Here is a 72,089-nt window from a genome sequence, read left to right as displayed (position 1 = left end):
CAATGAACATTGCAAACTTAACACCCCTAAAACAGAATTGTAGATTCCACTCCCAAATTTAGTTCACAAGTCTCTCCAATTTCAATGACACTATGATCTAAAAGGGTACTCAAATCAAGACCTAGGAGTCATCTCTGATTCTTCCATTTCCTTCTCCCTCTCTAGTCAATTAATCACCAAGTCATAGGAATACTCTCTAACCAAAATATATCTTGAATCTTTCCCATTGTCTCCATGTCCATTCCACGTAATCCAAGCCACCACTGGTTCCTAACCGAACAACTGGAACAGTTAACTGGTTTCCTTCCTTCAACTCTTACCCCATTTTAATCTATTTTCTATATAGCAGCCAGAGAAGTCTTTAAAATGCTATCAGATCCTAAAACTTTTCTGTTTAAAACTCTTACACTACACTTAGAATAAAAATCATAATGCCTAGTTGTGACCTACAGGACCCTGTGTAATCCGATTCTTGCCTTCCTCTCTAACCTCACTTCATGTCATGCTTCTATATGCACCCTATACTCCAGTTGCATTAGGCTCCATTCCTGTCCTTGAGCATTCCAGGAAGAATCTGCCTGGAATGGTAATTTCCTAGTTTTTACCTGGATTCCTTCTCATCTTTAAGGTATTAGTTTAAATATCACTTCCTGAAGGAGCAACCTGTGGCTAACCCATTCTAACCTCCTTTCCCTTTCCTTTCTCAAGTGGGTATTGGAAAGATAAAGGCTTCATTGCTCAGCCTCTTTATAGTTAGTGGAGGCCATACTACTGGTTCTGGCCCATAAGACATAAGATGAAGTTGGCCATGGTTTCTTGTATTTCATTCTTCCTCCCCGGAATGCAAAAGGAAAGCTGGATGTACAGCAATTCCTGATGAGCAGGGCAGAATAGAGCGAAAGGAGCCTGGTTGCTAATAACACCATATTGACTGTGAACTGAAAAATCAAACTTCTTATTTCATGAGACAAATAACTTTTTAATTGTTTAAGCCACTATTTATTGAGTTTTCTGGTAATCACAGATAAACATAATCCTAAGTGATACAACACTCACAGCAGTTTCTATCATGTTACCTTCTTGATTCACTCTATATTTGTCTAGATCAGAAATTATCTTGCTTACTAATTTTACTAGTTTGTTATGTTTATCCCAGTCAACAAATTGTTGAATAAATGTTAAATAAAGGAATATCAATAATTGTTACTTGATTGATATTAGATCATTTCATTTTACTCCTTAATAGGAAGGATGAAAGTTTAGATTACTATCCTATAAATAATTTTGTTGTTATATTTAATTTCTTGTGGCTACTTTTTGACCTTAAATAGTATTTAAACTGAAATATTAGGAGCACTATTTCTTGATTCCGTTATCTGAGATGACAGAATCAACAATTGTGCATTCTCTTCCCACTATTTCCTAATTCCACAATTTTTACTTTGGCAGGATTTAGAATATTCATAATCTTTTCTATATGTAAAATTAAGTCATTCATGCTTTGCCTGTGGATTTATTTACAAATTTAAAAATCAGCAATAATTTAGAAAATTATTATTTCATAGCTATTTTTCATTCTAAAACAGTTGCATAAATCAAAATGTAGTAAATAAATTTTGCATATCTCTAACCTTGTCACTCAGTTATTTAAAATAAATGTAGCATATACTTTTGAAAAATGTGAAAGAATATAGAACACTAGGTAGAGAAAAATGCATATTATTTTAACAAGGTTTTAATTCATGAAAATGCAACCCAAATATATAATTTTCCATGTTCTTTTTTCTTTCTTTCTTTCTTCTTTTTTTTTTTTTTTTTTTTTTGAGATGAAGTCTTGCTCTGTCTCACCCAGGCTAGAGTGCAGTGGTGTGATCTTGGTTCACTGCACTGGCAGCCTCTGCCTCTTGGGTTCAAGCAATTCTCCTGTCTCAGCTTCCTGAGTAGCTGGGACTACAGACAAGTGCCACCACACCTGGCTAGTTTTGTATTTTTAGTAGAGATGGAGTTTCACCATGTTGGCCAGGCTGGTCTCAAACTCTTGATCTCAGGTGATCCACCTGCCTCAGACTCCCGAAGTGCTGGGATTACAGGCGTAAGCTGCACCTGGCCTGATTTTACGTTTTCTAGTAGACACATTTAAAAAGTAAAAGAAGGCCGGGCGCGGTGGCTCAAGCCTGTAATCCCAGCACTTTGGGAGGCCGAGACGGGCGGATCACGAGGTCAGGAGATCGAGACCATCCTGGCTAACACGGTGAAACCCCGTCTCTACTAAAAACTACAAAAAACTAGCCGGGCGACGTGGCGGCGCCTGTAGTCCCAGCTACCCGGGAGGCTGAGACGGAGAATGGCGTGAACCCGGGAGGCGGAGCTTGCAGTGAGCTGAGATCCGGCCACAGCACTCCAGCCTGGGCGACAGAACGAGACTCCGTCTCCAAAAAAAAAAAAAAAAAAAAAAAAAAAAAAAAGTAAAAGAAACGTAAAATAAATTTGAGCATCTAACTTATTTAACTCATTATTATTTCATCATGTAATCTATGTAAAAGTTATGAAGATATTTTACATTCCTCCTTTTATACCAAGTCAGCCAAATTTAGTATATATTTTATACTTACAGTACATTTTAATTGAGAAGCTACATTTTTGTTGGAAATTCTTAGTTAAACTTTATAAAATTTAGATTGCATATAAGTTGCCCCAAATATACTTAGATTATTAAATTTAACTTTAAATGTATTGAAATTAAATTAAATAAAAAATTCAGTTCTTCAGTTAAACTAATCTCATTTTAAGTGCTCTATAGCCAGATATGGCTATAGGATTGGACAATATAATTTTAAATTAAGCAGTATTCCCTTCTCTCTGTTCACCACACTGAATGACAAGAAGTAGGGACATGGATGCAGCTGGAAACCATCATTCTTAGCAAACTATCACAAGAAGAGAAAACCAAACACCGCATGTTCTCACTCATAGGTGGGAACTGAACAATGAGATCACTTGGACTCGGGAAGGGGAACATCACACACTGGGGCCTATCATGGGGAGGGGGGAGGAGGGAGGGATTGCATTGGGGAGTTATACATGATATAAACGTTATGCACATGTACCCTAGAACTTAAAGTATAATAAAAAAAAAAAAAAAAAAAAAAAAAAAAAAAAAAAAAAAGAAGCTGGCATCTGCTGCTAATAGGATGTTACTCATTAGTAACCCTAGAGGCATTTCTCTCCCTAGTTGAGTTTTACGTTGACAAAGATGGAGTTACATTTATTACAAAATCTGCTTGATCTCTTTGTTATTGTCATAATAATTATGCAATCGATCAACAGAAACAAGTATTGATAAAAGATGAGTATAAAGAGAAAAACTTCTTTCTCTGTTAAATTCAATGCTTTTGGGGGGAAAAAGGTAAATCACCAAAAAAAAAAAAAAATTATATTGATTTAGGGAACAAGATTATTGTAAATACTTGAGAAAACATATAAAAATATGAAAGAATCTATACTTTTGCTTGGTAAATTTTTAAAGTACTTTCTATACTTTATAAAAAGAACAGAAACTTAATAAGCAATTTTTTGGCATCTATTGAGATAATCACATAATCTTCTTCCATTTAACTGTTAACCTAATTAATTCTGTCAAGAGTTTTACTGACATTTTACTTTTATTTCTTCATGTTATTCCCTAAGTACAATGCTGAATTTAATTTGGAAATATTTTATCAGCATTTTTTCACTTGTTTGTGGTTTTATTTTTCTGTGTCATTCATGGCTAGTTTTGACATTAGGATTATGCTAAGCTTTCAGTAATCAATTTTTATATTTGGTGATCTCATTATTTTTCACTGCTAATCTGAAACATTTGCTCTGATTTTTTCTCAACCTAGAGTTTATTATGGGAGAAAAATATAATACATATAATATTACATTATATGTGTTGTAGTTTATTAGATGTATATAATTGTATATACATAGTTTAATTATAGTAATAATGAAATTGTTCATTGTATACATTCCTTTTTATCAATTTAATCAATCATTGCAGAGATAAATACCTTACAGTCTCCCATTAAGGTTCTGGTTTTAACAGTTTTTGACATCAATTCTTAGATTCTAAATGTTTTTAAAACTACCATTTGACCCAGAAATCTAATTACTGAGTATATACCCAAAAGAAAACAAATCATCTGCCAAAAAGACACATGCACTCACATGTCCACTGCAGTGCTATTCACAATAGCAACATGATGAAATCAACATAGGTGCCCAGTGACAGTGGATTAGATAAAGAAAACATGGTGCATCCATAGCATGGAATACCATGCAGCAATAAAAAATAAAGCAGTAAATCATGTTCTGTGCAGCAACATGTGTTGTGGGAAGTCAGGGACCCTGAATGGAATGGAAGGACCTGCTGAAGCCATGACAGAAGAACATAAATTGTGAAGATTTCATGTACATTTGTTAGTTCTCCAAATTACTACTTTTATAATTTCTAACATCTGTCTTTACTGCAATCTCTGAACATAAATTGTGAAGACTTCATGGAAATTTATCACTTCCCCAGTCAATACTCATATAATTTCCTATGCCTGTCTTTACTTTAATCTCTTAATCCTGTCATCTTTGTAAGCTGAGGATGTATGTCACCTCAGAACCTTGTAATGATTGCGTTAACTGCACAAATTGTTTGTAAAGCATGTGTGTTTAAACAATATGAAATCTGGGCACCTTGAAAAAAGAACAGGATAACAGTAATGTTCAGGGAACAAGGGAGTTAACCATTAGGTCTGACTGCCTCAGAGCCGGGTGGAACAGAGTCATATTTCTCTTCTAACAAAGTGAATAGGAGAAATATGACTGAATTCTTTTTCTCAGCAAGGAGCAGCCCTGAGAAAGAGAATGCATTCCTAGGGGGAGGTCTCTAAAATGGTTGCTCTAGGAATGTCTGTCTTACATAGTTGTAGACAGAGGATGAAATAAGCCCCGGTCTCCCATAGTGCTCCCAGGCCTATTAGGATGAGGAAATTCCTGCCTAGTAAATTTTAGTCAGACCAGTTGTCTGCTCTCAAACCCTGTCTCCTTATAAGATGTTATCAATGAAAATGCGTGCCCGAAACTTCATCAGCAATTTTAATTTTGCCCCGGTCCTGTGATCTCATTCTGTCCCCATTTGCCTTGTGATATTTTATTGCCTTGTGAAGCATGTGATCTCTGCGACCCACACCCTATTCATACACTCCCTCCCCTTTGAAGATCACTAATAAAAACTTGCTGGTTTTGCAGTTCCGGGGGCATCACAGAACCTGCCAACATGTGATGTCTCTCCCGGACACCCAGCTTTAAAATATCTCTCTTTTGTACTCTTTCTTTTTATTTCTCAGACTAGCCAACACTTAGGGAAATAGAAAAGAACCTATGTTGAAATATCGGGCGTGGTTCCCCTGATAAACATGAACACCCATGGAGGCCATTACCCTAAGTGAATTGATGCAGGAACAGAAAACCAAATTATCACATGTTCTCACTCATAAGTGGGAGTTAAACATCAGGTACTTATGGACATAAAGATGGCAACAATGACACTGAGGACTACTAGAGGGGGACAGAAAAGAGGAGGACAAGGGTTGAAAACCTGTTGGATATTATGCTTGATACCCAAGTAACAGGATAATTCATGTCCCAAACCTTAGTATTATGCAATATACCCAAGTAACAAACCTGCACATGTACCCCCAAAGCTAAAAGTTTAAAATGAGAAAAAAAAAAGATGTTTTTGAAAAAAAATAAAATAAAATAAAACTACGGTAAAAAATATCTTCCTGGAGAATTGTACCTTTCTTCAAGATACTGATCATTTTCCATGTAATAATGTTTGGTTAAATATCTCTTCCTTTTGATATCAATATTTTCATGACCTTTTTGTTAGAATTTGCAAATCTTTTTACATTTTTTCTTTCTTGCATCTATTTTAGATTTGTCTCGTAAACACCTTTTACAGTACATTTTGTAGTTACTACTTATTTTTTCTTAGATGACAAGCTATGTTCTTCTCAATTGATTGCCTCAGTTTTCCTCAGATATATGTATCTATTCTTCTGTCTCTATCAGACATGAATAAATTAGAATAAACATTATGTGGTGAATGAGAAGGTCTTAATTGCTTTTCATGCCTCCTAACATAAACTAGAAATAAAAGAAACATTTTCTTTTAGTCTTGCAATTGCCTGGAATATCTAGGAAAAGACTAGTATCATCTAAAATACTGTTTAAATATTGCTAATTAATCGATATCCCTCTTTAAGAGTTAGGATACTTTTGGCTACAAGTAGTAGATTTTCCAGCTAACATTACTGAAATATAAAGTCTTTTATTTCAACAAAAAGAGTTAGGTTTAAAAAAAAAAGTTTGCCCACTGGTGGGTAAAACTGAAAAATAAGTATCATAATTTAGTAACATCAGCCAATCATATCTTTCTTTTATTATATTTTCAAATTCAACAGTAATTACAACAGACTATTAAAATAGCCTAATTTTAAAACCAGACCATTCAGGACATAGGCATGGGCAGGGACTTCATGTCTAAAACACCAAAAGCAACGGCAGCAAAAGCCAAAATTGACAAATGAGATCTCATTAAACTAAAGAGCTTTTGCACACCAAAAGAAACTACCATCAGAGTGAACAGGCAACCTACAGAATGGGAGAAAATTTTTGCAACCTACTCATCTGACAAAGGGCTAATATCCAGAATCTACAAAGAACTCAAACATATATACAAGAAAAAAACAAACAATCCCATCAAAAAGTGGGGAAAGGATATGAACAGACATTTCTCAAAAGAAGACATCCATACAGCCAACAGACACATGAAAAAATGCTCATCATCACTCGCCATCAGAGAAATGCAAATCAAAACCACAATGAGATACCATCTCACACCAGTTAGAATGGCAATCATTAAGAAGTCAGGAAACAACAGGTGTTGGAGAGGATGTGGAGAAATAGGAACACTTTTACACTGTTGGTGGGATTGTAAACTAGTTCAACCATTATGGAAATCAGTATGGCAATTCCTCAAGGATCTAGAACTAGATGTACCATATGACCCAGCCATCCCACTACTGGGTATATACCCAAAGGATTATAAATTACTCTACTACAAAGACACATGCACACGTATGTTTATTGCGGCACTATTCACAATAGCAAAGACTTGGAATCAACCCAAATGTCCATCTGTGACAGACTGGATTAAGAAAATGTGGCACATATACACCATGGAATACTATGCAGCCATCAAAAAGGATGAGTTTGCGTCCTTTGTAGGGACATGGATGCAGCTGGAAACCATCATTCTTAGCAAACTATCACAAGAAGAGAAAACCAAACACCGCATGTTCTCACTCATAGGTGAACAATGAGATCACTTGGACTCGGGAAGGGGAACATCACACACTGGGGCCTATCATGGGGAGGGGGGAGGAGGGAGGGATTGCATTGGGGAGTTATACATGATATAAACGTTATGCACATGTACCCTAGAACTTAAAGTATAATAAATAAATAAATAGTAATCCCAGCACTTTGGGAGGCCGAGACGGGCGGATCACGAGGTCAGGAGATCGAGACCATCCTGGCTAACATGGTGAAACCCCGTCTCTACTAAAAAAAAATACAAAAAACTAGCCGGGCGACATGGCGGGCGCCTGTAGTCCCAGCTGCTTGGGAGGCTGAGGCAGGAGAATGGCGTAAACCCAGGAGGCGGAGCTTGCAGTGAGCTGAGACCCGGCCACTGCACTCCAGCCTGGGCGGCAGAGCAAGACTCCGTCTCAAAAAAAATAAAAAATAAAAAAAAAAAAATAAATAAATAAATAAAAAACCAGACCACTACATTATTTGTATCATAAAGTGTTTTCAAAATTTCAAAAAAGGGACCTATATTCAATTTTTCTCACTTAAAATATTATATATTAGTAACATTTTAACAGATTGATGAGAACATAGTTTTTATACCACTAATAAATAAAACAAAATAAATATTATTTATTTAAAATTATAAAAAAGAAGTCTCTATATAGGAGGTTGCAAGGTTGCTTTGTGGTTGAATTATGCCAAGGAGGACCCAGGTATTTTTTGTTTGTCTAGTCTGCTATCCTTTGTGCTTTAGCTATGCCTCTTATCATGCTGTCATGGTGGCAGAATGGGTATTGAAGTTCCAAACATCATGTCGTCATATAATAATATCCTAAGAAAAAAAAAAGGAGGGAGGGGGAATAAAGCTTTCCTTCTGCAGCATTCTCCTTTCACAAGAGAGAATAATCCTTTGCAGAATCTCCGACAGTTTTTTGTTTGTGTCTCATTGCCCAGAACTGAGCAACATGCCACCTCTCTCGCAAGGAAGGTAAAGAAAGTGCCATTTTCAGCCTCTAAACCTGAAGGCGAGCATCGAAAAGGGAATTGGGAATGCCTAATAGATTGAAAATTATCCGTTTTCTTGCTTGCCACTCTATTTTTCTTTTAATCAATTAATATATGTATCTTTTCCATCTTTTCTTTGTGCTTACCAATGTTAATGCCATTCTCCCTTCACAAGACTTAACATTTCTACCTAAATGCGCTTTTAATGTTTTCCTACATTAAATGGGATGTGCATAGGGAGTGAGGACATCCCTGACTCTCTATGCACATCCCAGTCATTCCCTTTTAGCTTGCTTGGCTTTATTTTGTGCCGTTACTTTGAGGGAAAGTCTCAGTCTCTATTTCTAGTTTTAACCCTAGATGACCACTACATTCCAAATTATTTATTACATAGATATCTTGAATCACTTAGTTAAAAACAGTATCACTTGAGTTCAGACCCTCTATTCTCCTTTTTTTCCCTAAAAACACATTAAATTCTCATTTTTCTATGGAATACTGTTTTTTTAAAAATCCTGGCAATATCAGATTAATCAAATTCCCTTTGACCGTTCCCCCACCAGAGCAGAAAGAAGCAGTCAAGGGTTAAATCTTCTCAGCCTCTGACTGTGGTACAGTTGACATTTGGAGGGTGTCATATTAGCACATTTATTCTTACATAAAAGAGGTTTCCTGCCTGAAACTAAACTTGGATTTAGACATAGGTGGGTGTATTTGATGAACTGGTAACAGCACCAGCCTGAAGGCATGTGATCTGAGGCTGGGGAAGAAGACAAAGGCTCCTGTTACAAAAGCACACACAAAATGAAGGATTATAACACAGTCTGTATGTGCCAGGGGCCAGCTCTTCCCTGAATTAACTTCCATGTAGAATACAATGTCTTCTAAAGGAAAAGTAAGAGAAATATGTCAGTTTGAAGCACATGTACGTGTGCGCACACACACACACACACACACACTCTCTCAACAGTACGCCCAAAAATAATTAGGAACTTAGACCAACAAAACACTTTTTCAAAGAATAGTATTTATTGCAGAATTTGTGTCATTGTTTATATTTGTTGTGCATAGCGATAATTAAAGAAAGAGTTGCTTTGGCCAGGCGCCGTGGCTCACGCCTTTAATCCCAGCACTTTGGGAGGCCCAGGCGGCGGATCACGAGGTCAGGAAATCGAGACTATCCTGGACAACACGGTGAAACCCCGTCTCTACTAAAAATACAAAAACTTAGCTGGGCGCGGTGGCGGGCGCCTGCAGTCCCAGCTACTCGAGAGACTGACAGGAGAATGGCGTGAACCCGGGAGGCGGAGCTTGCAGTGAGCAGAGTTCGTGCCACTGCACTCCAGCCTGAGCGACAGAGTGAGACTCCATCTCAAATTTAAAAAAAAAAAAAAAAAAAAGGAAAAAAGAAAGAGTTGCTTTTATTCCCATTTCTAAATTTTCTACAAATAATGCCCCCGCCGCTTATTGCCTGTACTTGGAGCAGATCATACTCACTGCTTTACTCTTGGAATGCCACTGGGAAAGACAAATATTTTTGGTATGTTCACCTTGTGCCAAGAATCGCCTCAGTGCTTTATCAATATAGATTATATTCTAATAATATTTTTGTATTTTTCATTATGATGAAAAACTTGGGCTGAGGGTAATGAAACAAAGCTTGTGAGATAATTGGAAAAACAATTAGAATTAAATTTAGATCCATTAGTTTCCAAAACCCATGGTTTCTGGTGGATGCCACCTAGCTTATAGGATGTAACGAGACTTGGATTCCAGTCTCAAAGGTTATATCCCTGATCTGAAAAAGGGGAGGCTAGAGTGAATTGATACCTAAAGGATTTCTTAGTTAAACAATTGAGCTTTCTTGTATTGTATGCTCTCTAAGGGCCAGGCATTGAGCTAAGTAGTTTACATTACATTTTACGTGTTTAAAAAAACTAGTGAGGTAGGTGAGGAAACTAAGATAACAAGAGGATAATTAACATGCAGAAGAAACTCTATTATTGGCAAATGACGGGACTGGGATTTAAAGTCAAACCTGTCTGACTCATGAGGACACATGCTTAACCTAAAATGCCTATACGGTTTGAAGCAATTGTTCTCAGTCAGGGATGCATGTCAGAATACGCAAAGTGAAAGAGTGGAGTTTTCTTAAAGCATATTCAATGTTATTAAATTAATGTCTATTCACATTTCCCACATATATTTGCTTTCATAGTACAAATTCGTGAAAATGGTTCTTATTGTTAATATTCACACAAAAGTAGATAATCAACCTAAATAAAATCAGAAGCTGGGGGTAGGGGATGTTTAATTTGCTGCAGATTTTTACAAATCACAACGAATAGACCAAAAGTTCCAGCCCTGAGTATGAAGAAGTGAAGATACAGAAGCAAGGTGGGAGTGATAAGGGGAAAACTCCTCATTGAATGTCTTTCCTCAGAGAGAAACCACACCTGCCTCAGCCACGCAAGTCAAGCATCTGTCTTTCTAAAATGTTGGCAGTCTTGATATTTCTGCCTTTCTTGCAATTGCATGTGGTTGTGCTATCATCTGGTTATGCTACAGCAATAAAAAGATCGCTCTATCTTCATGGAGCATATGATCTTTCAGGGAAGCTAAGAGACCATTCTCAGATCTTATCTTCCTTCTGCAGCTGAGTGGGAAATCATTAACTAATACTCAATTCATGGAGAATGTGCTTGCTGATGTACAGTACTGGCCAGAAGCCACAGCAAGTGTTTCTCACTTCTGAGTAAAGGCTGGCAAAGAATGAGTCACCAAAGCCTAACTTTGCCTACTTCAAGTGTTGCCAGGGTACAGTTCTGTTTGCTCCCAAATGAACACAAGCTCATAAAACCTATTTCTGTCCTGCAGCACTTAAGCATGTGTAGATTATTAAGAATCTGTCTGGAGTGATGATTGGATTGGAGAAATAGAAGTGAGAATGGAGAGGAAGAAAGGGATGCAAGGGTCATCAAGAAGGAAAACCAGAGTATGTAGTGACTGACTAAACATGGAATTCAAGGAAGAAAAAGGCTAAAAACAGAATCCATGTTTTTCTCCTGAGTGGTTTGGGAACGGTTATAACTTGATAGAAATATTAGCCAATAAGACCATTTGAGTGATACTTTAATCTGCCAAGGATGCTTACATGGAAATATGAAAAAAAAATGTTCAACTTTGCCAATTAGAGTGAAAGGTGGCATTTATCCTCTTTTTAATTCGAATGGCTACGGAATCTTCTCTTTCCTAACAGTCTTTCTTTTTGAGATGCGGCCTCACTCTGTTGCCCAGGCTGGAGTGCAGTGGTGCAATTGTGGCTCACTGCAGCCTTGACCTCCCAGGGTCAAGTGATCTTCCTACCTCAGCCTCCCTAGTAGCTGGGACCACAGGTGTGCACCACCATGCCTGGTTATTATTTTTTTTTATTTTTTGTAGAGACAGAGTCTCCCCATGTTGCCTAAGCTGGTCTAAAACTCCTGGCCTCAAGTGATCCTCCTTCTTTGGCCTTTCAAATTGTTGGAATTATGTGTGAGCCACTGTGCCCAGCCTTCCCCCACAGTCTTGAATTCCATGGTAAACCACTCAGTACTAGGTGTGATTCTACGTACTAATAGAGAACAAGTGGAAATTTTAGGCAATTCCTTATATAATTAGTATTCTTTTCTTCTGCTACCTAACATTACTGAGTGTTGCTTTGTAATAGGCATCGTTGTAAATCTTCACAACAAGCCTCTAATACAGGAGCTATAATCATATCTATTTTTCCTGGGACAAAACTGAAGCCCAGAGTCAGAAGTTACATGCAGGCCATTTGGATCTAGAGACCTTGTTCTTAACCCTTGCACATACTGCCTTTGCCTTCACAGACAGCACTGGCTTCTGGTGATGTTGTCAGGAACAAGCAGCCCAGCCACCCAAGACAGCTATTGTTCCCTGCTGGAAGTTCAGTGGTGACCTAAGGCTTGCTTGACCCCCAACTTAGCATTCTAGAAGCCGAACACAGTCCTAATTTGCAATCAAAAACTTTATAATGATTGTTGCAATTATGGCCAACAAAATCTAGGAGCTCCAATTTACGGAAGGCAGTGCCCAGTAAAAGACGCCACTCTCCAGATTCATTAGAACAGCACAAGTTTCTCAGAGTGTGTTTCTGCATCAGGAGACTTGGGCATCCAATCACCCAATGTTACAGATCTTTAGCAACATAGATCTTTCACTGTACACACACACACACACTCTCTCACATGTATAGGTTTGGAGATTTTACTTAAGGTACATCTAAAGAACTAGGGTTTCTAGCCCTCTCTCAGGGCATTCTATAGAGACCCTGGTGTTGTGCAGACCACCTGGTAAGCATACCACCATGATGAATACTCCTTGAGGATCTTCATGTCTAATTACTGACAATTGCTCTTAGTTAGGGTTTCCTGAATCCATCAGAGGTCCTAATAATATTGAAACTCAAGGAAAATAGAATCTAACATCTCCATAACTTTTCTTCTGAAGCCTACTCGATTTCTATATCAATGTTCTCACCTTGCTGACCTTCCCACCAACATATTTGGAGCTTAGTTAATTATGGAATTTGAAGATTGTATTTGTTTCCCAGAATAAAAACGTATCTAATTGCTTCACATCCATATAAGAAAAAATAAAATCCACAAAAACAACAACAAAACACATTCAAGAAATCCTTCCCAAAACAAAGAATGTCCATCTATAGATGATAGAGGCCATTGGCAAATTTGGCATGGTTGTTTGTACAATTAGCAAATAATTCTTAAACTCGTACTGCACACACTCTACATAGGAATGAAACTTAAACAAGATATGAGATTATGCCACCACAGTTTATTAGGAAATCCTTCCTTAGAGTTATCCTAAACCTATGAATAATATAATTTTGTATAATAATGAGAAACTATAGAGCCTCAGTTGGAGCCATCTAATAACAGTTCAATAAATATATATAAAATACCCGTAAGAGCTAGGCACATGAATGCAATGATGAGAGTACTGTCTTAGTCTGTTTGGTGTTGCTATAACAGAATACCTGAAGCTGGGTATTTTATAAAGAAAAGAGGTTTATTTGGCTCCCAATTCTGGTGGTTGGAAAGTCCCAGATGAGCAGCCACATCTGGTGAGGGCCTCACTGCTTTCTGGTAGTGGGCGTGTGCCAAGAGAAGAGACCAAACCTGAGAAGGAATAGCCCACTTTCGCAGTAACCAATGCAGTCCCGAGAGAGCTAGAACTCACTCCCATGATACAGCATTAATCTATTCTTGAGAAATCTGTCCCCATTACCAAAATACCTCTCACTAGGCCCCACCTCTCAACACTGTCATATTAGAGACCAAATTTCAACATGAGTTTTAACAGGGACAAATTGCATCCAAATCATAGCAAATATGCAGATAAAGACATTATTCTAGCCCACCAAGAAAAATGTATTCATAGCCATCAGGATAGAACACAGGGACACAGGAAGGGGAACATCACACACTGGGGCCTGTTACTGGGTGGGGGGTTTAGGGGAGGGATAGCATTAGGAGAAGAAATACCTAATATAGATAATGGGTTGATGGATGCAGCAAACCACCATGGCATGTGTATACCTATGTAACAAACCTGCACGTTCTGCACATGGATCCCAGAACTTAAAGTACAATTTAAAAGAAAAGAGAAAGAAAGAGCAGAAAATAACAAATATTGGGCCAGGATATGGGGAAATTAAAGCTCGTGCATTGCTAGTAGAAATGTATAATGATGCGGCCCCTATGAAAATCAGTATGGTAATTCCTCAAAATATTAAACAGAATTATCATATGATGCAGCAATTTTTCTTCAGGGTATATGCCTAAGATAATTGAAAAGGACTCAAACAAATATTTTATAACCCCTTTGCTCATAGCACCATTATTCACAATAACCAAATGGTAGAAGCACCACAAGTGTCCATCAATGGAAAAATGGATAAACAAATGTGATATATACCTAAAGTGAAATATTATTCAGTCTCAGAAAAGAAGAAAATTCTGACATACTACAGTGTAGATGAACCTTGGGACATTGTGCTAAGTGAAACAAAAGAGACAGAAGAGAACAGAAACTGTATGATTCTACTTACCTACGGTACCTAGAGTAATCAAATTTATAGAGTCATGAAGTACAACAGTGGTTATCAAAGGAGGGGAAATTGGGAGTTATCATTTAATATGTATAGAGTTTCAGTTTGGGAAGATTTAAAAGTTGTGGAGATACATACATGGTGGTAATAATTGCATAACAATATGTATGTTCTTAGTGCCACTAAACTGCAAACTTAAAAATGGTTGAAATGATAAATTGATCCTATTTAATTTAAAAATTTAAAATTTAAACTAAAAGGAACATTTAGTCTGCTATCGGAGAAAGACTTATGAACAAGCAATTATGTAACAGTCCAGTGACTGATGAGACAGACATCATTGCTGTGCTCCACAGTCACAGACTGCCTGTGCTGAATATGTTCCACAAGTAGTCATTTTACTTAAAGTCAGAAAATTCAAAAATCATTTTGAAATAAGCTCCACTCAGCCCATTGTGATTCAGTCACTTGTACCCCTAGCCCTAGTGGTTCAAATTCAGATAACAAAAGTAGAAACATTTTCCAAAGCCACAGTCTAAAAGAGGGACGGAAAATATTTAGAAGATTGAAGTCCCCTCTGCGCGCGCGCATACACACACACACACACACACACACACACACACACACACACACTCCAATTCCCAGAGTAGGTAAAGCTTTCACAGGATAGGGGATGAAGAGAAGGGAAACCAAAGGAACACAAGAGTTAAAGTCTAGACATTAAAGAATTGGCCTGGCTTTGTCAGACATGGATTATTAAACAGACTAGGGAGAAACAGGGAGCAAATGAGAGCAAAGTCAGCGGCCAGATCAGGTGTTAGTGCTTGGAAATATTGCAGTCTTCATTAAATGATAACTGCACAGCACCTGCCCTGAAGTACTGCCTCTGTTGCCCTTCCCATTGACAGTAGGTAGGAGATTACTTATTGAAAGTCTAGCAGGAATGATGCCTATATGCTTTCAAAACTTGCTTAACCTCCATCCTATCTACCATACATAGAATAATCTCCCTTTCAATGGTCCAGAACACTTGTATCTCTCTAGAAAACAGAAAATGGCAGACCTCTGGGCAATAGATGGTGATCTGGGAAGGAAAGAAAACCCTTGCCTGGCCTAAGACACAATAGGTGGAACCAGTTCATGCTCTCCCATCAATCTGGGACAGTGTTGGGACAGAGATTAGCTTGCTTTTACAGTCAATAAAACATAATTAGAGATCTAAAGCGTCAAATACTAAAAGTTCAAGTATCACACATTAAAAATTCAACAAAAATGTTATGGAGTTTAGAAAAACATGATAATTTTAATGATTAAATAATGAAATCCATGTTAAGGCACTTCTGGACAGGAGAATTAAAAGATATTCCCCTCCCCCCCCCCACACACAAAGGTAATATAACCAGGATCATGGGTGTGATTCCTATGACTCTTACTTAGACATGTCTGTAGGCACAAAGTCTTAGGGCACAGAGGAGCTGGGGTCACAGTCAGGACCATAGTCAGTTGGAAGAAATCAGTACAGAAATCTGGACAAGGATCCACGGTGCATATCAAAACAAATCCCCTGAAACATTTTCAACCATCCTGCCCAAATTTAGCCTTAGAAGCTCTAGCCACAGACTTTCCTTTTCTGGAATCAGGAGGAAAAACAGAAAGAAATCAGGCTGGTATGTCTAGCTCCCTAAAACTCCAAACAAGAATCACAGTCATGCAGCCTTGGTACCTCAATACTTTGCTCCTCAATGAAACAGGTTAGCTTAATGTAAGATCATGGAACACCCTTCACCTCTTGATTTTGTTGCATCATTAACTGAAATTATCCCTGGGCAAATATGTGTCCAATGTATTTCCTATTATTGGCATGTTACCCAGTAGACTCTACTTTCTCTGGATTTCAATTCTCTTAGCAATAACTTAATGGTAACATCACAATGTCTCATTGATTTTTAATGAGAGTCATCTTCATGTGGTTCTTCCTGAGTCCATTATTAATTCTTTTTATTTTCTTGTGGCTGTTCTTTCCCTTCTCTGTACCTATTCCAAATTATTATACCTGTCTCATGATCCCAAATGAAAACAAATGACTAGAAAAAAGTTTTGCTTGAGTAGATCTTTTCCTATATAAATACTAACTAGGGAGCAGCCCCTACTACCACCCAATTCTAAAAATATTTGGGATTAGTCTACTATATGTTGGCGCCACTCCACCAATAGGATACTCTTACTGTTCAAGTACAAAAAGACATAATATTTTATAGTTTTGAAATAATGTTTGAATATATTTAAAAAACTATTGATGCCCAATGAGTTGGATCACCTAACAATCAAACATTTATTAGCTCTAGGTGAAAATGAATTTTGCATTAGAACTATTGGCATTGTCCACCTATGAAAACTATAGAGATTAAGCAAGGGACTGGGTACTCAGATTAATCAAGGAGTGTTTGCAATAGAAAAGTTCTTTCCTTCAGGAGTAACACTTATCTATGGATAATATGTAGTTAGTAGTTATTAAATACTGTGTCTGAGAAATAGAGAGAAATAATATGTATTTCTGCCCCTGAGTAGTTTGCAAATTTACAAGTCTTAGAAGATGGCTAATACTTTTTAAGTTACTTTTAATACAAATTATTTGCAGATCTTTACAGCTCAAAAGAGGCTAAGAATCTAAAGTCAATTCATAGGCAGTAAAAATGTGATAAAAATGAAAATATCCTAAATCATTTATAAAAAGTACAATATACATTGTTTCATTTTTTTTTTTTTTTTTTTTTTTTAGAGACAGGGCCTAACACTGTGTCCAAATGTTCTTTTTTTTATAAAGACATCAGTAACATCAGATTAGGGCCCACCCTAATGACCTCACTTTAACTTGATTACTTCTGTAAATATCTACAAGTAAATTTCCAATAAGATCACATCCTTAGGTAGTAGTGAGGCTTAGGACTTCAACATAAGAATTTGGGTGAAGGGAGGCAGTTCAACACATAATAAGTATTGGATCCCCCCCAAAAATATATATAATATTGAAATATTGAAATATATAATGTTTATGTATATGTGTCATGTTTATATGTGTCATGTATATATACACACACATATATGTTACATATATACATATCAGCATGAACCTTAGGAATGTAGACAAAGCTCCATTTTGCAAATATTTTATCATAAAGCTTTGGCTATATTCTGCAAAGCATTTCTTTGTGTATCTTCAACAGAACCAAAGTGAAGGAGAATCATATTTAATTACTCTGAAACTGATGGTTTGCCTAAAATTTCTCTATTACTACCCAATTTGCCCCCAACAATACCTTCCACAACCAGCGTCAAACAAAGGCTATTAAGACCCTTCTTCCTTTCTTCCTTCTCAACTTTCTTCAAACTTCATATTTACACATTACTTGATGGGTAACAGTTTAGACAGAAAATTGACTTTTTAAATATAATTTTTGCTGTACTTTTAAAAGAAATTTACTTATTGCTATATACTATTTCCCACTCCATGTTACCAAGGTGTTTAGATCATAGTAGGCTACGTATATTATTTTATATAAAGTAACTGCTATTTGGTTTAACTGTTTGTAACCTAATATAATTCTTGCTTATACATAGGTACTTTGATATATTGTAGCAACATTTCAGAAATTAACTGGGGGTCCTTGGCATGATATACAACACATTACAGTTTTTCTCCTTTAAGATAATAGAAAATAAACTTTTGGTTAGCATTTCCATGAAGAACTTCTGGTTTTTAAAAATCGTTTACTGACATTAAGAGGAAATGTCAGTATTTCTTGACTAGTGAGATGATAGAAATGTAGTAATTGAACTGTAATTTCATGAAACTAATTTTATGAAAACTCAGGTGGTGCTTTAAGCTTAGGCTAAGCTAAGCTTTTGTATTTGTGTACCTCAAAAATATGTCAACATAAGTCAGTATATTTTTGACGTGCATAAATACAAAAGTGCCAAACATTTGGGAACACTAGTTACATGATAGCACTCAATATGGAAAGAGGGGAAGAGAGGCAGTGTTCCATCGGTAAATGTTAGGTCACAGGAGACCTTAGGATCCAGGCTAAGGGGTTGAAAATTTACTGATAGGCAATAGAGGGTCACTGTTTTTTTTTTTTTTTTTTAATGGGAAATCTAAAAAGTTTGCTTGGGTGATAGAAGAGGAGGTCAAAAACAAATAGATCTTGACCATTGTGGCTTCTTTGATATAGAAATGAGTTTAAAAGACTTGGTTAAAAATTCTCAGTTGCCCCCTACTGGTAAGGAAGAGGTGATACAGCACAGACGGCTGATTTGATAAATCCTGTGCAGCCGGAATAAAGCATGGAGGAAACCCTCAGAATGAAATAATGCCAAAAATACATTCAATCTAAATTATCCCAACAGTTAAGAGCATTATTCTCTGAAAAGTAGCCAATATGCAATAAAAGTTCAGATGTAGGACTCAGAATGAGAAGAGAGATTTCTTCAGTAATTAGAGAATATCAGCTGAGTTGGGAACTTGTGGAGAAAGGGAAAATAGAAATTTTCATTTTAAACACCTTCAAAAATCTGAAAATGGTTTGTAAATGTATTTATAGTCTTTCACTTCAATTGGCTTTCAAAATAAGACAAGTTGGAAGCACTGCATTAGAGTGCAGTTCAAAATCCCCCCTAAGAGCTGTGTACGTATAGCCATCACGAAGTATACTTATGAGGCAAATAAAGTTTATAATTTGAACTTTGAACAAGGGAGAGCAAGATAAAACTCTGTTTCAATTTCTTAGAAAGAGCTTCACTGTTGTATTATGTCAGAGGATGAGTCCTCTGCAGCAGCCCTCATGTTCTCTGGCTGTATCTTCTCTCCTCTACTTCACCTTCCTCTTCCAAGATATTTTATTTAGAATAAAATATTACATGGAACAGGAATGGCTGAAAGTTCAGAGATGATGAGGTGAGAGAGAAGCATTATATTATCCACCCCCCTGCAGCAAGTTTTCATCAATTGTTTCAGGCAATTTGCTAACCAGTGTTGAAAATAACCAGCTATGTGTTCATTTAGATCCATCAGTCAATGCCTCCGTCCCTCAGTTTCCACATCTATAAGTTGAAGAGGATGAAAAGCATGATTTTTAATGTCCATTCCAACTGTAAATTTCAAAGCACCACCATGAATTGTAGAGCCAAATGTAAGTTGACCTTACCTCACCACCACCCATTCTACAGAACAGGAATTTGGAGCTTAGAACCTTCGTGTGTGTGTGTGTGTGTGTGTGTGTGTGTGTGTGTTTCCTTACAGCAGAAATTGAACTGGAATCAAGACTGTGTGCTTTATGGTTAGTCCTACTCAATTCTAATTCCTTTTTATCTGAAATAGAAAAGACAGCCTACATGTCAGAGAGGCAAGAGCTTTGAATCTACACAAGTGACCAATTTTTCAAAACCAAATATTTTTTTCCAGTCCTAATGATTTTTAAACTTACATGTATTATTCTATGGCTCTATGTATTTAAGCATTTCTGCTATTTTTGTTCATTAATCAATTTAGTATTACATACATTATTTTAGGATTCTAGATCTCTTAAATAGACTTAACATTCTTTTTACCTCTCAAATATACCCACCTTTATACTTCTACTCTTCACCTTAACAAAATTATCCACTTTCTCTCACACATATTATTTTGATCTTTTGTCTCTTAATTTAAAATCAACAAATGTAATGCTTGTGAAAGTTAAATTTGCCAAAGATATTACAATATAATCGTTAAGTTAAAAAAAGTTTCAATAGGTAAGACTATTTCCAAATGCAGAAGTATGTGTGTGGGACATTGGAGGAAGCAAACGGGTGATAGAATAACTTGGAATAAATGATTTTATAAGGAGGTATCTATAGAAATACAGAAACCTTGTGATAGTTTGCTCAGAATGATGGATTCCAGCTTCATCCATGTCCCTACAAAGGACATGAACTCATTCTTTTTTATGGCTGCGTAAAACAAAGTTTTCTTGAATACTTTAAACAATTCGAAGATATAACAAGGTGAGATTAGGATCATCACAGTAAGAGCCACTCTGAAATGGTGCTCATTGTGTGGCAGGCACTTGTTTAAGCCCTGCACTACTATAACTCTTTTTGTGTACACAAAGACCCTCTGGGAAAGAGGTACTAAGATCGTTCTTACTACATTGAGTAACCATAGGCATCGTCATTCCATAGCATTCTTGTTTTTAACCAGTACTTTGGGTGGCCTGTTTACAGATGACATGATCATTTATGTAGACAATCCTAAAGACTCAACAAAAAAGGAACCTATTATGATGAATAAATAAATTCAGTAAAATTGCAGGACACAAAATTAACATACATGTTTAGTCATGTTTCTAAACACAGACAACAAACTATTATTTTAAAAAAATTAAGGTGGCTGGGCACAGTGGCTCACGCCTGTAATCAGCACTTTGGGAGGGTGACGCGGGCAGATCGCCCAAGGTCAGGAGTTCGAGAGCAGCCTGGCCAACATGGTGAAACTTTACCTCTACTAAAAACACACACACAAAAATTAGCCAGCCATGGTGGCACTGTAGTCCCAACTACTAAGGAGGCTAAGCAGGAGAATCTATGAACCTGGGAGGTGGAGTTTGCAGTCAGCTGATCTCACTCTGCCACTCCAACCTAGGTGGCAGAGTGAGACTCTGTTTCAAAAATATATACATAAAAAATTTATAAAACAAAAAATAAAAAAATAAGGTACAATCCCATTCACAATAGCAACAAAAACAATAACATACTTAGGAATAAACTTAACCAAAGAGGTAAAAGACTTGTACTTTGAAAATTACAAAACACTGTGATAGAAATAAGACAGACATAAGTGAAAGACATTGGCCAGGAATGGTGGCTCACACCTGTAATCCCAGCACTTTGGGAGGCCAAAGGGGGTGGATCAATTGAGGTCAAAAGTTCAAGACCAGCCTGGCCAACATGGTGAAACCCCATCTCTACTAAAAATACAACAAAATGAGCCGGGCATGGTGGCCCATGCCTGTAGCCCCAGCTACTCAGGAAGGTGAGAGAGGAGGATCATTTGAACCTGGGAGGTGGAGCTTGCAGTGAGCTGAGATGGTACCACTGCACTCCACCCTGAGTGACAGAGCAAGACTCCGTCTCAATGAATGAATGAATAAATAAATGAATAAAGGAAAGACATAATGGTTTCATGGATTTGAAGAATTTATATTGTTTAAATTTTCGTACTACCCAAATTGATCTAGAGAGCCAATGCAGTTCCTACCAAAATTCCAATGACATTGTTTACAGAAACACAAAAACAATCCTAAAACTGATATGGAAGCACAAAAGAGCCTTAATAGCCAAAACAATTTTTAATAAGAAGAGCAAAGCTGAAAGCATCACACTTTCTGATTTCTAAATGTATTGCAAAGCTATGGTAACCAAAACAATATGCTATGGCATAAAATCAGACATAAATCACTGAAACAGAATGGAGACCCCAGAAATAAGAACATACGTTTACAGTCAGTTGATTTTTGACAAAGATGCCAAGAACACACAATGGGGGAAAGATGGTCTCTTCAATAAATGGTTATGGGAAAACTCAATATCCACATGCAGAAGAATGAAATTGAATCCTTATGGCACTATGTACAAAAATTAACTTGAAATAGAGTAAGTGCTTAAAACAACTAGAAGAAAACATAGGGGAAAACCTTTTGTCATTTTTTTGTCATTGGTCTTGGCAATGATTTTTTGGATATGACACAAAAACACAGGCAACAAAAGCAAACAGGAAAATTAGATTGCATCAAACTAAAAATCTTATGCAAAGCAAGGAAAACAATCAGTAAAATGAAAGGCAACCTATGGAATGAGAGAAAATATTTGCAAACCATATATTCAATAAGGAATATTCAAAATATCTAAAACAAATATTTCAATATCTCAAAAACAAGTAACACAATGAAAACTGAACTCAGGAACTGAAAAGATACTTTTCTTTTTTACCATTTCAACTTTTAAGTTAGATACAAGGGGTACATGTACAGGTTTGTTAGATGGATATTTTGTGTGATGCGGAGGTTTGGGGTATAGATCCCATTAGGCAGATAGTAAGCATAGTGCTCAGTAGGTCATTTTTCCACCCATATCCCCCACCACCCTCATCCCTCTAGTTGTCCACAGTGTTCCCTTATTTATGTCAATATGTACTCAACATTTAGCTTCCACTTATAAATCAGAACATGTGATATTTAGTTTCCTGTTCTTGCATTAATTGACTTAGCATATGGCCTCTAGCTGCACCCATGTTGCTGCAAGGACATGATTTCACTCTTTCTTATGGCTACCGTTTGTTGGCTGCCTGTATGTCTCCTTTTAAGTAGTGTTTGCTCGTATCCTTTGCCAATTTTTAACAGGGTTATTTGCTTTTTGCTGGTTGATTTGTTTAAGTTCCTTATAGATTCTGGGTATTAGACCTTTTCTGAATGCATAGTTTGTGAATATTTTCTCCCATTATGTAGGCTCCCTGTTTATTGATAGTTTCTCTAGCTGTGCTGAAGCTCTTTAGTTTAATTAGTTCCCACTTGTCATTTTTTGGTTTTGTTGTAAGTGCTTTTGGGGACTTAGCAAAAAATTATTTGTCAAGGCCGATGTCAAGAAGAGTATTTCCTAGGTCTTCTTCTAGGACTTTTATAGTTTGAGGTTTTACATTCAAATATTTCATCCATCTTGAGTTAATTTTTATATGGTGAAAAGTAAGAGTCCAGTTTCATTCTTCTGCATATGGCTAGACAGTTATCCCAGCACCATTTATTGAATAAGGAGTCCTTTCACCGTTACTTGTTTTTGTCAGCCTTGTGAAAGGTCAGATGGTTTTAGGTGTGTGGCTTTCTTTCTGAGTTTTGAGAACTGAATAGACATTTTTCTAAAGAAGACATACAAATGGCCAACTGTTATATGAAGAAGTGTTCAATATCACTAATCATCACGGAAATACAAATCAAAACCGCATTGAGATATCACCTCATACCTGTTAGAATGGCAATTATCACAAAAGATAAGAAGTATAAGGATGTGAAGAAAAGAGAACACTTGTACACGTTAGTGAAAATGTAAATTGGTACAGCCATTACAGAAAATAGAATGTAAGTTCCTCAAAAAGTTAAAACTACACTACCATAAGTTCCAGCAATGCCATTTCTATCTATATCCAAATGAAATGAAATCAGTATCTTAAAGAGATATCTGTGCCTTATCTCTTCTCCATGTTCATTTTAGCATAATTAACAATAGCCAAGATGTAGAATCAACATAGGTGCCCATCAACAAATAAATGGATAAAGCAAGTGTAGACTATTATTATTTAATGAAATGTTATTCAGCCTTAAAAAAGAAATAAATTCTGCCATTTGTGACAACATGTATGAACCTAGAGACATTTTGCTGAGTGAAATAAGTCAGAAACAGAAAGATAAATGCTGCATGATATCACTTATATATAGAATCTAAAATAGTCAAATTCTTAAAAGCAGAGAGTATAATGATGGTTGCTAGGGCCTGGGGAGATGAGGGAAATGGGGAAATGTTGGGTACTGTGATGGTTAATAGTGAGTGTCAACTTGATTGGCTTGAAGGATGCAAAGTATTGATCCTGGATGTGTCTGTGAAGGTGTTACCAAAGGAGATTAACATTTGAGTCAGTGGGATGAGGAAGGCAGAACCACTCTTAATCTGTGTAGGCAGCATCTAATCTGCTTCCAGTGAATATAAAGCAGGTAGAAAAATGTGAAAAGATGAGACTGGCTGAGCCTCCCAGCCTACATCTTCCTTCCATGCTGGATGCTTCCTGCCCTCTAACATTGGTCTCTGAGTTCTTCAGTTTTGGAACTCGGACTGGCTCCCCTTGCTCCTCAGCTTGCAGACAGCCTATTGTTGGACCTTGTGATCATGTGGCTTAATGTTTAATAAACTACTATACACACACACACACACACACACACACGCACACACACATATATATACATATATATGTTATATATCACTATCTCACCCATTAATTCTGTCCCTCTAGAGTACCCTAATGAATAAATACATCTTTTGGTACCAGGAGTGGTTCTAGAGGAACAGAATATTAAGGATGAAGTTCTTTCATTGGTTTTGGGGTTTCTGGAGTTGGCTGCCTAATATTATTAGACCCAAAAATGCTCATGTCTCTGCTTCTAATAGTATGGAGAACCCTGAGAGTCCTTGGGATTAACTGTTTAGAGAGTTATGCAAAATAAACGCATTTGACACTCCTGATTCACCACCTGTGAGAGGCAATGAGTTTAGCAACTCTATATATAATACCTTTGACCATATGTGATCCATATGTGGTCTATATGTGAACTAAGGAACATAGTAAAGCTGGATAGCTGCTCCTAAGTTCAGTGGAGAAAGTAAGGAAAGAAAACTAACTCCCGGCTTCTGAAGCAGATACTGAGCCTGAAATCTGCTAAGATTGCCCTGAGTGAGAGTCTTACCTCCTGTAGAGAGAGAGAACTGAAATAGTGAGAGTCTTATCTCCTATATATAGAGAGAGCTGAAAAGCTCTTATCATGTGAGTGGCTGACCTACAAAGAAAGATGCATGCAGAGTGTCACCAGGTGTCTACTGTTAAAGTGAGGGCATTGATTGGAAAAGAATGGGACCCTGCCACTTAGAATGGGAATGCCTGAGAGGACCCTCCTGAAGCTGGGGACACTGAGTTTGCAAACTCTGATGAACATATTTTGGCAGAAAAAACAGCTTCCCCATCTCCAGTAGTGACAACATCCCCTCCCGACCCATACTGCCATCAGCCTTTCCCCACTTGTCTGAGGAAATAAACCCTGCGCTGTCTGAGGCAAGAGTGATGGCCTCCTCTGAGAAAGTTGCCAGGCAAGATAATGTTGATTCTCCTCAGGAGCCACCCCAAACACCCGTGTTTGCTTCTAGACCTATAACTAGGCTACAGTCCCAGCAGGCTGCTAGAGGTGAGGTTGAGAGTATGACCCAAGAGGAGGTGTGCTACACTCGAAAGGAACTGCTTGAGTTTTTTAATTTATATAAGCAAAAATCTGGAGAACAGACATGAGAACGGATATTAAGGGCATGGGATAATTGTGGAAGGAAGGAACATATTGTTGGATCAGGCTGAATTTACTGATTTGGGCCTACTAAGTAGGGACTCTGCATTTAATGTGTCAGCTCATGAAGTTACAAAAGGTTCTAATAATTTATTTGCTGGGTTAACTGAAAGATAGATTAAAATATGACCCACTGAGCTAGCTGGAAATACCTGATCTCCCTTGGTTTAATGTAGAGGAAGGGATCCTAAGACTTAGGGAGATTGGATGATGGAGTGGATTAGTCACTTTAGACCTACTCCTCCCAGCTGGGAGGGTTCAGGAGATATACTCTTAACCAATGCCTTTTGAAATAGATTTGTGAGGGCAGCACCTGTATCTTTCAAGGCCCCTGTAATTGCTCTTCTCTGTATATCAGATCTAATGGTGGGAACCACAGTCACTCAACTACAAAATTTAAATACAATGAGAATAATTGGATCACGAGATGTCAGGGACCAAATGGCGGCACTCAATCATCAAAGAAAAGGTAGACATAGATACCATAATGGACACCAGAGGCAAAGTGACAATCAGAATAGTCTGACTCATGTAGTGCTTTGGCATTGGCTAATTAATTACAATGTTCCTAGAAGTGAAATTGATAGGGAGCCTGCTGTATCCCTACTTAAGTTGTATAAGCAGAAAATTTCTAGGTCAAATGGATGAAAGACTAAATTGAATTATAAAAACAGAGAATCATGGCCCCTCAATTAATTTCTAGACTTGAGCCAGTTTGTACACCTAGAACCCCTTGAATGAAGGGGAAGTTGGGTCCCCTTGAGGAAGGACTCCACTACACTACCAACAATTTATGTTGTTAGTCTTTCTCCCATTCTTCCCCAAGGAGACCTCGCAGCCTTTTACCAGGGTAATTGTGCACTGGGGAAAGGGAAATGATCTGACATTTTAGGGAGTACTGGACACTGGATCTGAGCTGACATTCATTCCAGGGGACCCTAAATGTCATTGTGGTCCTCCAGTTAAAGTAGGTGCTTATGGAGGTCAGGTAATTAATGAAGTTTTAGCTCAGGTCCAACTTACAGTGGGCCCAGTGTGTCCCCAGACTCATCTTGTGGTTTTTACCGCAGTGCCAGAATGCATAATTGGCACAGATATCCTTAGCAGTTGACAAAACCCCCACATTGGCTCCCTGACTGGTACAGTGAGGACTATTATGGTGAGATAGGCTGAATGGAAGCTATTAGAGCTGCCTCTACCTAGAAAAATAGTAACTCAGAAACAATATCCCATCACTGAAGGGATTGTGGAGATTAGTGCCACCACCAAGGACTTGAAAGGCACAGGGATGGTGATTCTCACCACATATCATTCAACTCTCCCATTTGGCCTGTGCAGAAAAGAGATGGATCATGGAGTATAACAGTGGATTATCATAAGCTTAACCAAGTGGTGACTCCAATTGCAGCTGCTGTACCCGATATGGTTTATTGCTTGAGCAAATTAACACATCTCCTGGTAGCTGGTATGCAGCCACTAACTTGGCAAATGCCTTTTTCTCCATTCCTGTCCGTAAGGCCCACCAGAAGCAATTTGCCTCCCACTGGCAAGGCCAGCAATATACATTTACTGTCCTACCTCAGGTGTTTATCAACTCTCCAGCTTTGTGTCATAATCTTATTCGGAGAAAACTTGATCACTTTTCGTTTCCACAAGATGTCACACTGGTCCATTACATTGATGATATTGTGCTGATTGGATCCAGTGAGCAAGAAGTAGCAAACACACTGGACTTAGTGCTGAGACATTTGTGTGCCAGAGGATGGGAAATAAATCTGACTAAAATTCAGGGGCCTTCTACCTCAATGAAATTTCTAGGGGTCCAGTGGTCTGGGGCCTGTTGAGATATTCTTTCTAAGGTGAAGGATAAGTTGCTGCATTTGGCCTCTCCTACAACCAAGAGAAAACCAAGAAAGATGCACAATGCCTAGTGGGTCTATTTGGATTTTGGAGACAACACATTCCTCATGTGGTGTGTGTTATTCTGGCCCATTTCTCGAGTGACCCGAAAGGCTGCCAGTTTTGAATGGGGTCCAAAACAGGAGAAGACTGCAACAGGTCCAGGCTGCTGTGCAAGCTGCTCTGGCACTTGGGCCATCTGACGCAGCTGATCCCATGGTGCTTGAGGTCTCAGTGGCAAATAGAGATGCTGTTTGGAGTCTTTGCAGGCCCCCCATAGGCGAATCATAGTGGAGGCCTCTAGGATTTTGAAGCAAGGCCCTGCCATCTTTTGCAGATAATTACTCTACTTTTGAGTGACAGTTCTTGGCCTCTTACTGGGCTCTCGTGGAAACTGAACGTTTGACTATGGATCATCAAGTCACCATGTGATCTGAACTGCCTGTCATGAACTGGGTGCTTTCTGACTCATCTAGCCATAAAGAGGGTCGTGCACAGCAGCATTCCATCATCAAATGGAAGTGGTATATATGTGATCAGGTTCGAGCAGGTCCTGAAGGCACAAGTAAGTTACATGAGGAAGTGGCTCAAATGCCCATGGTCTCCACTCCTGTCACCCTGCCTTCTCTCCCCCAGCCTGCACTGATTGCCTTATGGGGAGTTCCCTGTGATCAGTTGACAGGGGAAGAGAAGACTAGGGCCTGGTTCACAGATGGTTCTGCATGATATGCAGGCACCACCCAAAAGTGAACAACTGCAGCACTACAGCTCCTTTCTAGGACACCTGTGAAGGACAGTGGTGAAGGGAAATCTTCCCAGTGGGCAGAACTTCAAGCAATGCAACTGGTTGTGCACTTTGCATAGAAAGAGAAATGGGCAAATGTGTGATTATATACTGATTCATGGGCTGTAGCAAATGGTTTGGCTGGATGATCAGGGACTTGGAAGAAGCATGATTGGAAAATTGGCGACAAAGAAATTTGGGGAAGAGGTATGTGAATCAACCTCTCTGAGTGGTCAAAAACTGTGAAGTGCTCACCAATGGGTGACCTCAGCAGAGGAGGATTTTAATAATCAAGTGGATGGGATGACCTGTTCTGTGGATAACACTCAGCCTCTTTCCCCAGACACTCCTGTCATCACCTAATGGGCCCATGAACAAAGTGGCCATGGTGACAGGGACAGAGGTTGCACATGGGCTCAGCAACAAGAATTTCCACTTACCAAGGCTGACCTGGCTATGGCCCTATGGCCAGTGCTGAGTGCCTGATTTGCCAGCAGCAGAGACCAACATTGAGTCCTTGATATGGCACCATTTCTCAGGGTGATCAGCCAGCTACCTAGTGGCAGCTTGATTATATTAGACCTCTTCCATCATAGAAAGGGCAGAGGTTTATCCTCTTTGGAAGAGACACTTACTCCAGGGATGGGTTTGCCTATACTGCACGCAATGCTTCTGCCAAGACTACCACCCATGGACTCACGGAATGCTTTATTCACTGTCACAGGATCCCACACAGCATTGCCTCTGACCAAGACACTCACTTTATGGCTAAAGAAGTGTGGCAGTGGGCTCATGCTCATGGAATTCACTGGTCTTACCATGTTTCTCATCATCCTGGAGCAGCTAGACTGATAGAATGGTGAAATGCCCTTTTAAAGTTACAATTACAGTGCTAACTAGTTGACAGTACTTTGCAGGGCTTGGGAAAAGTTCTCCAGGAGGCCATGTATGCTCTGAATCAGCGCCCAGTATATGGTACTCTTTCTTCCTTGGCCAGGATTCACGGGCCCAGGAATCACAGGCCCAGGAATCAAGGGGTGGAAGTGGAAGTGGCATCACTCACCATCACCCCTAGTGATGGTGCAAAATTTTTGCTTCCCGTTACCACATTACATTCTGACGGCCTAGAGTCTTAGTTCCAGGGGGAGGAATGCTGCCACCAGGAGACACAACAATGATTCTTAACTGGAAGTTAAGATTGCCACCTGGACATTTTGGGCTCCTCCTACCTTTAAGTCAACAGGATAAGAAGGGAGTTACAGTGCTGACTGGGGTGATTGACCTGGACTATCAAGATGAAATCAGTCTACTACTCTACAACACAAGGCATTACAGTGTCTCTTAGCATTACCATGCCCTGTGATGAAGGTCAAAGGGAAACTACAATGGCCCAATCCAGGCAGGGCTACAAATGGCCCAGACCCTTCAGGAATGAAGGTTTGGGTCACTCCACCAGGAAAAAAACCATGACCTGCTGAGGTGCTTGCTAAAGACAAAGGGAATACAGAATGGGTAGTAGAAGAAGGTAGTCATCAATACCAGCTACGACCACGTAACCAACTGCAGAAACAAAGACTGTAATTGTCATGAGTATTTCTTCCTTCTTTTGTTAAAAACATGTTTGTGCATGTATACACTTGTACTAAGGAAAATCTTCATTTTATTATTTTTTCTTTATCATGTGACATAAGACTTTTTGAATTTGTATCAGCATTTTAGTATTGTTAACTTTATGTAATAGCATTTGGTCTGGGGATTGGTACATTTCCAGTTGTACGAAGGATAGTTGTATTATGTTAGGCATAATTATGACCTTATTATTGTCCTTACTTGAAGATTATGTATGATCTCAGGAGATGTGTATGGGTTCAAGTTGACTAGGAGTGGACTTGTGATGGTTAATTCTGAGCATCAACTTGATTGGATTGAAGGATACAAAGTACCGGTCCTGGGTATGTCTGTGAGGGTGTTGCCAAAGGAGGTTAACATTTGAGTCAATGGGCTGGGGAAGTCAGACCCACCCTTAATCTGTGTGGGCACCATCTTATCAGCTGCCAGCAAATATAAAACAGCCAGAGAAATGTAAAAAGACTAGACCAGCTTAGCCTCCTAGCCTACACCTTTCTCCCATGCTAGATGCTTCTTGTCCTTGAACATCAGACTCCAAGTTCTTCAGTTTTGGAACTTGAACTGGCTCTCCTTGCTCCTCAGCTTGCACATGGGCTGTTGTGGGAACTTGTGATCATGTGAATTAATACTTAATAAATGCCCTTTATATACATATACATATATATAACAAGATATATATAACACATGTGTGTACATATACATATATGTATATACATATATGTATATAATATATGTTATATAACATATAATGTACATACATAACAAGATATATATACATTATGTAATATATATAACATTATATATACATATATATAATAAGATATATATATACATATACATATCTATTAGTATATATATCTATTAGTTCTGTCCCTCCTGAGAACCCTGACTAATATGGTACAAAAGTTCAGTTATATGAGATGTATAAGTCCTGAATATCTGATGTAAGCAAGGTAACTATAATTAACACTGAATTATATAATTGAAATTTGCTAAGAAAGTTGATTATAAGTTTTCTTACCACAAAAAAGTAACTATGTGAGATGATGCATATGCTTAATAACTTGATTTCAGTAATCATTCCACAAAGTTTTTGTGTATCAAAACACTATCTTCTACACTTTAAGTGCACGTAACTCTTATTTGTCAAATATATATCAATAAATCTGGGAAAAATTTTAAGTACTTCATGCAGAAATATAAAAAGGGAAAAAAAGTTGCAACACAGCTGTATAAGAAAATGTTATCAAGCTTCACGAAGAAGGGTTTTGTATATTTTGTTCATTGCCTTATGCTTGTCACCTGATAAGTAGTAGATGCTCAACAACTACTTGTTAAATGAATTTATGAAGGATAGAAGGTACTGCAGTCACTAAAACTAATACTACTAGGTAATATGTCTATTAAAAAGGGATTACAATACGTTTTTACATTTAAAAGCAAATTAAAAAATAGTGTTTATAATGTGATCACAATTTTCTCCTCTCAATTTTATCATTCTCCACTTAAAAGAGCATGACTTACAGTTGAACAATGCATTTATTTCTTAAAAATCAGCATACAAAACATTTAGAAGCTAATAGAATACTATAACTAGAAGTCTTCGAATCTGGCAGTAGAAAGAATAAGGCAGCATACTTGCTGAAAAGATTTTAACTCAATTTTTAAATTCTAGAAATCACTTATTTGATGAAGACTCTTCAAGATTCCTAATCAATTGCAAGCACATTTTTAAAAATTAAAAAATTCCAGAACACTTTTACATAACAATTCAAATCTGAAAAATCTCCCCAATGAAATAACCTGCCATTGTAATTAATTTCTTTATGTAAACTTTTTGATTGACTGTCTTATCAAGAAAAGAGCTTTCTAAAGACCATTGCTGTCCCCAGTCTACCAATGTTTGCCTTCAAAAATAGAACTCAGAAACGTAAGCTCTGGGATTATAAGTTTGGATAAGGGACCCCACTCTACTTCTCCTGTGCTTCTCCATTTTTCTTTGTAGCAATGGAAGGTAAGGGTAAAAAACTGTTTGGGTTCATGAAGATTCCCAACAGAAAAAATTTATTTTTAAGATTCCTAATAAGCCACACCAGACCCTTGATTTTAGCCCCAAAGTCCTCTGATCCACTAAATGCTTATAAACCATCATTGTTCATGTACCTCAAATAAACAAAGACTTTATACTTAATTTCATAAGTAAGATTTGGATTGACTGCTTACACTACTATTAGTTTTAATAAACCAACTAGTAATGTGTACTACATTCCAGTAGTATATAAAGAGCTAGAGAAAATCTAAATAAACCAGCGTGTTATTTATTATATAAGAGGACAGATGTTTTTTCCTAAGAGGAAATACAAGATTAAGGAATATACACTTTTTTTTTTCTTTTCTTTTCTTTTCTTTTTTTTTTGAGACTGAGTTTTGCTCCTGTTGCCCAGGCTGGAGTGCAATGGCACTATCTCGGCTCACCACAACGTCCGCCTCCCGGGTTCAAGCGATTCTCCTGCTTCAGCCTCCTGAGTAGCTGGGATTACAGGCATGTGCCACCACGCTCGGCTAATTTTATATTTTTAATAGAGATGGGGTTTCTCCATGTTGGTCAGTCTGGTCTCGAACTCCCGACCTCAGGTGATCCGCCCTCCTCGGCCTCCCAAAGTGCTGGGATTACAGGTGTGAGCCACCGCACCTGGTCGGAAGGTATATAAATACTTAAGGCACAAAAAGTTGAGGAAGATCAAGCAGTATATATTCTTAAATACCTCTACAGATTAGGAGATAAAATCACCTTCTGTGAGTTAAAAGGCAGAGCTGGAGTTAAGGACTTTAGGAGGGAGCAAAAAATTTTACAATAGTGGAAATATACCGGAGTCCAACAGAAATGTATGCCAGAATTATTGAGTAGCACTGAAGACCCATTTGAGTTTGATAGCAGGACTCTGAAGAGACAAATCAGCATGGCTTGGTTATTTCTCAACCAATGTTTAGGAGCCTAGAAAGGAAATCAAGGAATGTATTTGGGGTAAGTTAATCAGGCTTATGCTTTCACAAAAAGACCTCACAAGATTAAGCAGGGAAAAGATCAGTAATTTCTGAGGAGGATATCATCAGCCTAGTTTTAGGTTAGGAGTAGATTCAAGGTTTAACAGAACACAGCCAGGAAATTGGGAGAACATAATTGGATAATAAACTGCCACTTTGGTAGGAATAAGAAAGTTGGTGGACAGTAAATAGGTTGTGGTTGACATTACAAAGGTTATGGTTTAAAATTCTGAAGAAGAGTTTTAGTGATGCTCAGCCCCAGGGTATCATCATGGAAGGCTTATTTTGATTAAATGGTCAGCAGGTTAGTAGAGGGTGGGGATATGGATGTAAGAGTGAGATAGAGAAAGGGACATTAACGTGAATGTTGACTCACCCAGGATAGTGATGAGGCAGAACCTGACATTCTAAGCAACATATCATATTTAATTCATCTAGACTTTGGCTTTTGTCCTTAAGATGTGGCAGAATAACGTTCATGACAATGAGGATGAGAAAAGGCAATATAAATGTAGACTACAAAAGGGAAGGAGTTTTATTCATGGTGGGGGCAGAAAATACATATTCTTTGGTAGTGAAGAGCAAAAACTTCTTCCATAAAAGTTCAAAGTTGCCTGGCCTAATATTAAAATTAATAAGTCCAAAACCAAGAAAATAAATAGTAGCTGTTAAGACTTTTTTTTTTATTTTTGCTTTACTTTTAGTCTCTGCTTCTCTTTCCATGGTCTAATAAAATGCTATTAAAGTAATGTCATTACCCAACTTAGATAAAAAATAGAAAACTATCTACAATGCTGTCCAAAATGATAATAACTAAAATTTGCAATTATAAGAGTTTTAGGGAATTGGTATTATTCCTGGAGCATTAGTTAGACATTGAGGGAGTTCCCTGGTTAACTCCTACATTTTAGATCTTAGCTCAAACATTTTTTTCTCAGAGAAGTCTTTTCTGAAATTCCCACCGCCAATATTTTTTCCTAGTAGTCATCACTGTTGTTCTATTACATTGTTTGAACTTCGATGAATGTGTCCCCCATCCACATGAATACACTATAGACTGTAAATTCCATAAAGCAATGACTGTGAATCCTTTATTCTGTATAGGCTCAATATCTGATAGATTGCCCACCACAACGAACTGTTTTTTGAGTGAATTACTGAATTGCATGTGTCTAAATTTCCTTAGGATTCCAAACCAGGCAGTATTCCAAAGTTTCAACATTCAGTTTTAGTGCATGAGTTACATAGGATCTCAAACATGCAATCATTGAATGAGTCAAAAGATCAAATGAGATTCATTGAAATCAGAAACTTATCTGTGTGAGGTGTAAAATTATTTAGTAATGTATTAAAATTATGAATGTAGCTTTATGATGATGGTATTATTGTACAAATTAAGGGAAGGACTCAAGATGCACCCCAGGTCTAAATCCTACTTCATAGATTACTATCAGAACCTACTAGGTCCCTCTAAAATCAATGTGCATCCACCAGGCATATATTCGGTCCCTGCCCTATTTCCCCTCCCCTAGTTTTGGCAAAACTGATGCAAAATCTTAAACTGCTAAATAAACCCAGCAGTCAGGTAGCCAATAGATATGCTTCCTAATTATAAGCATTTAATTAGTCATCTTTGGTCTGAATCTAAGGTGGAATATTTGAACTAGGATAAATGAGGAGCAGATGATAGGGGAGGCAGCGGGGAGCTGTTTTGGGATGATACTTCTTGAATTAGCAAATCATTACATGGTAGACATCTTTGACTTGAGCAATTCAACAAATATAATAAAGAAATAACAGTAAGCATATAGAGCACCTGACTACTACTGAACTTTTAATTGGGTGCACACTCTCATCTTCAAACTGTTCAGTTGGATCTGCAATAATATTTCAAGACAAATATATTTTAATGTATACAAATGGAGTTCTAAAGTAAATTACATTAATAACTTTGCAACTTAATGCTTTTTCTCATCTTTCTCTACAGTAACTTGCTAAGATCGTAAAGGAATATATTTATTATTTTTATCATAAAATAATTTAGATTGCTAAATTCTATGCTAAGTCTGAATTAACAGTCATTTTGGCTTTAAAATGCCACTGTAAACTTAATTACATTAATTATACATATATGTTTACTTACATAGAAATTAGTCACCCCTTGACTGCTGACATTTGAATCTACTTTTTCATAATCGTCTCTTACTAAGTATATCAATGATAATATCTAATTAATTTACAATCTACCCTGCTAAGGCAAACTGAAAATTCTTTAGGGTAAAAGGGATATATCCGGTTCACTGGTATTGTGTTCACTATTAACGTCATTGTGGCCATTTTTTTCTTAAACATTGAACTTATTCAACTGTGATCAGAAATTATGCCCCAAATGATTTCAATTATTTGAAATTTGTTCAACTTACATTATGATCTAAATTTTGCTAAGCATTTATGTGCCTTAGAAGGAAAGTGAATTCTGTTATTTGTGGCTAAGTGCTTTCCACAGCTTTGTTAAGTTAGCTTGATAATTTTGTTTTCAGATCTTCTATATCTTTTTTGGTCTTTTGGATAAATATATTTTAAAATCAAAATCATGTCTGAGTTTTGGTGAAGCAATATAAGAAGCTTGAAAGTCATCACTCTGTCCTGAACACAGGTAAAAGCTGAATAAATCAAAATGTCAACAACTCTTATTAGATCCTAAGAGAAGTGAGATCATAGAGCAAACTGCTACACCCCAACTGGAAAGACCAACGGGAGAATAAAGAGAATCACAGAGCTCATCAAATCAGAAACTCATGAGCAGCAACCTCCATGAAAACCAGTGCCAGGGTAGGAAAACCTAAACTGTAGTTGATAAGTAATTGCTGGAGTCTCAATGCAGACAAGTATGAGAATTTAAAACATCCAGGGGACCCAGTCATCAAGGCCCCAACACTTTTGTGAGTTCTACCTCCTGGAATTCTACCGTGTTCTCACAGTGAATATCATAGAAAAACATCATCATACTTTGAGAAGAGGAAAGGAAAAATGAATCATTTTTAAGTATACCCTTCAAGAAAGATGAAGAGCATTCCCTTCTTCCTAACAAGATCTGCCCTCAGTAGAAACCATTTAACCAGAGCCTAACCTGCTGCTATTTCCCACAATCTAACAGACCCGGGGAAAGGAAAATACCCAGCTCCAGCCCGCTTTAGCTATCCCATGCCACACAAAGTGGTTGAGGAATGAGAAGGACATGTGAAGTTCACAATCCAGAGATACTGGCTCACCAAAAGACTAAGACCTAAACATAGGTCTATACAACGTTTTTCTCTCCCCCCACATTTTACCACCACGTTACTAAAAGCCGAGTATAACAGTTCATTTTACCTATTACATCCTTTCTGACTGTCAAGAAAAAATTACAAGACATACTAGAAGCAAAAAACACAAGCTGAAGAGTCAGAGCAAGCATCAAAGCCAAAATCAGATATGGCAGGGCCATTGGCATTATCAGATCAGGAATTTAAAACCACTATGATTAATATGGTGACGTTCTAATGGATAAAGTGGACAGCATACAAGAACAGACAAGTAATCTATGGAGAGAGATGGAAATCCTAAGAAAGAACCAAAATGAAATACTAAAGATTAAAAAAACTGTAATAGAAATGAAGAATGCCTTTGATGAGCTTATTATCAGGTTGGTAAAAAAGTAATTATGATTTTTGCCATTACTTTCAATTTCAGGAAGATGGTAAAAAGCACACAAGCAAATATTTCATTAATTAATTTGAAACTTGAATGTTCTTAGCATATACTATACTTTTCAATACACTCATGCTGCAAAAAGTCATCATAATGAGATGCCACACAGGCTTGTGTAAATGTTGGGAAAGTGTAAGATCATTTCTCTACAGTAATATACCTCACAAGGAGCTTATTACAATTATACTTCTCTATGGTTTTTCATTTCTAAGGTATTTCAGTGCCTAAACTGAACTTAGAAATTTGAAAACAGCCCAACTGAAGATGGGTATATGCAGGCATCAGGAACAGAGATTTGGTCAAATCTTTTGAAAAATTATTTAACTTCCCAGGTTAGGGGAGGTCAGTTCAACACTGGTGGGTAAAGAAATCTGTGAAGGGCCAGAAACTGAGAAGTCAAGTTTGGAACAGAGATGGTTGCATTATATTGCAATGAAATTAATATTTATTATTTCCATTTTACTTAAGATAAAGCTTTCTAAATGAACATGAGGTTATAATCTCTAAGAAAACCAGATCTAATTGCCTCTCATTAAGATTGCAATCTTAAAGGTCTGATTTTTCTAAAAACACTGTTTATTCTTGGATTATAGCAGATTCATAAACAAACTCCTGTGTGTTGTTTGTTTCATCTTTTTATTGTTAGGTAGAATGCAGCATTTACTTGCATGAATCTTAACTCAGGCATTAAAGCTAAAGGGATTTAAACTAGAGGACATTTTGTTCTCTATAAACAGCAGGATGACTGTAACATTTCCACATTAAGGCAACAACAATGAAAATAAAAACAAATCACGACAATTTATATAAATTCTAGAATTCTGTTGTTTTATCCACCTAAAACCTATCTTACTTTTTGCATGAGAAAAGGAACAACAGAAGTTTTTTAAGGATTCACAAACCTTATCCTTGTATTTAGAACATGTTTGCATTTTTGTGGTGTTATGCCTTCTGAGAGGTAATAATATCATAATTTGGGGTCTTTGTGCTATCTTGCCTCAAGTTAGCACTTGAGTGGAAGAGCAAAGTTCAAAAGTTCACATAAACATACCAAACAAACGATTTGGAGAAAGGGAACACTCTTTTGAAGCACCCTCTGTGTTTAGTACATAAATACAAACAGTAGCATCACATTTTGTTCTTTGTCCTTAAGCTCATTGAAATTCAATTATGTTTCAGAATGGAAGAAAGTGAATAATAGGCTAGATGTGTCCTTAAACCAAATAAATTCCCTGAAAATAACTCAATTCTTCCTTGTTTTTATATCTTTTCTCCACCTGCTCCACCTGTGCCTCCAAGTGAAAGCAATTTTACGGTCAATAGTTGTTGTGGGGTTTGGATTTGTTTTTTTTTACCTCTCTCTTAGTCAAAAAGATGGTAAATCTTTCTTTGAGTGGGGCCAAACAATGGGGCCTAGAAGGAAGGACAACAGATAGTAGGACCAGAAAAACAATTTTAAGTGAAATGAGGGCTTTTATGTCACAACGTAGGTGGAACCTGCCTTTAAATTCTCTTCGAACTACTTCAAGGATGGGGACTGCTCTCATCTAGCCTTATGCAATACTTTATAAACTTATTTTTTAAGTTACAGTTTCAATGATTATTACTACCATAAGTGAATTCTGAGGTTGAAGTGTATTTTATGAGTCAAATGTCTAACCTAAGGGAAAAAAGACAAGAGTCGGAAATTTTAAATAGAAAATTTGAAATCAATGAGTGTAAGATGACTTATTCTATTTTTATTTTAACAGTTCAACTTTTCCTACAGACTAAGGAACAGCTAATGGCTTATATAATTCAACTCTGTTTTACAAAGTTAGCAAAAAGCTAACAGTTTTCTCTTTTGAGGTTAAGAATAATAATAACATTAATAGCTATATTTTACTGAAAGCTTATGATGTTAAACTCTTAAATGAGCTGGGTTAGTTTTCAGCCTATAAGGTAGATTCTAGTAATAACTATTTAGCCAAGGAAACCAAATCTCAAAGAAGTTAGGTAATTCTCCCAAGTTAGAAAGTGAAAAAGTCAAATTATAATGCAGGCTGACTTCCTCAAAAGCACACTTCACCTCTCTCCTGCACAGCCTCTAACACTAAGCCTATATTCTTCCTTTCTACTACCTCACCAAACCTGAAAATTTTCTTTTCATTCTTTAAACTTTATTTTAAATAGGAACCATCCCTTAGTCATTATAAAAATTCCAGGAAGTAAATTGGAAACTACTTTCTGATATTGCTGCTTTTCTATTACTAGCTTTGTTTACCTGTGCCTCCTACTCTTCTTTCTTTCAATGATGCACCTGAACACAATATTCACCATTGGCAAATCCACAAATATTTACTCATATGGCCTAAAAACATTAATTTAGCAGATATAATGTTCCAGGCTCTGTTGAATAAGTTAATAAAGAGATAGTTTAGTATGAGAGTGTGAAGGGGATTATGCATTTGGCCAGACCATCCCCTTGAAGGTAGTGGGAAACATTTAGAATATTTAGTAGGATAATGATATACTCGGATTTGGTGATAGAAAAATCACAAGGCTAGATGTTTGGAGAAGAGCTTAGAAAAGAGTGTGTGAGACTGAATGCAAGGATATCTGTAAAGAGGATTTTTGTTGTCCAATCTAGGCAAGAAATAATGAAGGTTGGATCTATCATGATATGAGAAATTGAGAGTAGGGTAGTTAAAAGTTCTCTATTGAAGAGAACCCAACTTGGGGAGAATCAGACTGAAATTGTGCACTAACAGCAAAAAGGAAAAATATCTAATACACTTGAGAATAAAAAGTCCCTCCATACAGCTCAGGGTGTCAACAGAGACAGAACCACATCAACCCTGGAGTTTTCATACATAGAAGGAACGCTGGGCTGGGAAGATTGCCTCACACCTGTAATCCCAGCACTTTGGGAGGCCAAGGTGGGTGAATCACTTGAGGTCAGGATTTCAAGACCAGCCTGGCCAATATGGTAAAACCCCATCTCTGCCAAAAATACAAAAATTCACGGGGCATGTGGTGTATGCCTATAATCCCTGCTACTCAGGAGGCTGAGGCAGGAGAATCACTTAAACCTGGGAGGTGAAAGTTACAGTGAGCCAAGATTGCACCACTGCATTCCAGCCTGGACAACACAGTGAGACTCGGTCTCAAAAAAAAAAGAAAAGAAAAGAAAAAGAAAGAAGGAAAGAGAGAAAGAAAGAGAGAGAGAAAGAAAGAGAGAGAGAGAAAGAAAGAAAGAAAGAAAGAAAGAAAGAAAGAAAGGAAGAAAGGAAGAAAGGAAGAAAGGAAGAAAGGAAGAAAGGAAGAAAGGAAGAAAGGAAGGAAGGAAGGAAGGAAAGAAAGAAAGACAGACAGGCAGAAAGGCAAGCTGGACAAAAAAGATGAAGTGATTGCAATCACCCGGAGTTAATTTATTTTTCAATGCAGAGATTTCACACATAAGAAGATGAAAAGTAAGATAAATAAGAGCCATTTATTGTTCTCCTACCTGCACTTCAATCTGGCAACTTGTGTTTTACTTATTTTCATACACTCCTGGCCAAATGAGGAATGAGATCTGTTGCTCTGTAGAGCAGAGAAAACAAGGGAAGAAAAGTATGGAGCTAATTGTTTCTGACATAAAGGAAAATTTCCTGACACCCCCTCAGAAAGAAAGATGATACAAAGCCTGAGAGTATAAGTGAGATGTCAGAGAGTGAGCCCTTATATCCCTGCAATGTAACACATGACCAACGACCACAAATAACTACAACCCTAGCTGAGCTACCCCTCTCACTCTTGCCACATTTTACATCCCTTTTTGAGCTCTAGAGAGTTAATTTAAAGAAGTGGAGGTGAATTATTTAGGCTGCATAAAAGTAAATTTGAAAGATTTTACTTCGTGTTTAGTTAACATTATAAGATTGACTAAGTTCTCTTTTTTCATTTTCCAAGTAAAATGCTTATAAAAACACAAAAATATAAAATAATAGCAACATTAAAAACTAAAATTGACAGGAAGCTGATTGTTAGAAACTGTTACAAATGCCATGGATAAACTTTGCTAATTAAAATGAATAGTAATCTCATATTATCCAATGTGGGTTACTGTATTTATTTACTATTTGATTTACTATTTTTTATTTACTAGACAGTTTTATTGACTATCTCTGTCCTGATAGGCTGTATTATGAGAAGAGCATATGAAATTATATTAGCAATGATAATAGGCAGAGTTATGATAAACAGAAGAGAAATAAAATGTGGCCGAATAATGAGATTTACATCATGGGGAATCAAATGATAATATTTTAAGTATTGAGTATGACAATTAAATAAAAACTAAAATATATATAATTTAAATATAACACTAGTAAAATTTTAAAATAGGGCATTTACTTTCACAAATAATGGAGAAACATATGACATATTTTTAAAAACTGAAAAGGAGAAGTATCAAATAATTATTGACAAAAGAATCAAGGAGAAAAATAATGAGCAGACATAGAAATTTCAGTGGCTTAAATTCAAAACAAATCAGTTTGCCTAAAAAAATTAAACAAAATAGCACAGATACGTTAAAAGAAAAATGATGGGCCAAGACATTTAGAAAAAGACCAAGGAAAAAATTCAGGTAAATAATTAAGTTATATAAGGAAAATAATTTTATGTTGAAAAACATTTCAATTCATAATAAAATGATGACTATCACAAAACTTGTTGTACTGAATAATGCTCTCTTGTAATAGCAAATATGAAAATTAGAAAATGCTAAAGTAGACAGAAATGATAGTATTAGAAGTGCATAATAACCCCTCTTTCACATTTTAGCAAATTTGGTAGGCAAAAATTAGCATATAAAGGATATTAATTACACACTCATTAAATTTATATCATATAGACAATACACAGTATGTTATACAATATAGGTATCACTCCTTTAAAAATAAAATACAGGATTATAAATCATTCTACTATAAAGACACATGCATATGTATGTTTATTGCAGCACTATTCACAATAGCGAAGACTTGTAACCAACCCAAATGCCTGTCAATGATAGACTGGAGAAAGAAAATGAGGCACATATACACCATGGAATACTATGCAGCCATAAAAAAGGATGAGTTCACGTCCTTTGCAGGGACATGGAAGAAGCTGGAAACCATCATTCTCAGCAAACTAACACAAGAACAGAAAACCAAACACCACATGTTCTCACTCATAAACGGGAGTTGAACAATGAGAACATGGACACAGGGAGGGGAACATCACACACCAGAGCTTGTTGGGGAGGTGGGGGACTAGGGAAAGGATAGCATTAGGAGAAATACCTAATGTAGATGACGGGTTGATTGGTGCAGCCAAACACCATGGCACGTGTATATCTATGTAACAAAACTGTGCATACTGCACATGTACTCCATAACTTAAAGTATAATAATAATAATAAAATAACATAATTGCAAAATCAATAAATTTGACTACATCAATTATCATAAACAGAATTAGTAGGCAAATTAGACTATTTGGCATCAACAATACAGATCGATATGATTTTGTAAATAAATATTTATATAAATAAACTTTTTCAATGTTAGCAACCCAATAGAAAAATGAGCAAAGGACTGACTACCAACAGAAGTGATACAGATATATAATAAAAATATAAAGAAAATTTAAGCTCATTATTCATGAAATATATGCAAATTAAAACAGCAATGAAATTAGAAGACACCTACCAAATAAATAAATTTTTAAATTATTAAACCAAGAGAGGATGTCATAGGCTGAGCAGTTTCATACACTGCTGGTAGTAAAGATTTTAGGTAAATAATTGAAAAACTATAGCCTTAACAATGTTCACATATTTTCTTTTTATTCAGTAGAGCATACGTTATGGAAATAATATAAAGTATGCAAAAGATTTCTGCATATCAATGTTCACTGAAATATTAGCAATAAAAAGAAAAAAATCCAAACCAAAAAAATCCATAATCTTCTATTTTGGATCATTGGAAGGCTTTTTTCTTAATTAACCATTTAAAAAAATAATTGCAGAATGCATATACTGAACCCCTGAAGGTTTCAGGCAATACCTCATAATCAATCTTGTTAATATTTTGGTTGTGAAATATCTCACCTCTAACTGGGATAAATTAGCTAATAAATAGCCTCAACTCAGTTCAGCTGAATCTTGCCACCAAATTAAATCAAACCAGCTCAGGTGCCCACCAAATGAGTTACAAAGATACTTTTCATAGTTATTTGGATTTTAAATTATACATACAAGATTGATGAATTGTAATGATATAGTATTAAGTTATGAAGTATCCATATGATAGACCATGACTCAGCAGATAAAAATTACAGAATTGAAAAATTTTAGAGTGCAGGGAAAGGCTCTTATATATATCCAGTGAAGATGTTAGTATTTGAAACTGTACAGAGAGTGAATTTCCAATTTTTAATAATATTTATGTATATAGAAAAAGTCTAAATGACATACTATGAAACGTTAGCAGTAGTTCTCTACAAGTATTAGGGTTACAGTTGATCAGTTTTATTTATTAATCTTGTCTATATTTTCCGATTTTTAATAATGAGCATATATTCTTTTTATCTCAGAAAAAAATACTTGGGTTAAAAGAAACAAAAAATCATCTAAAGTGTAACCTAAAATGGTTCTCATATATTTAAGATGCTATTGGATAAATCTAAGTAAATGTTCTTTAATTCACAAAGAAAGGAATGCATATATTTGGCACAAAAAATCATAAAACATACTTTATTGGCTATAAAGGTGATTAATAGCAATAATAGTTTACTAAGGAATATTTTGGAATCACAATCCCTAAAAAAATTTAAATAATTTACAATTCCTGCCTGTATGCTTTTATTTATCATAAGGATGTGTTTTATGTTTCAATTTCCTCCTTTAGAAGAATGTTGATAAAATGGTGATAGTGTGCTATATGGAGATTAGAGAAAAAGGAGTAAGGAATGAGAAATTAATTAACTTCAAGATTCTTTCTATTCTTTTTTGTTCATTTCATCCTAGAATATGGAGAAATGATAACACAAGAAAGTATTAACCCATGTGTTTGCTCACTAAAATTCATTATTCCAAATGTTATCCTGAATATATACTGGAGACTTTCTATGAACCTTCCTTGTCTCTTAGTATTTTAGTTCTCAGTCAAAAGTCTTGATGAATAGATTCTGTAATTTTTTTATTTAACACATACCCCTCAAAGCTTTTTATTTTAACGTTACCATGAGTGGCTCAGTCTCTTCGTTCCCTAAAAAGACTGGAATTAAAATATTCTTAAGACTCTTAAGACTATCCTTATATTAAGTTTGCACTAAGCCCCCAGATTAGGACAGCCTGACCTCCTCCTGGCTGTTACAAACAAGTTTTAACTGCAAAATAGATTGATGCGTCTCTTTATTTTGTTTTGTCTTTAGATTGATTCATGTAGGCTTAACACAAATTGTTATAATTAAGCCTCTGGTGGTATTTTTGAAAGCAGAAAGAAAGTCTATGAAGGGCATAGGATCATTTTAAATGTACCTGAAGTCTTTAGCAATAAGAGAGGATACACTTTAGCAGAAAGGTGAAGCATGTTGTTGTTGCAGACTTTCTGGATAATAGAAAGCCTCAGAATTTAAGGTTGTAGTTTCTAGAAATATAAATAGTAACCAAAAACCAAGGACACGTCCTAGCCATGCCAGGGGACCTGCTGAGCTTAACAGTGGTATGCTGGCACCAGTTTGCTCTGGCTCAGGAAAGCCACTGTGTTCATTTTTTCCTACCTCCACATTGAGTAATGTCATGTTGCTAGCTTGAAACTGGCCATGTTTGGAGTGGTTAAACCGCAGATAACATCAAACACTATAAATCAAGGTTTGTTTGTCTTTTCCTGAGAGGTGATTGTTAAACATTTGCTAACACACAGTTAATGAGGGGGTATAGTTTTGAGAATTTTAATAACATAATCAGTGATAGATATGATTGTGCCTTATTTAAAAGTTAGTGCTGTATAATGAAAAAACAAACCGAGGTTTTGATTCCTCAATTAGAATATTTAATAGCTGTGCTATTTCAAGCAACATAATTAACACTGGGTAGAAATAAGTGATAAAGGCAGAGACATAAGAAATGTGGATAGATTGCCACCTTTTAATAATGAGAAGCAATAGGACCTCTGGGGTACTGAAGAACACAATCCTGCCTGAAGAGTTTAATCCAACAACTTGAGAGAGTTCTATGACCTATGGTTGTCTGGACAGCAATACGATTATGCAGATTCACACCAATTAACCAATCTTACCTTGAGAGTAGTGGGCTACAAACTAAGACATAAGGGCAAAATCCAGGCACTGCTTAAACATTTTGAAATAAAGCTTTATTGCAACACATTAAAGCTCATTTATGCATTGCCTATAAAAAGACTATATAGTCTACAAGGCTGAAAAAATTTACCATCTAGCATTTTACAAAAAAAAAAAATAATAATTGCTGACACCTGCTTAAGAGGATTAATATCTTTATCCCAACAGAATTAAGGCTCTCATGGAATGTGTCAAAAGGGCTTTGCCCTCAACACCAAGTTCTGAGAATAGAAGCATGATGTATGATGGAATGAAGATTAAAAGTAAACTCAGGAGTTTGGAATCGTGGTCAAAGCCCACAAATTTAAATCAAATAAAAATAAATGTAAAAGACTTGAGCTTAAGTTTTTTTAATGAATAAAAATATATGTTTATTTGATTCTGAAAGAAAAAAACTTGGGAAAGTTAGGTAACTACAGATTATATATGAGAAAAACTTGGCCACTAAATAAAGCCAACACAATCTAATACAATATGAGTTGAAGTTTAGTAAGTTAAAATGTCATTCAAAAATTATTTTCAGAATACTACTTAAGAAATGTATACAAACTTAAGTATTTAGAAAGAACCCTAAAAAACCCACTTACCAAAATGTTTAATGTGGTTCTATCTGGGTTTAGAGATTATAAATGCTTTTTTGTTTTCTTCTTTCTATATTTTCTTCATTTCACACTTTTTAAAAAAATGTGTTATTGAGTTTTTAGTACTTTTATAACTTTCTAAGTAATAGAGTTTGAATGTTTGTTCCCTCCAATTCTCACATTGAAATATAATCTCCAATGTTGGAGGTGTAACCTGGTGTAAGATGTTTTTTTCATGGGGGTAGATCCCTCATAAATGGTTTTATGCCATCCCCTTTACAAAGTGGTGATGAGTGAGCTCTCGCTCTTGTAGTTCAAAAGAGATATGGTTATCCAAGAGAGCATGGCGATGGGGTGGAGCAAGATGGCCGAATAGGAACAGCTCCAGTCTCCAGCTCCCAGTGCGAGCAACAGAGAAGGCAGGTGATTTCTGAATTTTCAACTGAGGTACTGGGTTCATCTCAGTAGCGAGTGCCGGACAATTGGTGCTGGTCAGCTGCTGCAGCCCGACCAGTGAGAGGTGAAGCAGGGCGATGCATCACCTCACCTGGGAAGTGCAAGGGGGAAGGGAATCCCTTTTCCTATCCGGGGGACCTGAGACACACAACACCTGGAAAATCAGGTAACTCCCACCCCAATACTGCACTGTAATAAGGGTCTTAGCAAACGGGCACATCAGGAGATTATATCCCATACCTGGCCGGGAGGGTCCCACGCCCACCCACCAAGCCTCCCTCATTGCTAACACAGCAATCTGCCATCTAACCGCAAGGGAGCAGCGAGGCTGGGGGAGGAGTGCACGCCATTGCTGAGGCTTAAGTAGGTAAACAAAGCCTCAGGGAAGCTCGAACTGGGTGGAGCTCACAGCAGCTCAAGGAACCCTGCCTGTCTCTGTAGACTCCAACTCTGGGGACAGGGCACAGCTAATCAACAACAACAACAACAAAGCAGCAAAAACCTCTGCAGATGCAAACAACTCTGTCTGACAACTTTGAAGAGAGCAGTGGATCTTCCAACATGGAGGTTGAGATCTGAGAACGGACACACTGCCTGATCAAGTGGGTCCATGACCCCTGAGTAGCCTAACTGGGAGACATCCCCCACTAGGGGCAGACTGACACCCCACACCTCACACGGTGGAGTACACCCCTGAGAGGAAGCTTCCAAAGCAAGAATCAGACAGGTACACTCGCTGTTCAGCAATATTCTATCTGCAATATTCTGCAGCCTCTGCTGCTGATACCCAGGCAAACAGGGTCTGAAGTGGACCTCAAGCAATCTCCAACAGACTTAGAGCTGAGGGTCCTGACTGTTAGAAGGAAAACTAACAAACAGGAAGGACACCCACACCAAAACCCCATCCGTACGTCACCATCATCAAAGACTAGAGGCAGATAAAACCACAAAGATGGGGAAAAAGCAGGGCAGAAAAGTTGGAAATTCAAAAAATAAGAGTGCATCTCCCCCTCCAAAGGAAAGCAGCTCATCGCCAGCAACGGATCAAAGCTGGACGGAGAATGACTTTGACGAGATGAGAGAAGAAGGCTTCAGTCCATCAAACTTCTCAGAGCCAAAGGAGGAATTACATACTCAGCGCAAAGAAACTAAAAATCTTGAAAAAAGAGTGGAAGAGCTGATAACTACAATAATTAATGCAGAGAAGGCCATAAACGAACTAAAGAAGAAAAAGAAATGAACAAAGCCTGCAAGAAGTATGGGATTATGTAAAAAGACCAACTCTACGTCTGATTGGGGTGCCTGAAAGTGAGGGGGAAAATGGAACCAAGTTGGAAAACACTCTTCAGGATATCATCCAGGAGAACTTCCCCAACCTAGTAAGGCAGGCCAACATTCAAATTCAGGAAATACAGAGAGCGCCACAAAGATACTCCTCGAGAAGAGCAACTCCAAGACACATAATTGCCAGATTCACCAAAGTTGAAATGAAGGAAAAAATCTTAAGGGCAGCCAGAGAGAAAGGTTGGGTTACCCACAAGGGAAGCCCATCAGACTAACAGCAGATCTCTCAGCAGAAACTCTACAAGCCAGAAGAGAGTAGGGGCCAATAGTCAACATTCTTAAAGAAAAGAATTTTCAATCCAGAATTTCATATCCAGCCAAACTAAGTTTCATAAGTGAAGGAGAAATAAAATCCTTTACAGATAAGCAAATGCTTAGAGATTTTGTAATCACCAGGCCTGCCTTACAAGAGACCCTGAAGGAAGTACTAAACATGGAAAGGAACAACCGGTACCAGCCATTGCAAAAACATGCCAAAATGTAAAGACCATCGAGGCTAGGAAGAAACTGCATCAACTAACGAGCAAAATAACCAGTTAATATCATAATGACAGGATCAAGTTCACACATAACAATATTAACCTTAAATGTAAATGGACTAAATGGTCCAATTAAAAGACACAGACTGGCAAACTGGATAAAGAGTCAGGACACATCAGTTTGCTGTATTCAGGAGACCCATCTCACATGCAGAGACACACATAGGCTCAAAATAAAGGGATGGAGGAAGATCTACCAAGCAAGTGGAGAACCAAAAAAAGCAGGGGTTGCAATCTTAGTCTCTGATAAAACAGACTTTAAACCATCAAAGATCAAAAGAGACAAAGAAGGCCATTACATAATGGTAAAGGGATCAATACAACAGGAAGAGCTAACTCTCCTAAATATACATGCACCCAATACAGTAGCACCCAGATTCATAAAGCAAGTCCTTAGAGACTTACAAAGAGACTTAGACTCCCATACAATAATAATGGGAGACTTCAACACCCCACTGTCAACCTTAGACAGATAAATGAGACAGAAAGTTAACAAGGATATCCAGGAATTGAACTCATCTCTGCACCAAGCAGACCTAATAGACATCTACAGAACTCTCCACCCTAAATCAACAGAATATACATTCTTCTCAGCACCACATCACACTTATTCCAAAATTGACCACATAATTGGAAGGAAATTATGCTCCTCAGCAAATGTACAAGAACAGAAATTATAACAAACTGTCTCTCAGACCACAGTGCAATCAAACTAGAACTTAGGACTAAGAAACTCAACCAAAACAGCTCAACTACATGGAAACTGAATAACCTGCTCCTGAATGACTAGTGGGTACGTAACGAAATGAAGGCAGAAATAAAGATGTTCTTTGAAACCAATGAGAACAAAGATACAACATACCAGAATCTCTGGGACACATTTAAAGCAGTGTGTAGAGGGAAATTTATAGCACTAAATGCCCACAAGAGAAAGCAGGAAAGATCTAAAATGGACACCCTAACATCACAATTAAAAGAACTAGAGAAGCAAGAGCACACACATTCAAAAGCTAGCAGAAGGCAAGAAATAACTAAGATGAGAGCAGAACTGAAGGAGATAGAAACACAAAAAAACCTTCCAAAAAATCAATGAATGCAGGAGTTGGTTTTTTGAAAAGATCAACAAAATTGATAGACCACTAGCAAGACTAATAAGGAAGAAAAGAGAGAAGAATCAAATAGACGCAATAAAAAATGATAAAGGGGATATCACCACCGACCACATAGAAATACAAACTACCGTCAGAGAATACTATAAACACCTCTACACAAATCAACTAGAAAATCTAGAAGAAGTGGATAATTTCCTGGACACTTACACTCTCCCAAGACTAAACCAGGAAGAAGCTGAATCCCTGAATAGACCAATAGCAGGCTCTGAAATTGAGGCAACAATTAATAGCCTACCAACCAAAAACAGTCCAGGACCAGATGGATTCACAGCTGAATTCTACCAGAAGTACAAGGAGGAGCTGGTACCATTCCTTCTGAAACTATTCCAATCAATAGAAAAAGAGGGAATCCTCCCTAACTCATTTTATGAGGCCAACATCATCCTGATACCAAAGCCTGGCAGAGACACAACAAAAAAAGAGAATTTTAGACCAATATCCCTGATGAACATCGATGCAAAAATCCTCAATAAAATACTGGCAAACCGGATCCGGCAGCATATCAAAAAGCTTATCCACCATGATCAAGTGGGCTTCATCCCTGGGATGTAAGGCTGGTTCAACATATGCAAATCAATAAACGTAATCCAGCATATAAACAGAATCAAAGACAAAAACCACATGATGAGTTCAATAGATGCAGAAAAGGCCTTTGACAAAATTCAACAGCCCTTCATGCTAAAAACGCTCAATAAATTCGGTATTGATGGAACATATCTCAAAATAATAAGAGCTATTTATGACAAACCCACAGCCAATATCATACTGAATGGGCAAAAACTGGAAAAATTCCCTTTGAAAACTGGCACAAGACAGGGATGCCCTCTCTCACCACTCCTATTCAACATAGTGTTGGAAGTTCTGGCTAGGGCAATCAGGCAAGGGAAAGAAATAAAGGGTATTCAATTAGGAAAAGAAGAAGTCAAATTGTCCCTGTTTGCAGATGACATGATTGTATATTTAGAAAACCCCATCGTCTCAGCCCAAAATCTCCTTAAGCTGATAAGAAACTTTCAGCAAAGTCTCAGGATACAAAATTAATGTGCAAAAATCACAAGCATTATTATACACCAGTAACAGACAAACAGAGAGCCAAATCATGAATGAACTTCCATTCACAATTGCTTCAAAGAGAATAAAATACCTAGGAATCCAACTTACAAGGGATGTGAAGGACCTCTTCAAGGAGAACTACAAACCACTTCTCAGTGAAATAAAAGAGGACACAGACAAATGGAAGAACATACCATGCTCATGGATAGGAAGAATCAATATCATGAAAATGGCCATGCTGCCCAAGGTAATTTATAGATTCAATGCCATCCCCATCAAACTACCAATGAGTTTCTTCACAGAATTGGAAAAAACTGCTTTAAAGTTCATATGGAACCAAAAAAGGGCCTGCATTACCAAGACCATCCTAAGTCAAAAGAACAAAGCTGGAGGCATCACACTACCTGACTTCAAACTATACTACAAGGCTACAGTAACCAAAACAGCATGGTACTGGTACCAAAACAGACATATAGACCAATGGAATAGAACAGAGTCCTCAGAAATAATACCACACATCTACAGCCATCTGATCTTTGACAAACCTAGAAAAACAAGAAATTGGGAAAGGATTCCCTATTTAATAAATGGTGCTGGGAAAATTGGCTAGCCGTAAGTAGAAAGCTGAAACTGGATCCTTTCCTTACTCCTTATATGAAAATTAATTCAAGATGGATTAGAGATTTAAATGTTAGACCTAATACCATAAAAATCCTAGAAGAAAACCTAGGGAATACCATTCAGGACATAGGCATGGGCAAGGACTACATGTCTAAAACAACAAAAGCAACGGCAACAAAATCCAAAATTGACAAATGGGATCTAATTAAACTAAAGAGCTTCTGCACAGCAAAAGAAACTACCTTCAGAGTGAACAGGCAACCTACAGAATGGGAGAAAATTGTTGCAATCTACTCATCTGACAAAGGGCTACTATCCAGAACCTACAAAGAACTCAAACAAATTTACAAGAAAAAAGCAAACAACCCCATCCAAAAGTGGGCAAAGGATATGAACAGACATTTCTCAAAAGAAGACATTCATACAGCCAACAGACACATGAAAAAATCCTCATCGTCACTGGCCCTCAGAGAAATGCAAATCAAAATCACAATGAGATACCATCTCACACCAGTTAGAATGGTAATCATTAAAAAGTCAGGAAACAACAAGTGCTGGAGAGGATGTGGAGAAATAGGAACACTTTTACACTGTTGGTGGGATTGTAAACTAGTTCACCCATTGTGGAAAACAGTATGGCGATTCCTCAAGGGCCTAGAACTAGAAATACCATGTGATCCAGCCATCCCATTACTGGGTATATACCCAAAGGATTATAAATCATGCTCCTATAAAGACACATGCACACATATGTTTATTGCAGCATCATTCACAATAGCAAAGACTTGAAATCAACCCAAATGTCCGTCAGTGACAGACTGGATTAAGAAAATGTGGCACATATACACCATGGAATACTATGCAGCCATAAAAAAGGATGAGTTTATGTCCTTTGTAGGGATATAGATGCAGCTGGAAATCATCATTCTCAGCAAACTATTGCAAGAACAGAAAACCAAACACCGCATGTTCTCACTCATAGTTGGGAACTGAGCAATGAGATCACTTGGACTCGGGAAGGGGAACATCACACACCGGGGCCTATCATGGGGAGGGGGAGTGGGGAGGGATTGCATTGGGAGTTATACCTGATGTAAATGATGAGTTGATGGGTGCCGACAAGTTGATGGGTGCAGCACACCAACATGGCACAAGTATACATAAGTAACAAACCTGCACGTTATGCACATGTACCCTAGAATTTAAAATATAATAATAATAATAATAATAATAATAAAGAGCATGGCATCTCTCCATCTCTATCTTGCTTCCACTCTCACCATGTGACATGCTGGCTTCCCATCATCTTAAGCCATGATAGTAAGCTTCCTGAAGCCCTCACCAGAAACCAAGCAGATGTTGGTATGACGTTTCTCATTCAGGCTGCAGAACTGTGTGCTAAATAAGCCTATTTTCTTTATAAATGACCCAGTTTTAAGTATTCCCTTATAGAGACACAAGAATGGACTAATATAGAAAATTAGTACCAGAAGTGGGGCATTGCTATAAAGATACCAGAAAATGTGGAAGCAGCTTTGGAGCTGAGCAATGGGCAGAGGTTGGAAGAGTTTGGAGGGTACTGAAGAAGAAAAGAAGATGAGGAAAAGTTTGGAATAGTTTAGAGACTGATTAAATCATTGTAACCAAAATTCTAATAGAAATATGGACAGCGACCAGGCACGGTGGTTCACGCCTGTAATCCCAGGACTTTGGGAGGCTGAGGTAGGCAGATCACCTGAGGTCAGGAGTTTTTTGAGAAATATGGACAGTGAAGGCCAGGCTAAGGAGGTCTCAGATGGAAAAGATAAATTTATTAGGAAGTCAAGCAAGGTCACACTTGTTATGCATTAGCAAAGATCTTGGTTGCCTTGTTTCCAGGCTCTAGGGATCTGTGGCAGTTTGAACTTAAGAGTGATGACTTAGAGTAACTGGCAGAAAAAATTTTTAAGCAGCAAAATGTTCAAGAGTTAGCCTGGCTGCTTCTAACAGCCTGCAATCAGATATGGGAACAAATAAATGACTTAAAGTTGAAACTTATATTTAAAAGGGAAGCAGAGTGTAAAATTCTGGAAAATTTGCAAGCTAGCCATGTGGCAGAGAAAAAAGAAGTATTTTCAGGAGAGGAATATAAGCAGGTTGTGGAGGAACCACTTGCTAGAGATATTAGTATGACTAAAAGGGAGCCAAGTGCTCATATCTAAGATCAATGGGAAAAAGACTTCAAAGGCATTGCAGACGTCTTCAAGGCAGCCCCTCACATCACAGGTTTATAGACCTAGGAGGAAAGAATGGTTTGGGGGGCCAAATCCAGGGTCCCATTGTCCTGCTCAGTCTCAGAACACTACTCCCCAAATCACAGCAGCTCTAGTTCCAGCCTTGGCTCAACAGGGCCCAGGTACAGCTTGAGCCACAGCTTTGAAGGTCACAAGTCATAGAATTTACTAGCTTCCATATAGTGTTAAGTGGCAAGCACACAGAATGCAGGCATGAAGGAGGTTTGACAGTTTTCTCATAGATTTCACAGGATGTATGAGAAAGTCTATGTGCCCAAACAGAATCCTGTTACAGGGCTGGACCCCTCACTGAGAATTTCTACTAGCCAATTGTGAAGAGGAAATGTGGAGCTGGACCCCCCATAGAGACTTGGCCTACTGGAACTGCGGAAAGGCGGCCGCTGGCCTTCAGACTCCAGAATGTTAGTCATGGGCAGCCTGGATCCTGAGCCTGGAAAACCTGTGGGTACACACCTCCAATTCATGACAGCATCCACAGGGGCTTCACCCTGCAAAGTCACAGAAGCAGAGCTTCCCAGGGCCTTGGGAACACACCCCTTGCATCAGTGTGCTCTGGATGCAGTACATGGGATCAAAGGAGATTATTTTGAAGCTTTAAGATTTAATGCCTGCCCTGCTGGGTTCTAGACTTTCATGGGGCCTATTACCCCTTTCTTTTTTGCCAATTTCTCCCTTTTGGAATGGAAATATTTACCCAATGCTTTTAATGTCATTGTATCTTGGAAGAAAGTAACTTGTATTTGATTTTATAGGTGCATCAGTGGAAGGAACTTGGCCTTGAGCCTCAGATGAAAGTTTGGATTTGAACTTTGGAACTTTTAAGTTAAGTCTAGAACAAATTAAGACTTTGGGAGACTTATGCAAAGGCATGATTCTATTTTGAAATGTGAGCAGGACATGAGATTTAGTGGGTCAGGGGATGAATGATATAGTTTGGACATTTTTCCCCTCCAAATCTCAAGTTGAAAAGTAATCCCCATAGTTGGACGTGGGGCCTGGTGGGAGATGTTTGCATCATAGAAACACATCCTTCATGAATGGCTTAGCACTGTCTCCTTGGTGATGAGTGAGTTCTCATTCTGGTAGTTCATGTGAGATCTGGTTATTTCAAAGAGCATGGAACCGCTCCCCTCTCTCTTTCTTGCTCCCACTCTCACCATGTGACATGCTGTGTCTTCATCTCCTTCCACAATGATTGTAAGCTTCTTGCAGCCCTCGCTAGAAGCCAAGCAGATGCTGGCACCATTCTTCTCATACAGCCTACAGAACCAGGAACTATTTAAATCTCTTTTCTTTGTAAATTACCCAGCTTCAGGTATTATTTTATAACAATGCAAAAACAGCCTAACACATTAAGTTTAATTGTAGTGTCTGGATAAAAAAAGTTTATAAAATGTGAATGTAGATAACATTACTAAACTATACACTTAAAAATGGTTAAGATGTTAAAATTTATACTATGAATATTTTGCCACAATTTTTTAAAAGCTAATAATAAGAAAAGTAATATAGTATAGTGAGGTACCAGCTTATTACTTACTATTGAATGGTTCCGGTATGATTTTTAGCCCTTCTGAGCCTTATTTTCTCCTCTGTAAAATAAGATTAGCAATAGAACTGTATACCATATATATTCTAATATAGATTAACCAGTCTCCCATTAATACACACAATATTCTTTCTATTGAGCAAACTTACTTTAGATCTCTTGCTTCAGTATAACAAAGCAACAATGGAGTCTAATAAACTCTGGCTTCTACTGTAGATTAGCGAGAGCTCATTCTAACAACATATGCTGGGCAAATTGCAAATTCATGACTCTTAGAGAGCTGAACTCATACATCAATTAATTAGTCTGAATTCTATGGAAAGACAACTCCAGTAGGAAGAAATGAGATATAAGCACTTGCTTCCCTGGGGCAGATGAAGCCAGATGTGAGTAAGAATAATTCAGCTAGAATCGTTAATTAATTAATAGAAGCTGAGTGTGGGCTAGTGAGAGACCATAGAGTCCTAGGGACTGCAGATGAAGGTAAAGTTCTCACCTTTTCGCCATAGACCCCACCAGCACTCATGAAAAAGACTGGCAAGGGTCCTGAGAAAGTAACTTTTATGGTGCTAACCTGAAGGTAGGAACTGCGGCTATTGCAGAATGGCACTGGGGCCATAGCAGAAACAAACTTCAAACTCAGCCTGCCTCCTAAATAGATTAACTCAATCCCTGACACTAAAGGCCTAGCAGAAAAAAAAGATACACCCATTTCCAGAAATAAAAACCATTCTTTCCTACATAACATGACTAGTATTTAACAAAAAATGATGAGGAATACAAAAAGTAAGGAAAATGAAACACACACACACACACACTACCAAGAAAAAAAGCAATCACCAGAACCAGATTCAGATATGACACAGATGTTGGAACTAAATGACAGGAAATTTAAAATAAATATGATCAATAAGTTTTAAACTTGTAAGGGAGAAGGTGAACAACATGCAGAATCAGGCAGGTAATTTCAGCAGAAGGATGGAAACACAAGAATGAATCAAATGGAAATATTAGAAACATATAGCACAATAACAGTGACAAAGCATGCCTTCAACTGAGTCATCAGTAGACTTAGAGGAAAATCTAGCGAAAGAATTAGTAAACTTAAAGATAGATTGACAGATATTACTCAGACTGAAACACAAAGATTTTTCTCTTTCCCATACTTGGGGGAAAAAAAATCCAAAAAAAAAAAAAAACAAAAAAACAAAAAATAAAAAGAAGAAGAAGAAGAGAGCATACAAGAGCTGTGGAACAATATCAAACCATCTAACGTACATGTAATTGAAATTCTAGAAACAGAATTAGAGAAAAAGGCAACAGACATACTTGAAGGAAAATGGTGAAGAATTCTCCAAAATTGATGACAAACACCAAACCACCATTTCAACAAGCTCAGAGAACACCAGGAAAGATAATTACACAAACATACACACCACCGACCAAGGATACCATCTTCAAACTGCTGAAAGCAGAAGACAAAGAAGAAATGTTGAAGACAGCAAAAGAAAAAGGAGGATACATTGAAGACAGCAAAAGAAAAAGGAGGATACATATATACAGAGAAAGAAAGATAACAGTTAGAGGGATGATGCAAACCGGAAGACCCTAGTCTAGCCTTACAGTGCTGAAAAAGAAAAATTCTCAACCCAGAATTCTATCCCTAGTAATGTTTCAAATAGAAAAATAAAGACTTTCTCAAATTAACAAAAACTAGGAGAATTCATTGCCAGCAGGTTTATATACTACGTAAATGTTAAAGAAAATTTTTCAGGCAGAAATTGCTATATTTTAATTGGTCTAAAATATAATCAGCTATTTAAAGCAAAAATATTAGCTTAAAACCATTATCAACCCATATGTATGAATAGCATATGTAAAAATAAAAAGAATGACAATAGCAACAAAAAATTGAACGTGTAAAAAGTAATGGGATTGCTGGGCCGAATGATAATCCTGTTTTAAGTTCTTTGAGAAACTGCCAAACTGCTTTCCACAATGGTTGAACTAATTTACATTCCCACCAACAGTGTATGAGGGTTCTCTTTTCTCTGAAATCTTGCCAACATCTGTAATATTTATTTATTTATTTACTTACTTACTTACTTACTTACTTACTTACTTACTTACTTATTTTTTGACAGCATCTCACTCTCTCACCCAGGCTGGAGTGCAGCTGCATGAACACAACTCACTGCAGCCTCAACCTCATGGGTTCAAGCCATCTTCCCCACTCAGCCTCCTGAATAGCTGGGACCACAGACATGCACCATGATATCTGGCTAGTTTTTTTTTATTACTTTTTTGTAGAAACAGGGTCTCACCATGTTGCCCAGACTGGCCTCAAACCCCTGGGCTCAAGCAATCCTCTCGCCTCAGCCTTCCAAAGTACTGGGATTATAGGCATGAGCCTATTTTAGTAATAGCCATTCTGATTATTGTGAGATAATATCTCATTGTGGTTTTGATTTGCATTTCTGTAATGATTAGTAAGGAGGAACATTTTAAATATGCATGTTGGGTGCTTGTATGTTGTCTTTTGAGAAGTGTCTGTTCATGTCCTTTGCCCATTTTTCAATGAGATTGTTTGGTTTTTGCTTATTGTTTAAGTTCCTAATAAATAGTAGATATTAGATCGTTGTCAGATGTATACTTCAAAAATATTTGCTCCCATTTTGTAGGTTGTCTGTTTACTTTGTTGATAGTTTCTTTTGCTGTGCAGTAACTCTTTAGTTTAATTAAGTCCCACTTGTCAATTTTTGGTTTTGTTGCAACTGCTTTTGGAGTCTTCATCATGAAATCTTTACCAAGGCCTATGACCAGAATGAGATTTCCTAGGTTTTCCTCTTTGGTTTTTATAGTTTTTGGTCTTACATTTAAGTCTTTAATGCATTTTGAGTTGATTTTTGTATATGGTGAAAGAAAGGGGTCCAGTTTCAATCCTCTATTTATGGCTAGCCAGGTATCCAGCACTATTTATTGAATAAGGAGTCCTTTTCCCATTGCTTGTTATTGTCAGTTTTGTTGAGGATCAGATGGTTGTATGTGTATGGCTTTATTTCTGGGTTTTCTAGCCTGTTCCATTGATTTTATGTGTCTATTTTCTTACCAGTGCCATGCTGTTTTGGTTACTGTAGTCTTGTAGCATAGTTTGAAGTTGGATAATGTGATGCCTCTGGCTTTATTCTTTCAGCTTATGATTGCTTTCACTATTCAGGCTTATTTTTTGGTTCCATATGAATTTTAGAATAGTTGTTTTTAATTCTGTGAAAAATGTCATTGGTGGTTTGATAAGAATAGCATTGAACCTGTACATTGCTTTGAACAGTATGGTCATTTTAACAATATTGTTTTTCCATTTGTTTGTATCATCTCTGATTTCTTTCAGCAGTGTTTGGTAATTTTCATTGTAGAGATCTTTCACCTCCCTTGTTAGCTATATTCCTAGGTACTTTATCTATTTTGTGGCTACTGTGAATGGCATTATGTTCTTGATTTGGCTCTCAGTTTGGACATTACTTGTGTATAGATATGCTACTAATTTTTATACATTGACTTTTGTATCCTGAAACATTGTTGATATTATTTGTCAGTTCTAAGAGCTTTTGGGCAGAGACTATGGGATGGGGTTTTTTAGGTATAGAGTTTTATCACCTGTATAAAGGGAAATAGTTTTACCTCTTCTCTTCCTATTTGGATGCCTTTCATTTCTTTCTCTTGCCTGATTGCTCTGGCTAGGACTTCCATACTACACTGAATAGAAGTGATGAGAGCGGGCATCCTTGTCTTGTTCACATTCTCAAGGGGAATGCTTCCAGATTTTGCCTATTTAGTATGATGTTAGCTGTGGGTTTGTCATAAATGGCTCTTATTACTTTGGGTTATAGAACTGAGAAATTATGATTCAGGCTTTGAAAAGAGAATAGGAAGAAGATGTGCATGTTTTTGAAAATACATATTTATAAAATGAAATAAGTAGGAGTGTAAAAAACCTGTTCACAACTATTGACAGCTATCTGCACATAAATTCTTTGTAATTTATTTTAATCAATCTATTTCTTCCTTTAATAAGCTAAACATAATATAACAGAGAAGAAAATGATAGAACCAAAACCGTAAAATGCTAAAATAGAGAAAGAAATACTTTAACTATTTTGATTCATACTAAAATGCACATAATCAGGAAAGAAGATGAGGACACTAGATGATTTATGACCCTATGGAGTGGTCTTTATAATAACAATCAAGGCAATCATTATTTCCAGGAAGATTATCTAGCATATGAAATGCTAGTCATGCATAGAATGATTATTAGGCCAAAGATATCTTTCCTTTATATCTTAATTCTTAGCAGGAAATACACTCCATTAAAAAGTAATCAATTAACAAAAAGTAATCAGTTAAATTGGGTAACTTTTTATTATCTTGTTTGTACTTTTAAAAGTACAGTTACAAAAGCAGCACATGTGCACTATAGGAAATTTTTGAATTTAATTAAATCAATTTAATTACCATCAGTGGGCACCAATGCTAATTACCTTAATGTTTACCTTTCCAATCTTTATACACACATACACACACTTCTATCTAGTTTTACATCAATATAAAATTTTATTGTACATACCATTCCTCAATCTGGTTTTGTTTTTTTGGTAACTTTCTCTTTCAGTACATTTTACCTCATCTACTGCTGAGACGATGTTCAAAATTCCCCCAGTTGACCCAAAAATATTACATGCAGTTCATTTGTCCATTCAAATATCAAATGTAAGATCCAATCTTTCATGTGGCTTTTATATTTGTTAAATTTCTTACAATTGATTACAATTTCTTTTTCATAATACTAACTTTTTAAAAACCCAAGCCAATTACATTCTGTAGAATATTTCTGAATTTGTCTAGTTGCTTTGCTATGCTATTATTGAACTTGTTAGCCTGTATCTTGTATTCCCTATCTATAGTCTATATTCTGTATTAATATTATGTTAGAAGCTTAATACATTTATATTATTTTTTCCAATAACAATTCAAAGTGATGGTGTATACTTCATGTAGCATCATATCCAAAGTTACATAATATCTGGTTAACCATCATTGGTTGCACTATGATTGATAAATTCTTACACTAAGTTATTTTGTTTTTCCCTTTCACTATACAGATAAGCATTTTTCCTCGAGATTAAAAAGTAATCTATTAGGGTTTTTTTAACAATTAACCAATGACCAGTTTCTCATCAATCATTTGCTTAATGATTTTGGTACCAATTAATATTTAATATTTTCCTCTTAATCTAATAATATCATTTGGGCAAGTAAAATTATATTTTCTATAATTTCTTGCATATTTTATAACTGGCTTTCTTCTGTAATACAGAATTTTTTCTCAAATATTAGGAAAATTGGTTAACAGGTGAAGATATAATAAATGGAATTCTCATACACACCTGATGGGAATATTTGTACCATCCTTTGGAAAACAATGTGCCATTATCTAGCCAAGGTAAAGATATACAGAATCTATGACCCAGCATTTCCATTTTAGGTTTAGCATTTTTCAATTTCAGGATACTCCACTTAAAATCAGAGATCTACCTCTGTAAATTAGGCATCTACAAGTGCTAATAGAGAACCACTTTCTCAATATTTTAAATGAGAAAAATTATAATGTTTTATGTATCAACTCAAAACTTCAACCAAATGAGTACAGAAGATGGCCAAATAGGAACAGCTCCAGCCTCCAGCTCCCAGCATGAGTGACACAGAAAATGGGTGATTTCTGCATTTTCAACTGAGGTACTGGGTTCACCTCACTGGATCCTGTTGGACAGTTGGCGCTGGTCCCCAGGTGCAGCCCAACCAGTAAGAGCTGAAGCAGGGCGAGGGATCACCTCACCTGGGAAGTGCAAGGGGAAAGGGAATTCCTTTTCCTAGCCAAAGGAAATTGAGACACACAACTGCAGAAAAATCAGGTAACTCCCACCCTAATACTGCACTTTACCAAGAGTCTTAGCAAACGGCACACCAGGAGATTATATCCCACACCTGGTCCAGAGGGTCCCAAGCCCACGGAGCCTCCCTTATTGCTAGCACAGCAGTCTGAGATCTAATTGCAAGGCGGCAGCCAGGCTGGGGGAGGGGTGCCCACCATTTCTGAGGTTTAAGTAGGTAGGTAAACAAAGCCCCTGGGAAGCTCGAATTTGGTGGAGCCCACCACAGCTCAAGGAGGCCAGCCTGCCTCTGTAGATTCCTCCTCTGGGGACAGGTCATAGCTAAACAAAAAGCAGCAGAAACCTCGGCAGAGGTAAATGCCCCCGTCTGACAGCTTTGAAGAGAGCAGTGGATCTCCCAGCATGGAGATTGAGATCTGAGAACGGACAGACCACCTGCTCAAGTGGGTCCCTGACCCCTGAGTAGCCTAACTGGGAGACATCCCACATGAGGTGCAGATTGACACCTCACACCTCACATGGCAGAGTACACCCCTGAGACGAAGCTTCCAGAGCAAGAATCAGATAGCAACACTCGCTGTTCAGCAATATTCTATCTTCTGCAGCCTCTGCTACTGATACCACAGCAAACAGGGCCTGGAGTGGACCTCAAGCAAACTCCAACAGACCTACAGCTGAGGGTCCTGACTGTTAGAACAAAAACTAACAAACAGAAAGGACACCCACACCAAAACCCCATCAGTACATCACCATCATCAAAGACCAAAGGCAGATAAAACCACAAAGATGGGGAAAAAGCAGTGCAGAAATGCTGGAAATTCAAAAAATCAGAGCGCATATCCCCCTCCAAAGAAATGCAGCTCATTGTCAGCAATGGAACAAAGCTGGATGGAGAATGACTTTGACGAGTCGAGAGAAGAAGGTTTCAGTCAATCAAATTTCTCAGAGCTAAAGGAGGAACTATGGAACCAGTGCAAAGAAACTAAAAACCTTGAAAAAAGATTTGACGAATGGTTAACTAGAATAACCAATGTAGAGAAGTCGTTAAAAGAACTGATAGAGATGAAAACCATAACACGAGAACTACATGACAAATGTACAAGCTTCGGTAACTGACTTGATCATCTGGAAGAAAGAGTATCAATGATTGAAGATCAAATGAATGAAATGAAGTGAGAAGAGAAATGTAGAGAAAAAAGAGTAAAAAGAAATGAACAAAGCCTCCAAGAAAGATGAGATTATGTGAAAAGACCAAATCTATGTCAGACTGGTGTGCCTGAAAGTGACATGGAAAATGGAACCAAGTTGGAAAACACTCTCCAGGATATCATCCAGGAGAATTTCCCCAACCTAGTAAGGCAGGCCAACATTCAGATTCAGGAAATACAGAGAATGCCACAAAGATACCCCTTGAGAAGAGGAATGCCAAGACACATAATTGTCAGATTCATCGAAGTTGAAATGAAGGAAAAAATGTTAAGGGCAGCCAGAGAGAAAGATTGGGTTACCCACAAAGGGAAGCCCATCAGACTAACTGCAGATCTCTTGGCAGAAACTCTCCAAGCCAGAAGAGAGTGGGGGCCAATATTCAACACACTTAAAGAAAAGAATTTTCAACCCAGAATTTCATATCCAGCCAAACTAAGTTTCATAAGTGAAGGAGAAATAAAATCCTTTACAGACAAGCAAATGCTTAGAGATTTTGTCACCACCAGGCCTGCCCTACAAGAGATCATGAAGGAAGCACTACACTTGGAAAGGAACAACAGCTACCAGCTATTCCAAAAACATGTCAAAATGTAAAGTCCATCAATGCTAGGAAGAAACTGCATGAACTAGCAAGCAAATTAACCAGCTAAAATCATAGTGACAGGATCAAGTTCACACATAACAATACTAAACTTAAATGTAAATGGACTAAACGGTCCAATTAAAAGACACAGACTGGCAAATTGGATAAAGAGTCAAGACCCATCAGTTTGCTGTATTCAGGAGACTCATCTCACATGCAGAGACACACATAGGCTCAAAATAAAGGGATGGAGGAAGATCTACCAAGCAAATGGAAAACAAAAACAGCAGGGGTTGCAATCCTAGTCTCTGATAAAACAGACTTTAAACCATCAAAGATCAAAAGAGACAAAGAAGGCCATTACATAATGGTAAAGGGATCAATTCATCAGGAAGAGCTAACTATCCTAAATATATATGCACCCAATACAGGAGCACCCAGATTCATAAAGCAAGTCCTTAGAGACTTACAAAGAGAATTAGACTCCCATACAATAATAATGGGAGACTTTAACACCCCACTGTCAACATTAGACCAATGAGACAGAAAGTCAACAAAGATATCCAGGAATTAAACTCATCTCTGCACCAAGCGGACCTAATAGACATCTACAGAATTCTCCACCCCAAATCAACAGAATATACATTCTTCTCAGCACCACATCACACTTATTCCAAAATCGACCAGACAATTGGAAGTAAAGCACTCCTCAGCAAAAGTAAAAGAACAGAAATTATAACAAACCATCTCTCAGATCACAGTGCAATCAAACTATAACTCAGGACTAAGAAACTCAATCAAAACTGCTCCACTACATGGAAACCGAACAACCTGCTCCTGAATGACTACTGGGTGCATAATGAAATGAAGGCAGAAATAAAGATGTTCTTTGAAACCAATGAGAACAAAGACACAACATACCAGAATCTCTGGGACACATTTAAAGCAGTGTGTAGAGGGAAATTTATAGCACTAAATGACCACAAGAGAAAGCAGGAAAGATCTAAAATGGACACTCTAATATCACAATTAAAAGAACTAGAGAAGCAAGAGCAAACACATTCAAAAGCTAGCAGAAGGCAAGAAATAACTAAGATCAGAGCAGAACTGAAGGAGATAGAGACACAAAAAATCATCCAAAAAATCAATGAATGCAGGAGCTGGTTTTTTGAAAAGATCAACAAAATTGATAGACTGCTAGCAAGACTAATAAAGAAGAAAAGAGAGAAGAATCAAACAGACACAATAAAACATGATAAGGGGGATAACACCACCGACCCCACAGAAATACAAAGTGCCATCAGAGAATAATATAAACACCTCTATGCAAATAAACTAGAAAACCTAGAAGAAATGGGTAATTTCCTGGACACTTACACTCTCCCAAGACTAAACCAAGAAGAAGTTGAATCCCTGAATAGACCAATAGCAGGCTCTGAAATTGAGGTAATGATTAACAGCCTACCAACCAAAAAAAACCCAGGACCAGATAGATTCACAGCCAAATTCTACCAGAGGTACAAGGAGGAGCTGGTACCATTCTCTTCTGAAATTATTCCAATCGATAGAAAAAGAGGGAATCCTCCCTAACTCATTTTACAAGGCCAACATCATCCTGATACCAAACCCTGACAGAGATAAAACAAAAAAAAAGAGAATTTTAGATCAATATCCCTGATGAACATCGATTCAAAAATCCTCAATAAAATATTGGCAAAATGAATCAAGTAGCACATCAAAAAGCTTATCCACCATGACCAAGTGGGCTTCATCCCTGGGATGCAAGGCTGGTTCAACATATGCAAATCAATAAATGTAATCCAGCATATAAACAGAACCAAAGACAAAAACCACATGATTATCTCAATAGATGCAGAAAAGGCCTTTGCCAAAATTCAACAGCCCTTCATGCTAAAAACGCTCAATAATCTAGGTATTGATGGAACGTATCTCAAAATAATAAGAGCTATTTATGACAAACCCACAGCCAATATCATACTGAATGGGCAAAAACTGGAAGCATTCCCTTTGAAAACTGGCATAAGACAGGGATGTCCTCTCTCACCACTCCTATTCAACATAGTGTTGGAAGTTCTGGCTAGGGCAATCAGGCAAGAGAAAGAAATCAAGGGTATTCAGTTAGGAAAAGAAGAAGTCAAATTGTCCCTGTTTGCAGATGACATGATTGTATATTTAGAAAACCCCATCGTCTCAGCCCCAAATCTCCTTAAGCTGATAAGTAACTTCAGCAAAGTCTTAGGATACATAATCAATGTGCAAAAATCACAAGCATTCTTATACACCAGTAACAGACAAACAGAAAGCCAAATCATGAATGAACTTCCATTCACAATTGCTTCAAAGAGAATAAAATAACTAGGAATCCAACTTACAAGGGATGTAAAGGACTTCTTCAAGGAGAACTACACACCACTGCTCAGTGAAATACAAGAGGACACAAACAAATGGAAGAACATACCATGCTCATGGATAGGAAGAATCAATATTGTGAAAATGTCCATACTGTCCAAGGTAATTTATACATACAATGCCATCCCCATTAAGCTCCCAATGACTTTCTTCACAGAATTGGAAAAAACTGCTTTAAAGTTCATATGGAACCTAAAAAGACCCCACATTGCCAAGAAAATCCTAAGCCAATAGAACAAAGCTGGAGGCATCATGCTACCTGACTTCAAACTAGACTATAAGGCTACAGCAACCAAAACAGCATGGTACTGGTACCAAAACAGACATATAGACCAATGGAACAGAACAGAGTCCTCAGAAATAATACCACACATCTACAGCCATCTGATCTTTGACAAAACTGAGAAAAGCAAGAAATAGGGAAAGGATTCGCTATTTAATAAATGGTGCTGGGAAAATTGGCTAGCCATAAGTAGAAAGCTGAAACTGGATCCTTTCCTTACTCCTTATACGAAAATTAATTCAAGATGGGTTAGAGACTTAAATGTTAGACCTAAAACCATAAAAACCCTAGAAGAAAACCTAGGGAATACCATTCAGGACATAGGCATGGGCAAGGACTTCACATCTAAAACAACAAAAGCAACGGCAACAAAAGCCAAAATTGACACACGGCATCTAATTCAACTATAGAGCTTCTGCACAGCAAAAGAAACTACCATCAGAGTGAACAGGCAACCTACAGAATGGGAGAAAATTTTTGCAATCTACTCATCTGACAAAGGGCTAATATCCAGAAACTACAAATAACTCAATCAACTTAAGAAAAAAACAAACAGCCCCATCAAAAAGTGGTCAAAAGATACGAACAGGCACTTCTCAAAAGAAGACATTCATACAGCCAACAGACACATGAAAAAATGTCATCATCACTTGCCATCAGAGAAATGCAAATCAAAACCACAATGAGATATCATCTCACACCGGTTAGAATGGCAATCATTACAAAATCAGGAAACAACAGGTACTGGAGAGGATGTGGAGAAATAGGAACACTTTTACATTGTTGGTGGGACTGTAAACTAGTTCAATCATTGTGGAAAACAGTGTGGCGATTCCTCAAGGATCTAGAACTAGAAGTCCCATATGACCCAGCCATCCCATTACTGGGGATATACCCAAAGGATTATAAATCATGCTGCTGTCATCTGAGATGTTCTATCAGCACAAAATTGATTAAGACATAGGGATTCCTCCAGGGTGCAGGGATAGAACTGTAATTAGGGAGAACGGCATGAATAGACTGGATATGTGTTTTGGAATGCTGCCAGTTTTACTTTTTGACTTAGGTTACACAAGTGTTTGCTTTATAAGCACTCATTCAACTACAAATATATTTTCACGACCTCTTCTGGAAATGTATATGTTTCAGAGTAAGACAAGGAAAAAGTGAGTGGAAAAAGTAAGCTTAGGTATTAATAAAGGAGACAGGATTGCAGGATGTTGCTAAGGGGCACCAACCCTTGGCTGCTCTATCTGACTATATGTCAACAAATATATGACAACTGTAGAATATAAAAAGAAGGGTACCCAAAGTAAGACAGGAACAAAAACATTTGCAAAGGAGCTTGCACTTAGAAAAATGATACATTTGTTGGATTGGAACTTTATGGATTAAAAAAACCTTCAATATAAATAACAAGCTTTAAAAATATCTAGAAGATGAAAACTGAAAGTTTCCATGCAAACAGAATGGGCATTCATAAAATCATAAAATGTAAGAACACCGTGAACTGCGGCTTTGTGCAACAAATCCTGCAATTTTCAAAACATGAGGATGTCAATGAAATTCAAAAGAAATCATTTTCAACAATTAAAAAAAATTTACATAGAGGGTAGTAACTTTGCAATAATTCACTATTATTACATATTCTTAAATTTTGATATGTAACAGAAAAAAAAGATCGAATACTTGGGCACCAAGTCAAAATATTTTTTAAAACGTGTTTAATCATTTCATAACTAGTTGAAATTTAGTTTAAAATGGATGCTTATCAGAACTTTGACCAGGCTGGGACGCAAAGGCAAAAAAGTTTAAAATCAGTGTCACTCCAGCGAGGGCACCGGGGGCGGGCTCTGGCTGCGACTTCCCTCATGTCAGCGTTGGCCGCCCGCTGATCCAGCCCGCTCAGAGCTGCCCCTCACCCTTTTCACCTCGCGACAGTTCCTTTGAACTTCCTCAGGGAAGAGCTCTTGCTAGTTCTGATAACTCTCACTGCTCTTATGAGCTAAGCTTTTGCACCAACTGAACAGCTGGCCAACCTAAAAATTGTTGCCTTTGCCCTCATATACTCACTCTTGGTCTGTCAGCTTTGGATGAAGCAGTGCGGTTCTCAGGAGGAACCCACTGCCAACTAAATGAAGCTTTTGTCAGGAAACTGGCCCGATGGATCAAGCAGGAAGTGTGGCAGGAGGTGGAGGAGTAGCTGGCCTCTGGCAACAAATGGCCATGCCTAGGCTTGACTCTGGTGAGCAAAAATCCTACAAGTCCCTACAAGTCACTCCTATATCCTCAACAAAACCAGGGCAGCTTCAGATGTGGGAATCAACAGTGAGACAATTGTGAAACCAGCTTCAATTTCAGAGGAAGAATTGTTGAATTTAATCAATAAATTGAATAATGATGGTAATGTAGATGGCCTCCTCCTTCACCTGTCTCTTCCAGGGCATATTGATGAGAGAAAGATCTGCAATGCTGTTTTTCCAGATAAGAATGTTGATGGCTTTCATGTAATAAATGTAGGGCGAATGTATCTGGACCAGTATTCCATGTACCAGCTACTTCATGCGGTGTGTGGGAAATAATTAAGCAAACTGGCATTCCAACTCTAGGGAAGAATGCAGTTTGGCTGGAAGGTCAAAAAATCTTGGAATGCCCATTGCAATGTCACTGCACACAGATGGGGTGCACGAACGTCACGGAGGTGATCTCACTGTTATAATATCTCATTGATATAACCCCAAAGAGCAGTTGAGGAAACATACAATTCTTACCGATATTGTAATATATGTTGCAGTCATTCCAAATCTGATCACAGCAAATATGTCCAAGGAAGGAGCAATAGTCATTGATGTGGGAATAGATACAGTTCAAGATCCTGTAACTGCTAAACCTAAGTTGGTTGGAAATGTGGATTTTAAAGGAGTTAGGCAAAAAGCCAATCACTCCAGTTTCTGGAGGTGTTGGCCTCATGACAGTGGCAATGCTAATGAAGAATACCATAATTGCTGCCAAAGAAAAGTGCTGAGGCTTGAAGAAACGAAAGTGCTGAAGTCTAAAGAGCTTGGAGTAGCCACTAACTAACTGTTGTGACTTCTGTATCACCAACAGCACTCCAAGTCAGCTCAGGAAGCAAAGCAAGCCAAGAGAAATGCGATTTTTTTTATTTATTCTACTGAAATGGTTTAAAACGATGCTTTGCATTTATTGAAAGCTTTCATGGGTGTATGTGCACGTAGCTCTGCAGTACCTCACCAGGAAGCATTCCAGTATCATGCAGGATCATGTGATCTAGCCAAGAGCAAGCCATTAACCTTGTGACTAACATGGGAGACATTGTTATATTGAGAATGAATGCTTAACTTTGTCAAGCCACCTCTGTTAAAAATTTGCCTTTTCTAGGATTGCACTTCTCGAGTGCTATTCCCATAAGCGTTGATAATCATTTTAGGTAGCAAACCTTTTGAGTTCAACTCATCAAACCAAAGGGATAATTAGGGAAAAGATGAAAAAGAAAAAAATGGTAGTAATTGAGTAGAAAAAAAAAAAAAAAGAACTAATTTATGTATGTATTGACTGGTAACCAGATCTATCTAAGTAGAACTGAATTGGCTAGGAAAAAAATAAAAACTGCATGTTAATCATTTTCCTAAGTTGTCTTTTTGAGGTTTAGTCAGTCACTGGGAAAATGTTAAGGATTGTTCCCTGCTTTTAGTCCTCATTTTATGTGTGTTACCCTTCAGTAAGATCTCTCCACTTTAGTTTTCCTGGATTTAACGGCTTACTTTATAAATTATTCATGTGTATTGTCATACTTGGCTTTTGCTATATAGTTTAACTTCATTGTTAAAGTTTTGTATTGTTAGGGAATATCTGTATAGCTTCTTTGGTGTATCTTAAAATCTGTTTTTGGAAAAAGAAAAAAAAACTCGTTTTGATAATCATTTCAGCAGCTTGGATAAATATGCAAGTTACTTTTCCACCAAAGAAGTTTTAGCAGCTGCCTGCTTTTCTGTGATGTATCCTGCTGACTTTTCCAAAATATTTTTAAGAGTTTGAGTTAATATTGAATTTAATCAGACTTTCTGATTAAAGGGGCTTTTTTTTCTTTTTTATTAAAACACATCTGTCTGCTGTGGTATGAAAAAAAGAGAAATCACTGTAAGTTGTTAATATGGTGAAGATGCCTATGATATACTTTCAAGTAAACTAAAAAAAATCTCTTTTTGCATTTATAAAGAAAGCAATAAAATGGCAAACCATATATTATCAATTGGCATTAGATTATTCAGAGTACAAGAAAGACTAAAATCTGAAATATTTTAAAGTAATTTTAACAACAAATGTTCAAGACTGTATATATGAGCAATGAAAATATATTTTAAAATTACTGCATTCTAGATATTTGCTTTTTGTTTACTACTCATAATTAAACAGCCATCATCAGAAGAATGTCCTTATTCCAATGATGTTGCCATCACTTAAAATCAATTTTGAATTGCTTGTGTAACATTGCCTTCAAAAGGTATCTAGAAGAAGCATAAAAAATCATCCGGGCTGGTCTGGGTGCAATGGTGTTTACAACTAACCGATCACAACCAGTTACAGATTTATTTGTTCATTTTCCACACCCACTGCTTCACTTGACTAGCCTTTAAAAAAATCATCCCAATTATTTCATTACAGTTGACCTGTGAACCATGTAGGTTTAAACTGCACAGGTCCACTTATACATGGATTTTCTTCCATCTCTGCTACCCCAAGACATCAAGACCAACCCTTCCTCTTCCTGTTCTTCCTTAGCCTACTCAATATGAAGACAATGAAAATGAAGAATTTTATGATGATTCACTTCCACTTAATGGATAGTAAATATACTTTCCCTGTCTTGTGATTTTCTTAATAACATTTTATTTTCTCTAGTTTTTTAATTGTAAAAATACAAAACAAAATACATATACAAAATACATGTTAATTGACTTTACATTATCAGTAAGACTTCTGGTCAAAGTAGGTTATTAGTAGCTAAGTTTTGGGAAAGATTTTTAACAATGTAGGGGATCAGCCCTAGCCCTCATGTTGTTCAAGAGTCAACTGTACAGAAAACATAATTAATCACCACCATTATTTATAAACTTTGTTTTGAATGTCACTCTAATTTTAGAGCAGATGTAATTTTGGAATTAGTGAAAGATTTCCTACTACTGAAGGTATTAAAAAAGAAAAGATGAATACCTCCAATGCATTCTAAAAGAATAATTTCAAAAATATTTTTAATCAACATATATAGCATATATATTATGTGTAGTGTGTATATATAGTACATATATAATGTATACATATGTTGAAAGAGAAAAATTATCATTTATATGTAAACTATCAGGTATTACCTTCTGCTTGGAATGTAAAAAGTCACAAGAAAATGTCATTCCCATCCTGACAACAGTAACCAGCCAGACAATATGTAAAGTGATGGTTTGAAACAAATTTATCAGAGTGCTAAGAACGAGGGATTAAACCTAATGACTTAAAATCCAAAAAGTTATACACCTCTCTTTGGAGTGAAGAAATCAACAGTTTCTGTCATTTTTGGTGAATCAGTGGAAAAGGGAGAAAGCTGTCAGATAAATGGGAAATGAGAATACTGATGAATGTTTAAGGAATTTTTATTGACCAAGTGTGGGATGGCATGATGATTTGGAGTCCCCAGAACAGAGAGTATGCCACTTGCCAACACTTTTTCAGAGGCATTCACAGAGCACTCATGAGAAATATTGGACCGGGGTAGGAATGTTAAGAGAAACCTTCAAGTGTTTGAACTTCACACCCACTACAAGGTAGCAGGCAGTTACCTTTGGTGGAAGAGGGTCAGGAATACTGGAAGAGACTTGCTGCACTGAGACACAGTGTGCAGGACCTCATGAAATCTAAGGACAAGGCATAAGAACGAAGATAAACCCTCTGGGCTTTACACTGAGTAAGAGACTGCGATGACCTGTTGCTAAGAGAAGAGCAGGAAAGCTAAGATAAACTCTACTATGAGATGCAAGTGTAGGGGGATTGCTGGAGTCTTCAGGCAACACAAAATCCTGAAAGAAATTCTCTAGGTACTCAGGGCCCCCACTGATGCAATGGTTGATTTTGGTGGAGACTAAGGCGGGATAGGTAATAAGTATCCCTCTGAGATGGAGACAAGCAGGGATTGAGAAAGACTAAAGGCAAAACAAAAAAATGGAAACAAATCCTTCAGATGCTGAGGTCCCAAATCTAGCTAAAACGAAGGCACAGATCCAATTCCCAAATTATTTGCAGCCTGTGGTAAAATGAATCTAACTAAAGAAACTTTCATATGCATTTATCAAAACATCAATCAAAATGGCAGAGTAGGTGGTACCAGCCTTCATTCACCTACAAAGTAACAAATACAGACAGCTAGCCACAAACTAAAACATCCCAGAGAAGTCTGAAAGGCCCACTAAAGAGTCTGCAGCAACAGAGTGGAGCAAAAATATTGGGAATATGCACATACAAAAGATTGCTGGTGAAATTAGCATACTTGAGATGAGCAAGGAACAAATAAGAAAGACAAAGGTTGTTGCTATCAGCTGCATGGCAGCTGCATGGCAGGAACCACTGAGTTTCCTAACAGTCTGCTCCATAGGGGACACTGGCTACTTTTGCTAATGAGGCAACAAACAGCCGTTTTTGTCCAGGAACCCCAGAAAGGGAGATGTGTCTGCACATTTCTCTACCACCCAAGAAGCTGAAACCTCTCCCAACCATACAAGTACCCTGCCCATAAGTCATATTGAG

At 37.3% G+C, this 72,089-nt stretch overlaps 1 pseudogene; it reads left to right on the top strand.

Annotated features, from left to right (window-relative positions):
- The first annotated feature begins 32,056 nt into the window (after positions 1-32,056).
- On the top strand, positions 32,057-68,778 carry LOC117066051 (annotated as a pseudogene).
- The last annotated feature ends 3,311 nt before the right edge of the window (positions 68,779-72,089 follow it).

Source organism: Trachypithecus francoisi, unplaced genomic scaffold, assembly GCF_009764315.1.
Source record: "Trachypithecus francoisi isolate TF-2019V2 unplaced genomic scaffold, Tfra_2.0 Lachesis_group2, whole genome shotgun sequence".
Classification (NCBI taxonomy): Eukaryota; Metazoa; Chordata; class Mammalia; order Primates; family Cercopithecidae; genus Trachypithecus; species Trachypithecus francoisi.
This window is presented reverse-complemented; position numbering and strand designations above follow the sequence as displayed.